Source organism: Ptychodera flava, chromosome 15, assembly GCF_041260155.1.
Source record: "Ptychodera flava strain L36383 chromosome 15, AS_Pfla_20210202, whole genome shotgun sequence".
Lineage (NCBI taxonomy): Eukaryota > Metazoa > Hemichordata > Enteropneusta > Ptychoderidae > Ptychodera > Ptychodera flava.
Window position 1 is genome coordinate 35,465,333 of NC_091942.1, and position 72,089 is coordinate 35,537,421.

Sequence of the window (72,089 nt, forward strand, 5' to 3'; positions counted from 1 at the left end):
TATAAAATTACCCGAACATCAGCTTCATTTATGATCCTTGACACTCACATATCAGCTGTGCGTAGACCCCAGAAATATTGTGCCCTGGCGGGACCTTGTCCCGCTCTTATTCAGTCAATAACACCAGTCGGCCAGTAGAGGCACACTGATCTGAGTACTTCCGTGGCAGTATACTTGACAACGTCACCTGGCGTACAAAAGCTGGTCGTCAAAGTTGCCTTACACAAGGGGTCGAGATTAGGGTTCATGTGACTGCTAGCTTGATTTGACAGCGAGCATTGCAGTCTGTTGTGCCGTCTTTGACTTTCAAGTGTACAATATAACATACATCACTTATCGATCTTCTGACTGACGAGGTTTTGAACTGCAGCCTTATGAACAATGGGGCGAATTAACCGATTCAAATGCCTTTCGCAAACTTGTCTGTGATTTGTGAATGTTTTAGTGGAGTGAAGGCGATGTGAGATGCCTGAGTGTGGTGAACGCGACAGGCGGGGTGCGCTATACAAGGAAGTTTATCCCGGAATCCCGAGGACATCGCGACATTGCACTTTTATATGATATATATCCGATATTTACGGCTACTACATTATACAATATAGAAGTTAGATTTGCTCAGCTAGATCTATAAGGTGGTGAAATCTCCGATATATATCAGATATTTACCCGCTATTTGACAGAATCTAGTATCGCCTAGTATCGAAGTTAGAGTCCGTCCTTTGAAGACGGGTTTGACTAGAAGTAGAAGAACAGTATAAGGTGGTGAAATGTCCGATATAATATATTGGATATTTACCCGCCAGATGACAGAATCTATTATCGCTTAGTATCGAAGTGAGAGTCATATATATATATATATATATATATATATATATATATATATATATATATATATATATATATATATATATATATATATATATATATATATATATATATTGGATATTTACCGCGATTTGACAAAATCTAGTATATCCTAGTATTGAAATCTGAGTCAATCCTTTGAAGTCGGGTTTTGTCAAAACCTGCAAGGTGGAGATATGTCCGATATATATCGGATATTTACCCGCGTTTTGATAGAATCTAGTATCGTGTAGTATCGAAGCTAGAGTCAGTCCTTGGAAGTCTGGTTTGACCAGACCTGTAAGGTGGTGAAATCTCCGATATATACCGGATTTTTACCCGCGATTGACAGAATCTTATCGTCCAGTAATAGAAGCTAGAGTCAGTCCTTGGAAGTCGGGTTTGACCAAGACTGTCAGGGATTGAAATCTCCGATATCGGATATTTACCCGCGATTTGACAGAATCTAGTATCGTGTAGTATCGAAGTTATAAGAGTCAGTCCTGTGAAGTCGGGTTTGACCAGAACTGTAAAGTAGTGTAATTTCCGATATATATCGGATATTTATTCGCGATTTGACAGAATCCAGTATCGTCTAGTATCGATATTTGAGTCCCCAAATCGCCGATAAATATCTGGTAAATGTCGGCAATTTCACAGACCTTGCGTGCTGAGGCACAGGGCAAGTCGATCATTCTAGTATTGTTTACTATCGATATTAGAGTCCCCAATTGCTGATAAACATCCGAATCACAGATCTGGCGTACCGAATCATAGGGCAAGTCATTGTACTATCGTCTACCGTATAGTATCGATATTAGAGTCCCCAAATTGTCGATAATTATCGGTAAATATCGGAGATTCCACAGATCCGGCATACCGAGGCACAGGGCAAGTCATTCTAGTATCGTCTAGTATCGATATTAGAGTCCCCAAATCGCTGATAATATCGGGTAAATTTCGGTAGAGTTGACTTTTCAGATCCTAAGATTCAGATCCTCAGATCCTCAGATTCAGATCCTCAGATCTCAGACTTCAGATCCTATAACTTCAGATGCAGATTCGAATTTACAAGCCTTTTACAATACCCGTATTAACAGTATGATTGCAATATTTAAAATAATAATTTGAATATGACATGTACAAGGCAGTTATGAAAACAAAAAGTCTACATAAACGTTTTCGCTCAACAAGTTTCAACGAACACGGGTCTACAATTACAGATTAGCTAACTTGCTTCTTCAGACCCCTGAATTCTGATTTAGCCCCGGGGTCACTGGCCTCCAACATGGATTAATATTCCCTCGCCATAAATATTACAAACGATGGTAAAATACGGACTGTCGATAGCCAGCATTTACATGATCGTCGCGGTCTTGATCGTTCGATCGCGTGCGGATGTGTTTATCTCTATATAAGGGAACGTTCACGTGATGACATAACAAGTGGAATCGAATATCATTGCGCACCCTGTCTTCGACTGATGACGTTCTGATTCTGAGATCGAAGTTTTTAAGTTCAAGATTCAAGATAGAAATAAAATAATTTCTAAAGCCTTTTCAAATCTAAATTATATTTTATTTATCAGTATATTACATCAAACTTTGAAAATTGTGAAATTTTAATTATGAATCTGCGTCTGAAGTTATAGGATCTGAGGTCTGAGATCTGAGGATCTGAATCTGAGGATCTGAGGATCTGAATCTGAGGATCTGAAAAGTCAACTCTACCAGTAAAATTCGGCGATTTCACTGACTGGGCGTGCAAATGGCACAAAGCAATTACAGTGAAATTCGATCAAGCTGCAGAACTTCATTAAACAAGGTGTGTTTTAATCGATGTGCATCAGCGATTTTTACGACATTAACAGCTGGACTTGATATGGTCTTGTTTACATTTTTAATCAGCTACATGCTCTCAGTTACACAACACACCACGGCCACTCCATGCATGTCAGATAGAGAAACATAAACAAATCACCACACCTTGCAATGTCATGTATCTTCCTTTTTTATTCGTGATGAACAAGTGAGCGTCCATTCAGACACCTACATATAAAATTACCCGAACATCAGCTCGACACTCACATATCAGCTGTGAGTAGACCCCAGTACACATTGTGTCTGGTAGGACCTTGTTCGGCTCTTATTCAGTCAATCACAGCAGTCGGCCACCCCTTAAAGCTAGTGGCACACTCCTCTAAGTACTTCCGTGGCTGAGTATACTTGACAACATCATCCTGGCGTACAAAAGCTGGTCGCTGAAGTTGCCTTACACAGGGGGCCGAGATTAGGGTTCTATGTGACTGCTAGCTGAATTTGACAGCGGCCATTGCAGTCTGTTGTGCCGTCTTTGACTGTCAAGTGTACAATATAACATACATCACTGATCGATCTTCTGACTGACGAGGTTTTAAACTGCAGCCTTCGTTATGAACATTTGGGCGACTTAACGATCAAAACACCTTTCGCAAACTTGAAAGTGCTCTGCACTAAGAAAGATAAGAGTAAAATTTCAATTGAATATGTGTGTTGGTTTTTGAGAAGAAAATTTCTAATGATTAAATTGCCATTTTCGCTATATTCAATACGGTGAACAAACCTCCCGACTGACCAAAACGCCTTTCGGAAATTAAAAGAACTACCACTAGGGATTATGAGTGTAAAATTTTAGTTCAATCTGTGTATTGGTTCTGGAGGAGAATATTTTTAAGGATTAAATGACCAGTTTCGCAAAATCAAATACGACAACCAAACCATGTAACCGATCCAAACGTCTTTTGCAAGCTTGAAAGAGATCACACTTTAGATGATATATATATAAATTTCAATTGAATCTGTGTGTTTGTTCTGGAGTGGAAGATTTTTAAGAGTAAATTACGATTTTTGCAAAATGCAATATGGCAGCAAAACCATGTGACCTATCCAAATGCCTTTCACAAACTTGAAAGAGATAAGGATAAAGATGATACATGTAAAATTTCAGTCGATTCTGTGTGTTGGTTCTAGAGAAGAAGATTTTGAAAGATGAAATTGCGATTTTCGCAAAATCCAATATGGCGGCCAAACACGTGACCGATCCAAACGCCTTTCGGAAACTTGAAAGAGATCACACTTACGATGATATATGTAAAATTTTAGTTCTATCAGTGTATTGGTTCACGAGAAGAAGATATTTAAAGATGAAATTACGATTGTCGCAAAATCCAATATGGCGGCCAAACCACGTGACGATCAAAAAGCCTTTCGCAAACTTGAAAGAGATCACAATAAAGATGATATATGTAAAATTGTAGTTCTATCGGTGTATTGGTTCAGGAGAAGAAAATTTTTAAAACTGAAATTGCGATATTCACAAAATTCTATATGGCGGCCAAACCACGTGACCGATCAAAAGCCTTTCGCAAACTTGAAAGATATCACACTAAAGATGATATATATTAAATTTTAGTTCTATCGGTGTATTGGTTCAGGAGAAGAAGATTTTAAAAGATGAAATTGCGATTTTCAAAAATTCAATATGGCGGCCAAACCCCGTGACTGATCAAAATGCCCTTTGCAAACTTGAAAGAAATGGCATTCGAGATCATACTGGTGAAATTTCAATTCAATCAGTGCGTTGGTTCTATAGAAGAAGATTTTAAAGATTAAATGAGTATTTTAAAAAATTCAATATGGCGGCCAAGGTCACGTGACCGCATGCGATTTTTATTTGCAAATTCTAAAGACCTTAGGTCATGCTTGCTTTACAAAAAATTTCAAATCAACTAGACCCCTAGGTCTTCTGGAGAAGCCATTTTAGGTTTTTGGAAAATCCAATATGGCCGCCAGGTCACGTGACCAATCACAATTTCAAGGGTCAGGTGCACGAGTACTAATTGACACCTACTAGCTCTGCAAATTTGAGAAGTTTTCATTCAGCCGTTTAAGAGATCTAGGTCGACAAAGAATCGGCAGAAGAAGAAGAAGAAAAAGAGGAAGAAGAGGAAGTAGTAGAACTTGAGCAATAACAATAGGGTCCCAGCCGGTCGGCTTGGCCCTAATGATCACAACAAAGGTGTTGTGCAGGCGGTATGCCAAGACTTATTTTCTAGTTTAGTCAGTTCCTGTCCACTAAACGCCAACTGTGTGATGCCACAGCACAGTGTACACCATCAATTTAGCGCACTGACTGACTAACAGTAAATACTCACATCGCTAGATTATCATAACCAGTAGATAGATCTAAGGTACTGATAAGTTTTCAACCATTTTTCTCAGTTTAGAGTTTCTTACGTTTCGGACGACAGTTATAAGACTGGTGACGGAGGAACACGAGGTACATGAGTTTCTTTTCTTTAAACGGAAGACAAGATAATTTAGACAACCTTACACTACAGTATTTTTTCATACTGAGCAAATTCTTCAAACATAACAGCACTTAGGACCATTTGAGATCCTGGGGGACTTGGAAGATATGGAGGGATTTCGAGAGTATATCTGTGAAAAAAAAATCCAGCTACAGATGGCGAGTGAAAAACAGATGACAAGCAAGTACGAAGAGAAAATATAATGCATTACGAGTTATCTTCAGTTATACCACTCTAGGCCTCGTGCCCGTGGCTAATTTCTATAAACGAATTCAATATTTTATAATAACCACATGGCTTTCATTTATTTAAAAGTGTTCGAGTTACTACTAAATCGGACAGTTCTTTTGTTAAAGAACTGTCCGGTTTACAAGTATATCGGACACTTTTAAACAAAGAAAGTCTCGCGGTGACAAGTCAATAACGATGACCCCCACTTTGTGTAGAAACACTAGCTTCTAAAATCAGACAAAGCCCTAAAATAGAAGAAATCAACGAAGCGAGGCACAAGTAGCACAGTTAGCAGACGACACTACAATCTTTGTCAAGATTGAAAAGTCCGTAATTAAAGTTTTAGAACTAATGGATCAATTTCAGAGTGTCTCAGGGTTGAAAATAAACAAAGAAAAAAGCGAAGCCGTTTGGATCGACAGCTTGAGAGATTCACAATCTAGATGTGGCAATTTAAAGTGGACATCAGAACCTGTTAAAGTATTAGGTCTTTATATTGGGTACAACAAACAAAAGTGTGACCAACTAAATTGGGAGCCAAAAATAAAAAAGCTCGAGAATAATTTTAATTCATGGAGAATGCGGAATCTTAAGAGTACCTGAAGAAATTGTTAAAACTGTTGATAAACTAATTTATGAATTTCTAGACTGTAAGAAGTATTAAATCAAGAAAGGAATACTATTGGCACAGATAGAACACGGAAGTTTAAATGTACCCAGTTGTTATGAATAAAAACTTTTGTTTCTCATCCTAGACATATTGCAAAAATGATGCGGCGACGCGGGTTTATTCTCAATTTGTTTTTATTCTTCAACTAACAAGAACGCGCAAAAACATGAAAACAACATAGAAATGAATGCAGAGTATTTTTTATATAGCAACAGTCCTGTGGTTTGACTTTTAGTGCAACAATGCAAAGTGATGACAGCTTAATATAACATGTGTACAGTTCTGAATGGAATGTTAGTGTCAGGTATTTTGTTTACAGTCTTATACAGCACTGTGTATGCACTATCGTCGCGTATTTGCGGGGTTTTTTTTTCATTTTATGTCCCCATGAGCAGGAAAAAAAAGTTTGACACGGCAGGTCTGAATTGAAGTGCGAGGATGAGGAACAAACTTTTTTTTTTCTTGGCGTTAGCTTCTAAATTTACATGGTTTCGCAAATATTTTGATCAAGGTAACGCAAAGTGGAAAGCAACTTTTTCTTTCTTGTTACAGACAGATGCAAAAAATAGCATTCTCAGATCAAGTGTTGATCTAGGTTATATACCTTTTCAGATTGATGCAAGTAAGAGACATCTTATGTTGAATTCTACGTACAAAACTTCTGTGTCTGTAGAAATGAGTGATTTAAATATTTTTGCTTATGACTCTTTCAGTAACACGATCGGTATTTCAAAAATTTCAATAAGAATGGTTTACAGAATACTAATTAAAGACTTTGTGATGAAGCCAAATGCGATGGAAAATTGGAGTAGAGACTGTAACTTTCAATTGAAGGAAAGGAATTGTGGTTACTCGCAAAAAAACGTTACACAAAAAACTAGGCTTCACAGTTTTAACTGGAAATTTACTATTCGTAGATTACCGAATTGTGTTAAGCTCTTTTCACAGGAAAAAAATTGATTCTCCTTTATGTAAACGTTGCTAAGTATATGACATCACAATTATAGATTTTGGGAATGTATTGTCGCAAAAAATATATGGAGTTTTATGGAGAAAGTAATAAGAAAGATGTTACGAATGCCAGTTGAGTCAAAATTTGTTGATGTGATCAGAGGATATTATTTCCAAATTTCGAATAAAAGAAAATGGAAAAAAATTGTAAATCTTGTTATTATCATAGCGAAATGGTCTATACATAAATACCATGTCTATAATCTTGAAGAGTCATTTCCTTCTGTAATTGTTATGAGAAACGAGTTGTATCAAAGATCTGAAGCTCAGAAAATTGAATATTTGCTTAAGGTCATGTGATTTTTGGTCACTTTGTCGTAGTTTTCAGACATGTACACCTTTTGTGAGAAAAATAAAAATGTGTGGAACAAAAATAACGGTAACCCTAAAAGCGACATAACGACAAGAAGAAATATATTTCATCATCAAGTACAGAGCAAAGAGTTTCGAAGAAGAAGCATCAGACTGAATAAATTTCTCAAGTACATCTAAAAATCAATTACAGGTCACAGTTAAGCAACGGTATCGATTGTAAACATCAGTATATGCTGCGGAAAGGTTATTGTTATAACACGATCATTCGAAACTGAAATTACGATTTCAGAGTCACTTGTCAAAACTGAATGTGGAGTATTCTGTCCTCTTTGGTAAAAGTTAAATTTACAGGCAAACACGCAGTACCACACTCATTGGTCTAGACATGTTGTTTTGTTTGAACTTGCAGTTTCAGTTGCAGGAGCGCCTTTCTCTGACGTGGCGGTGCAGCTTGGTTTTCCTATTGTTGCGGTTGGCACTGGCGTGACAGGATGATTTCTCTTTTCCATCTTTGGCTTTGGTGGTATAAGTGCATCGGATACAGCTTGCACTTGTTTTTCATTGATGCATTTGTAGAACGAACTCTGTCAGCGAGTGGTTCGGCCATATCGAAATACGTAGAGCGACTCAACAATTGTGTGTGTGCGCTGCTTCAAAGTTTTCAACTGAAATGAGCCACATGTGACATAGCATCGATTTGTAAACACCCGTTCACTTTATTCAACCAATCAAACATCATTCATAAAATTTAAATCAAACCAGGTGCTCAACCACGTCATCGCACTACAATAGCAACACATGTCAACTTTGTTTTATCCAATCATGGATTATTTTTTTATACTTTCGTTCAACAAGGTGAAAAAAAAGCTTCAATGTTTTCCTGCCAACGCTTCAACTTATACTGCGCTAAAACTAAGACTTTCGGCGGGTAAACAAGGCTCTGAAACTCTGTAAATTCGTGGTACGATACGGAAAGCGAGCTCGTAGGAGGTGGTTTACGGAATTGAACGGTAAGTTTGCCATAAAATCCCTCGGACCTACGGGCCTCGGAATTTACTGGCAAACTCTACCGTTACATTCCGTAAACCGCCTCCGACGAGATCGCTTACCTATAGTTATCCAAGTTATCTTCAGTCATTAATTTTCAATTTGGCATGTCCTTCCGGTACCCCCAAAATGTTATGTCATTGTATTATAAACATTACTGTTCCTTTCCAAAACTGTGGTTTCCTGATATGCGCACTGTACCATGATAAATAACCCTTTCCCACATTCCCATGTAGCAGCTGCGTCCACTGCCAACCAAACCAATGAAAGCATCAGGATTGGGTCAAAATCTGGTGGTGACATGATTAACAAAAGGGACAGAACTGTCACTTTGACAATTCACTAGTATTACTGTATTTCTTATACTACAGTTCTACTTCTTTCAAATTTACATTTGTCACTGTACAGTTTTCTTAAATAGCGTTCATTAACCCTCAAACTATGGAAATCCGGTCACGACATGCGACATGCGACCTGCGACTTCAAAACTGCGACAGAGTCCTGCGAGTTCGAAACATGCGACCTGCGACTTCGGCATTTAGACCTATGTGTAACCTGCGACTTCACAACAGCGACCTGCGTCCTGCTTGTTTGTCAAACTGCAACCTGCGACTTCACAACTGCGACATGCGACCTGTTACTGTTAACAGGAAAAAATAAACTCAGAACACATCGAGAATTTGAAACTTCTTTTCACTTTGAAAATTTGAATGAACATTTTCGGTGCGGAAATTCCAAAATCAAATTTCTTGCACATATATGCACTCATTGACATAGCTACCCAATTCTAATGTACTTATGCCAATTATCGCATTTAGGTGACTGATGATGGGATCATTATGTATCTTGAAACACAGTGTGACGGAGGGTCTTCGCTGTTGAAGACAGCGACCTGGCTATGTCTCTCTCAGGCTAAAGAGAACACAAAAGATGCATAAGAGGACAATCCACAGAAAATAACGCAACATTTAGAACAGTTGATGTGTGGAGGTTTTCCCCTTTATAATTGCTCTCACAGTAGCAGCAGTAGCAGCATACTAGTATTTATTATAAATATATATACTTATGTTGCAGTTAAACAAAAACTACATTTTTTGCATGTTATTTTATGATCGTGTTTTTTGTTTGTTTAAGAGTATTTATAAATATGTCATACTGGTACATGTGTATGTTTTATAGTTGTGAGTAATGCAAGTCCTATCAATACGTGAGTGCCCTATATGTTGCGTGTCTCTTTTCAGGATTTCTCTGTAACATTTCAAATTATGAAATATTTTCCTTGTCTTCCTTGCACAAAAATTAGTGACCCTCCCCCTGACTCATGCGCAAAATGAAGCGGCCCTCCCCCAAACCGCTGCATGAAAAATAGTGACCCTCCCCAATCGCACCGGCCTTCCCTCCCTTGTTAATTCTGACCAGGCCCTAACGTTGAATTGTAAAGGTATTTTTGCCTTACCAACATTATGTAGGCCTATCCACATCATGTTAACATAACGAGCACTAGCAAAGCTCAAAATATGCCCTAAAACAAAAATCCTTATAAGCGTCCAGAAACTTCGGTCGATGCTGGGTCATGTTAATTATATATATGACACCACACACCGGATCGCTCACTATAGAGTCAATCAATAGTGGCTAACTCTGTCAATAACGAATCTGGCTTCTCCTCTTCGAGGACGAAGATGACTTCATCACACAACCAAGCGGAGGGGATACAAAACAAGAGAGTGACTGATGAAGGAACACCATTTTTGATTCCGAAACACCGTTAAGACGAATCACTCAATCAACAAACCGGTTTACCGGGGACCCAGATCACATGACTAGGGTCAAAGCACTATCGATTCACCGGTGTCTCGCCATGTATTCCACACAAAATAAATGCAATGATCCTTTTATTCACCATATCGTAATATTAAACAATATTGGTAGAGCCGATGTGTGGAGTTGCCTTCATTTTCCTTCATATTTATAAGCATTGTCCCTTTGAAACCGGACTTTGAAAGCAACCGAACAACACGTAGGCCAAAACAGCTGTGTCATCGAAGCTCATCTCTTTCCTAAATGACACCACCTATCACTGATATTACTTGTGACTGCTTTTCATACTCTCAATAAATACCAAATACCTAAAATCATGGATCAGGTCGTGATCTCGCAGGTCGCAGTTTCAAACTCGCAGGTGGCAGCTAGGCCAGAGCACCCGGAAGTCGCAGGTTGCAGTTTGACAAACACGCAGGACGCAGGTCGCAGTTTTGAAGTCGCAGGTCCCATGTCGCATGTCGTGACAGGATTTCCATATCAAACCGCAAAATAGTACCTGGAAATAAAACATGCAGTGACAATCACAGATTGTTTTGGATAAGTTTTGTGAGCTACGGACATAGATGTCTCTATTCTGACGTGTTTTGGTCCATGTCATTGCTGTTTATATAATTAAACATGCTTTGGCTCCCTTGTCAGAGTATTGGTGTAAAGTTTTATCCAATAACTGTATGGCTCAGTGCCACATTTTACCCTCAGGCAGACATTAACCGTTCGCACTTTTGAACTTTCACTTCGCAGGCGAGGTTTTTGGTCTAATGTGCGAATTTCATTTATTGAGCTGATGCGACAGTCTGAGAGAGTATCTAAATATTATGCATCTCAAATTGCTTAATTTTCGGTATTTTCTGAAGAATACCATCTAAACATGTGTAATGAGGAGTGATTGTTTGTGAAAATGACAATAAGATCGTGGTTCAGAGAACATGTTAATACGCAGAAGGTCGCTACCTTTGGGTCCGGTATGTCACGTACATAAAATTATTTCGACAAAAAGAAGTGGGACAAATCATGGCGCTAAAAAGATTTCTCAGAGAAGGAAAGTTAAAAAAAAGTTGCAAGATTTGGCAAGGTTAAAAAAAAATAATTCTAATTTGAGCAGGGGATAAAAATAATGCTCCCGAATTAATCTTTCAAGCAACCCCTGACATCAAATGGTCCACACCTTACTTGCATCTGCTGTGTCAATAAGCTAAATCAAATCTCGATAGCCATGTTTTATGAACTTACAAGCCCGTTAAGAAGCAATAATTTTGTCACGAACTCGGTAATAAAACAAATTCAACCCAGTTTTGTTTTCGAGGAATCGAGGCATCTTCGTTTAATCTATACCGACGTTAATGGCCTGATTTTTCCAAGACGAAATGCGGTTTATGACGTGTGATGGCGTTTTTGGAAATTCTCGCCTCGATTTGAATAATAAACAGCACAACCATTTCTACGGCAAGTATTGTGAGTGTCCGACAATTCGAAAGCATTGCCGATTTTGCATTCGATAAATGATGTTCACTGTACTTTATTTGAAATGAGCATAAAAACTGTTAAATTTTACCCACTCTCTTTGGAAAACGGAGTATATTTCAAGGATTTGGTGAAGGGGTATCCCTGCAATAGAAGGAAAACCATACTTCCCTTTTAAACATAAACAACAAGATGACTGCATACAAAAGTGTTCTTCTCTGATCTGATCCCAGTGTAATTAATCGTAGCGACAAAAAGCTAAATATTACTTTTTTACATTTAAAATAAATACAAGTTACCAGCTAATTACAGGGCCAAGCTTACAAATTCCTTTCATAAAATAATGGGTCTTTAGGCCGCGTTAACAAACACCTCCGGATTGGGCGATCAATTTGAGGGAGACTTGAATAAATGGAAGGTACATTAGCGGAGATTTGAAAATAAAAATGGCTAAAAAGGAGGATCTTTCGACAATATTGCTTTTGATTGGCAGTGTCGTTATAGACCAATCTCGGGTATAAAATAATCAAACACGATGGTTCCTAGAAACAGTCAGAGTTCTATATTGAAGACAAGTACTTCTCACAACCCTATAAGTTAGCAACTTCTATTTTGTCAGAAGAACGTTGCTTGTTTAAGAGTAAGACTAGGGTGACCGGACGAGAGACATATTCCTTAATAATGGGGCTGACACGAAAACTCTGAGAGTGAATGCTCGAAATCGAAGGCTTAAAGGGGGCTCAGATAGTGATAAGTTGTACAAATTCATCTTAAGTATGCAATAGTTGTGCACTTTTACGTCTGTGAACAAGGTAATGGCGTCAAAATCTTGAAGTTTACGAACACACTTTGTCAACAAATGTCAGAGAGGACGCCATCTCGGAAGTTGTCTATTCGCACGCGAACGGCCGCTATGAGAGATCGCGTGAACGTAAATAGTTGCATTTCACAGTGAATGTTGTGAAGACTACGAAGTCAAGATGAGTGCAAAAATTCCCAAAAACGTCCTTTTTCTTCCGAGAAACTGGTACTTTGAAACGTCTATGACTTTTGGCATCGTTTTCCAAGAAGGGAAGGAATGGCCATGCGGGCAAATTGTACCTTAGATATTTTTCTACTTGTTCTGTGCTCTAAAAAGGCTCAGCTGTGCAGCGCAAATTAGCGCCCACGGTTTTCCCAAAGCAGAAAGTAAGGCTCACGATAGTGCCGTACTTGAACAACGTTCTTTTTCACCTGTGCGCACCTGTTTCTGACCAGAAACAATGGCTTGTATCCATGATACTGGAAACACAAAGGTCAGTGTGAGGACTAGCGTGAGAAACTTCTCACCTTGCATTATTGGGAAGCACAGTTCGTTCTCTCGGCCATGTGGTAGTGTTGCTCGCCTGAGATGTCACTTCCACCAACTCATCTGTGTGGCTCGCAAGATACTATACTATGTGTGCCACATAACTCTAATTTACAGCATCAATGCCGCGAAAAGACGAGCCAAAAATGTCAATTATTATACCACAATACTGTCAAAAATATACAAGCCAAAGTCAGCGTGGTGTAGTCATATCAGCATGTGTCCATGAAGCAGCATTTGGAGTGTGGGGAGGTTCTGGAAAGACCCACGTGCCAACACAACACACATGTTACAGTGTGCAGGGCTAGTAAACCAGTGAATTGAAAGGTATTCATACCAGACAACCAAGGATTGGCTGTAAACACTGTCCCTCCAGATTCATGTCAGGAGTTGGGGACTGTGATTTGACCTTTGAAATGCATGATGATTATCATGGGTGATTATCATTATTCTTCTTTTCGTCCAATTATAGTTCTTATCTTCATGAAAACGCCCATTGCTCATTATGTGATTCACCGATTTAGCGGTTAAATTAAAGTCTTGCTCAACAGTGACCTTCTTACACGACAGCCTAAATGCCTTAAACAAAACGACTATTTTGTTTGGCAATAAAGTTCTTACATGTACATGGTGAATAAGAGGCATTTTAACTTTGCTGATCATATTTTTAATCACTTTTTGAGTGTCAGTCTTTCAACCCATACCATTTTAGAATGAGGATATATAATGCAAAATAAAACAGCAGCTTTTTTCTACATACCCTTGTTTCAAATGAAATAATACATTTCAGAAAATAGTATCAAGTTTTTGACTTAAATTAATTTTTATCATTATTACCAAAATTAAAGTGTTTTTCTCCAAATATACACCCCTTTATCCTTTGAGTAAATTATTGCTACCATACTAAACTTCAGATTCTCCGCTTTTTGAAAATATATTGTATGACGGGGTTTCCTTGTCATCTCAGATGATAAATTTAATATTCCTTTAAAAAAACAAACTGCGTTGGCAACATGCAGCTCCACCTTAATATTCGGTTTATCACTTATTATAAATTCACTCAAAACTAGACGACGTAGCGAGCTTGCATTTGAGTATTATCATTCATTCGCTGGCTGTTTCCGAACGTTCTCTTTTGACATCAACACTTCGGATTTTATTTGCTGAGCTTGTGTGACTATCTGGGACAGTTCTTATGGTGTCTGAACATTTTCACGTTGTGTTGTTGAGTAGACTGAAATTCGGGCTGCATCGTATCGGGACAGGAACAAGAATGTGACACTATCAAGAAAATGAATGTTGCTAAAAAATTATTATCGTGCAATTTCGCCTCGAAAGTCTCAGAGTTTATCAATTTCGGCAAACTGGAATTATTTCTTTGTTTTCCCATTCGGGTTTTTCAACTTTCAATTCAACTGACATGTGTGCGTTTGTCGTGAAGGAAGTCTGCAGTAACGTTATTTTAGAAAACGTGGGCAGTGATATCATTTACGTTCTTGGTTTGTTTTTAGGCTTCAGTAAATGCAATAATGATAACAAACAAATAAATTTGGTAAAATAATTTGTTATCGTGTCATGCAAAAGAAGGGTGTAGCAAATATGCCGCCTACATTCCGGATGAACGTATTATTACAGAGGCCTATGAGCTTATCAGTTTACCGATGACTAGTTTAATGCCCTGTACAACGCTAAACAAGCGAAAAGTTGGAAAATACGATGTTAATATGCTGTGTCCACGTGACCTGTGAACTGTGAACAGCCGTAGATGGGCACACTGCTTGAAGTCAGCTCTAATATCTACAAAACTACCAGTTTATCAGACGAAAGGGGGCTCGAACAGGCTCTAAGAGCCTGTTGTACTTCGAATCATTCCACTTTTTATCTGACGCCTCAGGCGTCGACAAAATTTCTTTATACCCCATCAATCACTGTATCAAGAAAAATCGAGGGTAGAAAGAGGTATGTGTGGTCGCCATGTAAAGACTATTTTTAAAAAATACACTAATTTCGAATCTTTTGATAAAGATTACGCAAAATCATCTTGAACGCACAACTAAACCAAAGGATTCGCACTTTACGCGTCCACTGCACGCCGTCAGAGGCACGCATAATTACGTGAAACTAACAAGTGCGTTTGTGACGATTTGGGGATCTGTGTTCTTGAAGATTTCGTGAGCAAACGTGCCACGTCCTTTATCTGATACGATGTAAAGAAGTTCCAGAAAAGTAAAGAAGGTATCAAGCATAGCCAATAAATTTGTTAAAATATCATTTGCAATTTATTTCTCTTGATGCGAAAATGAAGATCAGACGGAAACCCAACAGCAAATCCATCATCCATCATTGTTTTCCAAGCGTTGGCACTTCAAGTGTGGCTGGGTACTCATACTTGTTCCCAAATATTTGAGACAACAGATTGGACAACGTCTGGGAGTTAATCAGAACGCAAAACAGCCTGTTGACAGTTTTAAAGATTAACGATAATCAAATATTTAAATGTTAGATATACTTTTCTTCGTCAAATTTCCCTTCACCAACTGAGAAATGATAACAACTCTAACTTTACCTCAAAAATGGGAACACGCATGCGTACCAATTATATATGAGAGAGCAACCCTTGGAACTTTTTCTGACATATGACTTACAGATGAGAACAAATGTAATTGCATAAAGATTTGGTCAAAATACAGTATTCTACATCTCTTTTTTGCTACTGTGTTGTTTTACTGAGTTGAAAATCAAAACCTGCGACGAGAAACGTCATGAGTACAAATTTGGTCGATTTCTATTAAGTATTTGTCTCCGAACATTTATCGATCATTCTTTCTCGCTAAAAATATATTCTTTAAAATTTGCTTAATTCCAAACGATTCTCGTATTCTGGAAATACATTTTCCAGACACCAAAACATAAGAAGGAAATTGAAAATAAAGTTATCGTCAACATTCTGACTTGGTCGTCTCGTCAACGTGATAACATTATTGCCTTTAAAACTATGTTCCTAAAATTCCACATTTTAATACTTCCCTCCAATTTATTTGTAAATGACGATTCGTCCTACTGACAGAGAGTACCGTCTATACTTTCCCTCATTGAAGGACGCTATCTTAACACCCTTCAAAATTGTTCAACTAGTCTCAAATACGCTACTTAAAAGACTTTCCCACCAAAGAGCTACATAACTTCTACGTCAGTTTAACGACCCCTTTTTTATTACGAGTCAACAGTCTGAAATCAATCTCAAAGAAATATAATATGATCATAGGCCAGAATTGTGCATCTGGTGTGCAAATAAATCAACTACATAAGCGGGTGATGAATTTTTCATACTATTTCGCCGATTTTTATCATCCGATCTGATTAAAATTTGTAGACGAATGTATTGAATACAGAAATCTTAGCAAGAATGAAATATACGATTTGACAAAAGATACCATTATTCCATGCTGGACTATTCAGGCGTCGGGGCATGCTTGTGAAGAGTCTCAAACGTGCGTAACATTAAAACTGGGAAACTACGTGAATAAATCTCACACAGAGCTGCACTTGAAAAACCCCGATATTGAGCTGCAAGAATATTCAGGAGTTGGATTTTAATCCAATGGTAAAAATTTGGTTTAATTTTTGTTCGAATCTTGTTATAAATTCCACTTTTCATGATTGATAATTAAAATATCTGGCTAAGAATATTTGGTTATATTTTTAATCGTCACAGACCGGAAAAGCAAAGCACTTGATCGGAATCTCCACGTTACGCGGCAAAATAATCGTGCCCAGTACTGCTATAGGAAGCCCTTAATCGGGGTCTTCTAATATGACAATGCGACTGTTTGATTGGTTAGTAAATATGATATGCAACGACAAATGAACCAATCAAAGCATGGCTCTCAGAAACATTTGAGTTACTAGCGGGAAAGCCCCACGACTTCATCAAAAATATTCTCTTCAGGCCCTAAACATGATATGTAAGGCCTAGCCAATAAAAATACGTTGTTGAATAGTTCAGTGATATTATCAATTACAGTATATTGCATTTACAAGCAATTAAATAGGGGTGACAGAAGACTACGACAGACACCTTTCTATTCACATCCACTACGAATCTCCACAATAATTTTGTTTTCCCTTGCCATAAAATCCCCGATATATAAACTCTAAATTTTGCGAAAATCCCCGATATATATGAATTAGCTGTAAGTACACAGGGACGGTTTGTTGTATCGTAGTCACCAACCTTCCTGATTTGTATATAGATTGAATTTTTAAAGTACGCCTTCAACCTAGTTTGGAAACGGATATTTTCCGCATACGGCTAACAATTTTCACTGGTGTATTTGGCGCTAACGAGTACCCAATAATATCTGCCATCCCTCCTCAAAAGATGTAAAACAACTCCGGTCAACATTTCATTCAGTGAGTTATTTTAGCTTAAAGTTCCTTTGAATTTACAAATTTTAGCCCTTTAAGTATTTCAAAAGACGTAAAAAGATGTCAATGGAAAGCCATATCTCTGACGATGCAAACATTACGGATAACGATAAAATGACAATAAATGCAGATTTCAGACAATGCGAACATTATGGAAATGAGAAAATGGCGAGGAAATCACTGATTGAAGATATGCAAGAGTATTTTCACCAGAACCAGGCTTGGTTTCTTGACGTCGGTTCTTTGTAACTCTGTATTAATGGTTCCGTACGTAAAACCGCTGAGCTGCCTCTTTGTGTAATGCAATGATCGACTGTTCTCAAAATGATTAACAGTCGCCTGTCCAGAGCATCATAATGGGGCTCGAATAATACTGGCGCAATTTTGTCGTGATACATGGAATCTCTCATGACGTCACTAAGTCTGTACCTATCCGTTGCTAGGAGTTGTAGGCGCTGGTATGTTGATTTCCTCATTCTGTGACACAAAGTTGGAAACGAGACCAAGCGTGGAAAACGTTACATTTCTTCACTAAAACATTATGGGACTACAACTGAAATGATGAATGGTTGATGGTGTGGCTATTCAATTGAATAACTTCGGGTGCAACGAGCAGGATACTTCGGGTGCAACGAGCAGGATAGTCCCATGATGCAAGTGGAATTATGGATTCGAAATCGAAACCAGAAAAACAAAGTGATGCCTCCCTAGTTTAAGCATGCCACGATATAGAGGATATTGAAGCCGTAACGGGCTCAGAATGTGGCGGCTGGGAAATCCAGCCACTATTGCAACTGGTTTTCGGTTGAGGAACAATGAAGCGGCAATCAAAGACTAAAATCGATCAAATCATACTTACAGGCAGCAGTGAACTATTGGTACAAGTATTGACATTTCATCGTGGGCATGCTTTCCAAATCTGAAGCGGAAAAACGGGTGTCAAAGTTTACTTCTAACACTTGATGAGTTTTTTCGAAAAATAAAATTATCACTACGGATGTTTTAATGACACATTTGTTTCACAAATTTGTTTCTATTTTCATAACTGTCCTGTCTATCGACATTTCTAATGAATCACTTTGCATTTTACCCGTCTTACATCTCTCCTTGCCTTTCCCACTCTGTCGACACTGTCTCGCTCCACATGCCAAATGGTCTCAGGTGTACGGAAGACTGGATTTTATACCTAACAAGGACGTTCATGATAGTAAATGGGCATAAAATTAAGTAGATATTAAACTTTGGACAAATACTTACGATCTGCCTTGATCCAAGTGGATGGGAAATGTGAAATTACCAAATTTTTCAAATGTTTCGTAGTGATGACGATCCATGTTGCCTAGAAACATGGAAAAGTCTATTGAGTACGTGGAAAAGCCGAATACGTGAACATCAAGAATTTTGGAAAATTGGCCTGCTCACAAAGCGATAACCTCATATGAAAATGATAAGATGACACTATTTGCCTTTCAACTAAGAGAAACTCGCTTAATACAACGCACGGACAGTCATACGAGATATATCATTATTAGGGGATCGTACTTGACGATCGTGACTGTGTTCAAACAACAGCGCCCTCGCCACTCTCAACGTGCTATGTCGAATATTCAACTCGTTCTTCAACAAAGCTGTCAAATATCTGACGAATGTAATTTTATTACTTATGCGTACTAGCACTAAAGAATTTGTTTAGTGTCACCTGTTTTGAATAATTTTAATATTAATCGTATCGACATATCTAATAATTCTTTTACACCATAGTGGACATTTACCTGTCAGAAAATCAAAGACTGCCAAATCCATTAGGTCTAACAGTCGACGTCCAGTGTTGTATGGATGCTTCGTCCGAACTTCTTGGCAGTAATCGGGATCATCTTCCCATCTACACAACAGAAAAGGGGAGCGAAATTTAGCGAAATACCTAATATGTATGAAACACATATTGTTTAATTGTTAGTGGTTACTAGGTCAGAGGTTTATAGCTTCTTTCTAATTTGGCGCAAACGAGAAAGTTGCAGGGTTGTCTCTGTCACAGCATTAACACTATACCAATATACCGGTCACACAATGGGAAAAGGGTAAGTGGTAACACCGGGAAGGTAATATGGTTCAATTATAGTGACTGTATTTTTTCACGATGGATCATTAAAGAGTAGAACCGATCGATATCATTTTGACGCAGGAATTTTATATTTCAAAGGAATTTGAATTTGAGTCAAAATCTAAAGAATTGCTTTTTTATTTACCATCACGTATTATTGTGCAGATGCCGAGGGTCGAAGAAGTTAAATCAAATTTTCGAGGGATCGAAAATATTGATGGGCGGCTGACAACATGCATGCGCAGCTATTTGTTCATCTATATGCTACGATATTTATGTAACCTACATAGCTTTCCTGTGTTTACTATACGATCGCCTCCATGGATGTCGCCATGTTTTTCTGGGCGCCATTTTAAATGGCGGAAGGTAGGCCGCAAAGGAGCCTTCTATCATATCAGGATGTCCACAGACTGCTGTCTCCGTCTGACAGTAGTATGAACAGTGGCCAACGAAACACAGATTGTTGGCTGAAAGGGAAGACGAAATGTTGTAAGATCGGTGAAGTGGAAGAGTTTATAATAAAATAATGAATGCAAGTAATAGTTCTGTCATTTGTTTTCGTTTAAAGAGACGAAGTCGATGTTTCTGTGTGTTTTTTTATATAAGGAAACTTTGAAAAGAAACGAACGACAACTAAAACCACGAACTCGAACAGTATGTACTTTAATTGTTATCACTTAAAGGTATACGGTCGTCGGAACTGCACTCAAAGGTCGTATGGGACCCATACGACCACATGGTGATTGATGGAAGTTAAAACATGTCTGTCATAATCTACATCGTATAATTTTAATGTTGCAGCTATGATGATGAGGTGCATCTAGATATCGTGCACGAAATACATTGTTTGTAAACAAGAAACTCGCACAGGCGCAGTTCCGACGATTGTTTCCCTTTAACTGTACCGTACGCGAAGTTTTTATCAGCCCCTACGATGTGTATGGTTGAATTCATGTTTTGTAGAATGATCTTTCGTCATATTGTAGCATCGTACGCGACCTCCAATTGACCAAAACAATGTCCATGACAGCAATTTTTATCTCTTCGTATGAGAGAAGATATTGCGCTTCGCTAAGACCTGCCCAGCCATCTGTCAACTCAAGTTAGCGGAATAGTGTGGTATCAAATAGAACAACAAAACATTGCTATAGAAATATCTGCCCTGGAAAATTCAAACTCACTTGAATTTAAAATAATTACATGGGAGCAGAACAAACGCAGATCACATTAAGCAAATAGTTACACCGTATTTCTGACCATATTTCAAGAGGCATTACAGATTCCATCGTAAACCATACTGAAAACTGAACAAATATTGATTCATTGCTCACGCACATGGTTTCTACAATTTCAGAAGCCAAACAAAATATGGCGAGACATGCGGTGTCACGCTAATTGTCCACTATGACGGTTCAGTCAATCTTTAATAGTAGACCAAGCAATGATGCTGACAAGGCGGTGTTTGCAATTCGTGCAAAAACTTAGAAATTTGATGTTTGAATAAAAAAGATATGACGTCCAGCAAACAATATCGGTCGAGCCAAATTCGAGTTATTGGGAATAACATGAGGTAGCGGTTAAAATCTGACGTGATGTCTCTAGTCGCTCACCTGGCGAACGAAAGAACGTTTTTCGAAGGGAAGAATCGGCGAGATCGTAAATTTCAGTTGTCATATTCAACCACCGTCCGACCTGTGGAGGCGCTCTTCTAAAGTCAAGTATCCTAAACGATAAAAAATATCTAATTTGGTTAAACGCGTTTCTTTTCGTTGCAATTATATCTATCATCAAACGCGGTAAACGGTCATCGTGAAAACTTAACTGGCGGAACTACAAAGGTGTCCTACATGTAATTCCTGCTTTCTTCTCAATCGCAGTGTTTATGGTACTTGTAAATTGAGAGTTTTTATCAATGGTGGAACTGATATCGACTGTGTAACTTGAAACAACAATGGCGAAAATTGATAAAATCACGATGTACCTGTCTAAGTGGAAGGCCGCGATTTCCGCATTGTGGCGTTCGATATCTGAGAAATAAAAGTGATCTGGTATTGTCTGATAATCCCTCGGAACTCTGCAAAATAAAATGAAAATTACTTTGGTTATTACAACAAAATCATCTTGAAAGCTGGTAACAAATGTGAAACGGCCGTTTTATGAACTAGGACAGAAATTCAGCAACAATCAAAATTTGAAAGACCCAATTGAATAGTTGTCGCTACGGGAAACAAGACGACTGTGTTTCCATGGGTACTGCGGTAACAGCACAGGTCAACAATGTTTTGTTTTGTCAACAAGGGAGGGAAGTACCCTTGAGTAATACCATGAACACTATCGAGATATCTGAAAAGCTTTAGAGAGACCTCTGTATATTCCGATGGCCAGAATATCAAGTAGTGAGCATCTATGCTGAATTAGGCGGTTTATTACCGGCCGAACACAACGCCCTCGCACAATATATCTGAACTTAAGTCAGTGCCATACACATTGCCAAACATCATGTTTTAAACATTAAATTACGATCTATAATCAGCTTTACGGTTTTTTACAAAATTGATGAATTAGGCCTGCGTAATCATGTGATAAGAATTCTTAATTTGTCTCTTCTAAAATTGTGTTTTGCGTCGTCAATTTCTCCATCATCGACATTGCTCAGAAGACTTTACACAATTGTTACCTATGCAAATTTGATTTACAGGTTCGAGATGACACGCAATGTTACCCGTGTTCGAATTAAGCAATTCAATGTCTTCATTGATTGACAGATTTAATCTATTTCTTTACTGCAGAGGACGTTTTACGACAGACGGTAAGGAAAGGTCGGGTCTCAGCATTTCGTAGAGTGGTGTCCATTTTAAGTCGTCCATGAATAAAACCGCCCCTTGAACAATAAATACCTCTCAGATTGACTGTCTGTCTGTCTATTGTCTGATTTTCCTTTGTCTCTATGTGTGTCGAATCATATTCAAAATGATAGAGAAGACAGAGTTATTCAGGGTATACCAGTATCTCCCCATAAAAGAATTACTGGTAACCTAGATCTGGTGATTGGTACACAGAGTATGCCGTAATCGGTTGCGTCTCTGATGGCGAGAGTCTACTTCCGAGTGAATGGAGTATGTGAAGCACTTGACGTGAAAATACGATGATTTGTGCCTTGCATTATCAGAAGCTATAATTTATGGACCACGCACTAAAGATGTAATTCACCAACATTAACGGTGGTTAGTGCGAAATCCGGGTTGGTTTACCGCAGAGGACAGTAGGTCAAATGACACGGGCAGGACACCAATGTTTGATCAGTAAGCGCCACGGGGATGGTCGTTACGGGCAACGCTCAGGCGTAGAGCCGTGAAGTTGATCCTGCTGTCTCGGACTCACAAATTGGATCCAACCAGCCGGAGAGGTTAATAACATGACGACTTCAGTGCTAGAAATTTGAGTGAATATCAATCTCTCCCGGACAAGTTGTCTTCTCTTTGCTCGATGAATTACACGGCATGTCACTGTACTCAAATTTTACATGACACAAATCGTAATAGCTATCTATAGGATAATAAATCCAACAGCACAGTGCGGTAGTGAAATATGGAGCAGGGTATTTCATTTTATTCTAAATATTCTTGGGACATCGCCAATATACCAACTTAGAAAATTTACCTGATCACTTGATCTAGCTATAGTTTATGGTTGCACAGACATCGACTACACGAATACTGATTTCTAGGCAAAAAATAACAAATGGTCTACATTTACCAGTTGTGACCTTATTATTTCACGTGGAGATGGTTTTTTCATCTTTAAATGATTGAAGTGAGTATTTGCTGCTCACTATTCATGGTTTCATTTCTGATTTACTGAGCGTAAAATGGCGGCAATATAACAAGTACATGAATTTTCTCAATAATTTTTTTCATATTTCCTGCCGACCGTTTCTAATGTTTGTAATAGATTGTACTGTATATTTTGACAAAAATGAAGACTTGAAAAATCATGGGCATTATATGAATGACGGTGACACCGCTATGGTGTCACCGAAAATAACCATCCTAAAATCCCGAAAAGTTAGGTAAAATACTTCTTTTAGTTTAAATTTCATTACACTGGACCGTAACGTTGATTGAGGTAGCCTTGCAAAGTCCTGTGAAATAGTTATGTATGCTGCGGAATATAAAAATTGGACGTAGTTCGATTAACTGTTGCCTGCCGAAAACTGAGGTTTAAATCATAAAATTAAAACAATCAACTTTGGAATAAAATTAGAAAAATAGTATCGAACACACGGTAATCGCATTTCAATTCATCGAGGTTAGACCAACTTCGGAATAATATAAAAACTTACACGAAGCGAAAATGTAAAATTGTCATGGTTGGAGTAGTTGCATCATCTCACTATTAGAAGCTACATGCCTCTTTGCAGCACTTTCAGCAGGAGTGAAGGCGTTCCCACAAGACGGATTGTGTCCCTGATATTGTGGAGCAGAAATAAAGCTGTGGCTTGACAATGCGCTGACATAATATTGCTAAAATCAAACTTTACAAATACTGTCTTTGGAAGGAAAAATTGTGACATGTTTAAGGGCACATCAGTGCGCACGTCAGCAACCTGAAGTGTACACAAACTCGTCGGCCTTACGGTCGCGCAGTCCATTGGCTTCACTATGGCTAACAGCATTATTGAGCTAATTGATAGATTTTTTGTCTGTTTTTCTTTCGCAACATTTAATTCCTTCCCCCAGGAAACACATTAAAGTTAGTGGATAAAGTCAATTTCCTTGTCCCTAAGGCATTATCAGCTCATTTTGAGCCTTTTATCGGATACAACCTGCTGATAGAACCTAGGAAAGACGAGTCTTTTCTCGACTCTTGCGAGACATCATCACAATGAAGACTGACTACAGTATGTCAGGTGCTATGATTCAACGTTTTCCCTGGTCTAGTTACCCGATGCTGCTTGTCAACCACGCGGGCGGAAGGCCGCGAAGAAGCTCACATTTTGGATGACAGCACACCTGTGGGTACGGTACATAAGGATAAACGAATAACGGTACTCGTTGATTTGGCAAAACGCATTCTAGAAACACACCTGCTAAACAAATATGAGATGTTCCGATTCATAATTACCAGTTACTGGCCGGATGCACTTCACTTTATGTTGAAGAAACGGAGCATCCTTTCAGAAAAACCATCAGTTTTACACTATTTGCAACTTCTGGACAACATACCGCAATCCCTCTCTTTTAATCGTGGGAGACATTATTTGGTGATCAAGTGTCATGGCCAAGGTATATCCTTAACAGTTAATTACAGAAACCCAAAAATTAAATCATCTTTATCAAGCTTCATCGGCTACGAGAAAATCATAGACCAGTGTACACGTTGTGGTCCTGCAGATAAGAAATCTGCTTGGTCTTCTACATTTTTTACAACACATTTTGGCATGCGTTGCTGTTTTGCATGTTAATAGTAATGGTGGTGCTGAATGTTTGCCATTTTTGTTTGAAATTTGGCAAATTTGCCGCTTTATCCGACAAAAGCAAGTTTTACTGACTGACAAGCTATGAAACAGTGGGATACCACTTACATATGCAGGGTTTTCTCTCACTGCGCGATTGCGCAAATTGCGCATTTCGAGCTACTGTCTGCCCTGAAAAAGTTACTGACAACGCGGAAATCTCGCACCAAACACACCAAGCAAAGACGCCTACATTTACTGATACATGAGGATGACCCAAACACATTGTGTTGCAAACTGTGTGTATCAATGATGGAATTTGGGAAAATTCCAGCTCTAGCATTGTGTTGCAAACTGTGTGTATCAATGATGGAATTTGGGAAAATTCCAGCCCTTGCATTGTGTAATAATCGACAGAAGATAGAGAGCAGCTGAGCACATCACAAGTTGACAACCATCATGATGTCGATGTTAGTACGGATGCTGCATGCGACATAGACGACGCAACCGAACTGGGTGACGATCGTAATGATATCGGGGAAACGCTTCCTGGGAAGGCAAAATCAACATCAAAAGTGTCTGCCCCCTAAAATGTTAAATCTGCCCCCTAATTTTGATAAATGGCACAGAAAGAGTCCCTTTCAATAAAAATGCAGAGAAAACACTGTATATGTAAATGAAATGTCATTGTACCATAACGGCACAAACTACAAATTATGGGAACGAATATTCTACGTTTCATATTCCATGAATTGAATAAGTGGAAGATGTTTTCCATGTGATTTTCGTGACATACGCAGAAACTTACAACATACTACCGTCTATACTACAGGTATACGTCATACCATTCTCCAAGTTTTTCCTATTTCTTGCCAAAGCAACTATAATTGTAGATCACTAACTATTCCAGGTCAAAGACGTGAAGCCTAATAATGGTTACATTTATTTTTGACCAAGGATCATGATTTCAGCCATGATTGTCCCTGATGTAAAATTACTTTCGTCTTGTATAGCTTTGGGTAAGATGAGACCATCTTACCATGGCATCTTACCATGGCCCTAGTTTGTAAGATGAGTGCAGGCTTCTGTGACGTCCAATAAGTAAAAAGTGATGAAAATTTTGTATCAAATATATACTTACTTCCACGGTTTAAAAAGCGCTTGTCCGCCATCGACGTAGTCTATGATGAGTTTCACTTGTGTACCTCCATTTTTCTCGTCTAAAAATACAAACCAAGACAGATAGTATGATTGTGTTAGGTTACTGATAAATAACTTGACGAAAATCCGACGAAAATGAAAAGCACACCTCAGGGCAAACCATTTTTAAATGACATTTTACTCATCAGATACAGGTAAGGAAAGGACAAACATTGTCCTAACACTTCAGTAAACTTTTATTCCTTTAAAAAAGAAGCCCGTGAATATGGATATAATAATGCTAAGGTGGGCTAGCAATTTGAATCTACCAGTGATTGGGATTCTCGGGAATCGAATGATTGATAAGGGGTCATACCATGGTTCTCACTTTCTATCAGACGTGTCCGTACTTTCTGTAAAACGACTGACGTGTAAGCATAAAAATACACCTTATTTTATTCTATTTTATTACATTAGCACCTTATTAGATTTCTGCTAGAGTTAATATACCTAGGTTGTGAATAATGATGCCAGTACTTGAACAACCTAGGCATGTGTAACCGAATATTGACATGACAGTTAAAGAACCAATAAAGCTTGTCCCCGTTTCCTTCTCTACCCCATCGCTCGCCCAACCCCCTTTCTCAACATGCTCTCGTCCAACCGCCCTGCATCTACATGTACTATAGGCACAACAAAATATCGGTGTTGGAGGGACAACAGTTAGATGTCTTCAGGCTGTATAAGCGGTGTTTATTTTCATTTCATTTCTAGCAATAGAATTGTAAATTCGTTGGGAAGTCGACGTGGCTCTAATTTTCTACAAAGTTAAACAATGTCGATGAACCATCGGTAATCCATTTCGTCCGTAGCCGTGTGGTTTTTCAACAGACAAAACTTCGCAAACGAAGGAGGTCCACGAGACCGCCTGGAAGGGATGGCGATTTTTTTCATCAATTACGCTAAAATGCAACTTCGTGGCACTCAAATCGCATCCGACTGTTATCTTGGCACTGGAAGAAGTGGGCGATTGAGATGAGATGGAAATCGTTACCATAGTGACTGTGGGGAAGTGAGGGTGCCGTGGAGATCACGGAAGTCTGAAAATTGCTGGAAGATAGCAGCAAAGATAACGAGATAATGATTTCATGGGAAAATTGGATCACACAGCGTTGGCATGGTTTTTAACGGTTTTCAAGGAACCCGATCTTTCCAATTTGCCCGAACTGTTCAGTGCTAAACTACAGTCGACAAAACGAGTTTGAACTTTACGGCAAATAGAAACGCTCTTGCTACATTTACGCTCCAATAAGTAAGAGTTCTGCCGCTTGAAATTTATGGCCAATTACCACTGCGGCGTCAATGCAATTTCACATACGCTTGCATGTCTCTGTAGAGTAACTTATTGTTGCTTTTGAATGCAAAGTAAAGTTATTCGGTAAAATATGTCAAGTTGATAATTTTTCCATTGGAAATGTTAAAAACGTCAGAAGTTCCACGGCCTAATATCGGAAGAAATATGCCTACTTTGGACGTTGGTCAATATCGGTAACAGCAGCTGCTGCACGTTTAACTAGGCCCGACACATTGTTATTCCCTGATTATTACAATAGTAATAAACACAGAAAAAATATATGTACGTGTGTGTGTGTGTGTGTGTGTGTGTGTGTGTGTGTGTGTGTGTGTGTGTGTATCGTGTTCGTCAATTCCGAAAAGCACTGTGTCACATCCAGTTATCAATCATACCTCTAATTTGTGTTTGATTTTTAATTTGGTTTCCACATGCCACTGGAATAATCTGCTATTCCATTTGGGTTATTACTTAGTTATAGGTAACGGGTGGCTGTGTATGCGCAAAGCGTAGTTACATCTAAGGTTCAAGATTCACGAGTACTGTATATCAAGACTGGAGCATCGTACACAGAAGTTTTCGAGTCACCATTTTCGATGATATACGTCCTTCCAAAAAAGTAAATAGTGACGACTTGGTTTCACGTAACGTCATTGCCATCGTATCTTGTCGTCTTACATGTACGAATAAATTACAGTGAGTTCAATGTGAAAATCTGTACCAAGTGGAAAAATATCTTTATTTGTCAAGCTTGAGTCTTGTGAGGCGGCGAACACATTAACAACACCATTTGGCGTATTTTTCAATCACCGCCTACTCCGTAAATGTTGCTGTAAATACAGATCTCATTTATGTTACCGCGCTTTCTATAACCGCTTACATTACAAACCATTATCGGCTACGGTAATTTTCCTCAATATAAGTGATACGTTCCCTGGGGGGAAATTATTTGATATCTCTCTGTCGGAGGACCTCAGTAAGCGTGCACTCTCATTTCGGCTGCATGCATCTCAGGCTTCCTTTGGAATTCTCCAAGAAAAATAAATATCAGTTGGATCAACCAAGTTGACATTTGCATACTAGACAGAAAGTAGTGAAAAGGTCATTGATAACATTTAAAACATATTCAGACAGGATTATAGCCGTTTATTTAAAATATAATTGTTCATTAATGAGGTGAATGTTGACTAAAGAAAGATAAGATATCTTTCTGAGTTGCTACTGTTATAGTCTGTGGTGATATGTTTTTTTTTCGAATATTTTATGACACTTACAACAATCCTTCAAAGGAATGTGGTAATTGAAGTCGTTACCTGCACATCACTCACATGCCTTACGATTACGTCATACCTCTGACACACAGATCAACCGGACCCTACAGAGCGTTTGGAACAGTAGGGCTTGCTCTTGGTGTATGGCACAGACAAGTCAAAAGTCCACATATAAAGTGACAAACGCTGTCACATGGATATGGTGATTGTTTTGGAGATTAATTCTTTCGTAAATACGGTTAATTTCCGGGTCTTTAATTTCGAACGAGAAGGAACTAGGCTTCAAACTTGTCGGTCTGTTTTTTGAAGATGTAACATATAACTTAATTGATGGCACAAATCTTGTCAGAGTACCATTTTATAATTATCATTTGGGCAAACGACACTTACAAACGCAATGCCAATATCTTTCACAAAACGTACCGACATCGCGCATTTCCAGTCATAAATACTATTGCGCATGCGTCAAACTAATTAAAACTAAATCAAACGATTACAGAAAAAGTATAGCTCACGATAAGCAGGGTCATCAACTGTAATTTGTCTGTGATGTGACCTTCAGATCATACAACACTTTCAATTTAATTTCCTTTCCAATTTATCCTTATCACGCGAGATGTGGCAGCGACAATGATGGAATTCCAGATCATAATTCACTCTTGTTGCTCCAAAGAACACTGTAAATCAGTTTTCCGCAGTTATAATTGAGCGTGAGAAGTCAAATAATTCAATCTGCGTTAAAATGTCAATTTGGATTACTTAATCTGGGGAATTTCGCTCCCACTTTACGCATACTTAGCAAAGATGATTACATTTGCATGTACCGACTTGCTATGCAATCATCCAATGAATTGCTATATCAATCAATGATTTGAAGACTCCAAAAACTTCATCAAAGTCCTTTGAAACGTATGAACATCTCGTTTCATCTAATTATCGGTAATGTTTCGAATTACAGACAATGACATCCGCAGACTTTCTGCTATAAATTTTAACAAAGTGCCACAGAGGGCACCCTACAGGTGCATCGAATGTACAATTCAACTTGGAAGTCGGCGATAAAAGTTTATACGCCTTCTTTTATTTCAATCTTGGATTTGAATTCAAGGATTAACATTGTTAGACACAAATCGGAAATACTGTTGCACTCATATTCATTTGATACTCAGATTTCATTCATTCGATTTAAATAACGCCAGATTCATTGTCGTTCAAGTTGTTCCCGTGACTAAGCGATGTTTTTCAAAACAAAACATACCGAAAAAAAACCAGAAAAATTCGCAAGCGATGACTCTCATACCGTCTGAGGAATACCATCGTCACTGCCGTCAGGCATTTGAATCAACATTAAAATTTTCAGCAACATTTGATGACCGGCTGTCTGGCTGTCTGTCTGACGAAAGCATGATTGTGGCCATGTCATGTGTTGACCGTTTGTATAAGTTTTACGGCAGTGAATTTGAATAAATTCCAGACTCGTGCGCACCAATCAGGTATAGATTGTCTGCACACAACGTTACCTGGGTTGAACTAGTCATAAAGTTCATAGAAAGATTGATGCCCGACATAGAGATCCCGGCACAAAAGACAAGTTGAAAGGCTTCCGTTTTCGTGCATCTGTATCATACAGAGTTTCACATGCACGACATTTAGACGACATGGTTAAATCTGAAGGAAATGATACATTTTATGTTGTGTTGACATATTACTTACCGACTTCAGCTATCTCCTGATTAGCCAAGTTATTCAATAATTCAGGTATCACGTCTGAATTATGGTTGTACAAGCCATACCTATTAATTCCATTCTGAAATTGTTCCCACGCTGGCACTTTACGGCTATAGTGAAAGTAAGAAAAGAGTAAATAAAACGCACTAATTTAATTGAAGTTTTACGATAAAGTCAAACGTAAATAGCCCTTCATTTCCTAAAACCTAAAAGCTTTGCAAGTTTATTGTATTGCAATTGACAGGAAAGGGTATATTAAGATGACAAAGGAAACCATTTCAAACCAAAGGCATGGCAGAGAACGGACACTAGTAAGGATATAATCGGGGATCATGCCGGAGTCATGTTGGATAGTGGTCATCTAGAAGGTGTCATTAGCTCAACGGGAAGTAACGCGTTGCCAAGCCTAATAAAATTACTGTTTGACACAGGACAAAATGCGTATCTGACGCCTGTGAGTACAGGGTATTAAAGTTATAAAGCACTTAAGGGCGTGAGAACATTAGTCGAAGGAAAATAGGTAAACGACAGCAGTCACACTGAAAATCGATTTCGCTGGACGAGTTTGCATGCAGTTGGAATTACTTTAGTATTGTCCGCGTGTCCATGCGCTTCATTCCATTGCGTTACTGGCGATGTAAACTCGCCTGTTTTAAGTCAAAATTAACAATAATATATTCATGCACATCTTTACTTTTTGTTATATTTTACATGCATCCTTGACGCTAGTAAGAGAGCAAAACCGATGTCAGAGATAAGCAAAATTAAGTTGCATGATGTGGTAAAATTACGTCAAAAGTTTACCCAAAGACACCTTGCATATAAATTGTGAAGAAAATACAAACGCGCTAAGTACCAGTCGGGACTACAAACACTATCTTAACCACTACATGTTTGTTATCTGAAGAAGACATGAGTAATTATTCATAGATTTAATCTGTAAATATTTTAAACGCGCAGGAATAATATGTATGTACGGGATGAAAGATCAGGGGGCTGACCGCATGGCATGATGGGTAATATTAACTTCTTGGATGGCAATTTATAGTCTTTTACGACAGCAATTTAGAATAGCACACAGGTTACATGGAAACCATTAAACATTTTAATCATTTAATACATTATTGAGGGGTCGAGGGTGCTGTAAAGCTAACCATGCAAACAAGTTTCACGCAGAAAAAAGTCAGACTTAAAAGTATTGTTGGGTATGGACAGAGCTGCAATTCTGCACGTTTTCAAATTGTCATGGCAACAGTTATACAGTTCCATCTGCGCTTCATGCGAATAGCGTCATTTTCGATAGTTACACATTTGGAATAATCCATCGCAAGAATTGTTGATAATTAGCTGGTTTGTTAAATTTATTATTGATGATACAATATCTTTTATCAAACTTGAAGCATTATAATATATAGTCTCTCACAATTTCGACTTTGTGATAACTACTTTCTTTTATGAAATCCTTTTTTCATTTTACTCGAAATATCGATAATACATCATAAAAACTTTGGAGAAAACAGTTAGCGCGCCTCAAATCAACAAACAACATGACGATTTGTGGTCGCTGATTATTGTCAACTATTGTATTTTTACCATTTGTTCAAGCCAAACTTTGTGTACTCAAAATTAAGCCTGCTATATCTGGTTACTGAACACGTTTTTTTTTCAATCAACTTTGACCAACAAACATCCATGCACATAACCATATTGTTTTACTATTAGTCTTTACGATGCTCCTGGCTTGGCTGGGGAGGAGCATGGCAACACTGTCCATGCAAACACTTTTATCTCAAGTCTTTTCCCGCCAAAGGTGAACGGCTTCAAGTTAATCCATAAAACAGTACTGGCATAAAGCCGAATTTGAAACGCAGCAGGAAACCTAATGAGAGCTTTTAGAAATCACTTTGAGGTAGCAAGTGCAAACGGAGTGTGAGTTGATTTATTTTTGTCGCTCAATAACCGCCGAAGTTTTTAATTAGATATATCATGGCGGGTTCTGAAATGTACATCTGTGAAAAGCTTGCCGGGTAATCCAGCAAGAAATCAGTGCTGAATGCAAAGGGGTTAGTCAGGAACATCGATCAGGATTCTAGGTGATGAACTGAATGCAAATGTTCACTGACGTAAAACGTTGGCAATGAATATTAAATAGCGGCAATATTGGAAATGGAAACTCGTGAAGAGTGAAATAGATCGATGTTCATTTCAGCAATATAAATCAATGTTAATTTCGGTAAGAAATGCCGGTGAATTTTAACACAACTTGCCATGAAATAAATTAGTAAAGGGGGAGTATGACAGCTTGCGATAGCACTGAAGATGAAATAAACATATAATTTCATTACTAAAATAATTCATTGATTGATTGATCGAAGGCTGGTTGACCTGTATAACAGATAGCGGATCACATCGGGACAGGTCTGACCTACCTGCTATTACCGTGTGCTCTGTGAAAGCGTGAAAAATGAAACATAAAATTGAATTCAGTACGCATGTCGGACTAATATTACGTAACCGTTGCAATTGATTAAGTTTGGATAGCGCCACAGTATTTTTAAGCTAGCTTGCTATCGGTAAGATGAGAAGTGAGGCAGATAGTGAAGTATGGGTATTGGAAAGCAGTGCCGGCGTTGCTTTCAGAAGGGACGGGTTGATACAAATGATATAATCTATTCAATTGTTATATCTGGTCGCCAATACCTAAACCCATGCTGACATGCTTTTTTAAATAAGGATTTACAGGAATATAATACAGCGTAAAAAAGTAAACAGTTCTAAATACTAGGCTTTCGTTTTGCGAACTCCCTGAAAACAACGTCCAGATATTGAGTGTGCATTTTACAATATCAAATTGCTACTGTAATAATGCTTTGAAGTCGTAAAAATTATTTTCGGCTTCAATCACATGCGTGTACTTCACATTCATTTGGTCAGCATGCTTACTTTGTGACCGCGTTCAAAGTTACCATCATGTGGACTTTATACTTGGCGTTGGAGAGACGTTATTAAATGTTATATTTTCAAACATCACAAAAGCTGAGGAACTGCACAGTCAGATGGATACGATTTTAGAAAAATAAGTACAATGTCCCCGACTTTGACATGAAAATGATATTCATCAGTAAAATTCTGAGTGTATAAACCTACATATACTGAAGAAGATTACTTTGAAACGGATCGCTGGAACTTAAAAGAAGATCATCATGAGGACTGACAGCGATGCATCAAGTACGTGTCCAAGCTTACTGCTTTACCTCAGGGGTGTTATTATTGATCTGCTGTCGTAGAGTAGCTGGTACCAGCACTTGTGTATTGTCGTATATAAGGACAGCTGTCTCTACATTTAAACAAGTACTAATTGAACAAATACACTAGATATTTACTACGAACTGCTGACGATGACGTACCAATGCTTTGCTGGTCATGTTGTCATAGGGAACACGCCCCAACAAATAATACAAATTTATCAAGAAATATAAAACACATTGTATTTCACAGTAAAAGTTATGTAATATTAAATATAGATACGCTACGATACGAGAATGTTACGATATGAAATGCACTTTTAATTAGTAGCAATGAAATGGATATTGACCTGTCAATTTTGCTTATGCATAAATTCTGAGAATTATTTTACGGTAAATGTAGCCTATGCCTTGCATGTCCGGCCTTCGGGATATTTTCTCCAAATGTTATTGACTCAGTAGTCTGGTACTGTTTGGAGTGGGATGAGCATTCTGGAGCATGCATTAGCTATTTCCGTTTCTAACAAGCTATAAATGGCTTCTATTTGAACGGCTTCAGGGGCCAGTACCTGCACTTTAACTGACTGCGTCCAAGACTCGTGTTTGTACCCGTGCACTTTACTTTGCGATAACCTGTTGCTGCAGAGGACCGAGACACATACATCGATCGATCAATTCGATCAAAGAACACAATATACATTATTCAAATAACCGCAAACGGATATATTGACAGATTGATCCATGAATGTCACGTAATCAAACAAGTTGGGTTCTTGAAGCATTTGACGCCGTTGTCAATAGCAGTGTTATAAATTGTTTTACCAAGAGTGAAATTTTCGAGTTATTGGTCAACATTTAAGGGTCCACATTTTATTATCAAATATTGGAATCAATATTGGACACGACGATAGTTTCTTTGGGACACTCCTAAAGTACTCCTAGAGAATATTCGGTGATCACAACGGCAATGTGAGATCATTGACGAAACGCAGGTTTTCAATAGGCAAGGATATCAATCATCTTTGACAGAATCTACAATATACAAATATCAACAGACTCTGTGACAACGGAAGTTACTCTGCCCATACATTTAAAGGGTCACAGATCTTGTTTGATGACATCTAGAACTGAAATGAGCTCAATAGTATGATCATCAGACGGAACCGTAAAGTGGCATTGAATCCAGTCATTCTATTTGCCAATGCAGTAAACCAACAAAAGTTCAAAATTTCCGCTCTTTATACAGTACATAATTCGTTCGACTGCAGTTCCATTGACTGTTGTCCTAAATACATGTAAATGTATGGCAAGGCAACATGTCTGCGTCGTGGCTATCCTTTTTAACAACTTGATTAAATATTGCACCGATGGAGTTTGTGTTCTACATACGGGTCAAGTTTCAATTTCAAGGTTCAAACGGTGCGTGTGTGTTTGGAGTGGGTTGGGATAAGCGGGTTATAGGTACAAATACTTGGAGACACTAGGACACCATGCCCTTAGAATGTGGTTTTCCCGATGTATCAAAGATTGCCATCTGAATGTATAAATTGATATTCACATTGCCAAATATTGGACGTGGATTCACACAATATGAACTGTGTTTATCGTTACAGTGTAAACATACCAGTAATATTTCAGACTACAATTTATTCTCAATCAGCTGAACATATCAATCTCATACTACGATTGTATATACATGCTACAGAAAGTAATGTCTTTCCTTTCAGAAACGTAGCATTCTAAACATGGCGGAGTTCATGAATACAGCTAACCGAACATGTCGTCTTCGTGGTTCAACACTATGTATGTGTTCATGTCTTCATAAATATGTAAATTTTAAATATACATATGAGATTGTTATAAATCATGATGAGATATTAAAACACGTTACCAGTAACACCGAAACACACTAGTAACACTTAAAATCATCTAAAAGCTGCGTTCTCTTTAAAGCCCGACGTTCTAAATCTTTGATACGATTTCCAGTCGCCAAAATTTGCATATACGTATCTGCAATGGCTCTATCTTCTGATAAATTCAGATCGGATAAATCTCCAAATATATGAACCAAATATTTCCTCGCCATCGCCAACAGGAGAAAGCACAAAAACGTTGTCAGCCATATCAGCAAATATTTCAAATTTAATGGACGTAATTTTCACTGAAATATCCAGGTTCTCCTAGACCAGCAAGCATTGAATCCACAGTGTTCACTGTTGTGCAGATAAATCCGTTAAACAGGTCAAAAATTATCGGAAATGGGAACTCCCCCATGGTGTTTTCAAATGGGATGTTTGAAGGTTTCGTTGACGAGCACCCTTAATTTCGGTCCGACAACACGGCAGGACGAACACAAAATACATTTAAACGGTGCGTTTTAGAATGAAATGAGATTCAAACAGAATTGTATTTGTATTACCACCAATAATTGCCATGGTAATCGATAAAGTATAATGCAGGGAGCGCTGGTATCGCTGACTACTGAGAGACTGGGCAATAATGTCCCTTACCAACATTTTCGTAGAATTTTTTGTCGACAAACGCAACGGGAAACCTCGCAGTTTGGTTTTGGATTCATGCCCTTGTCTCTAGTTGTGAAGGTCACTAGCTCTACTCAGATACTTGACAGAAAACTCTGGCTCAACGTTCATCAACCGCCTCTACATCCAAAAAAACACATCCCAAAATCGATCATAATGTAATTTCAGGACGGAGACAATAGAGTAGAGGCGGCAAACAGATTGGATCGCACTCTCAACTTTGTACACTCTGGTTGCACTCACAAAATTTCACTAAACAGGAACGATAAAATGTTCCGATGGAAGGCTAAAGCTATCACAATCTGAGTGTTTGCTTTGGATGCCGATACGCTGTACACCGCTGCCGCAGTAAGCTGATGAACTATATCGTTCACGCAATGAGGTTTCTCACAAATTAAATAAGTTAAAATCTCTCGCTGAAAGGGCCGGCGATCGATGAGGTAATTGACTTCGATTGACCGAAACCCTCAGCTTATCTTGCTATACCTGTCGCTAAATCCATTGCAGGAAAACATTTTTCATGATGATTGGTTCTGGCTCACGATATACCGAGCTTGAACATTTACGTGTTTCAGAGATTGTTCCCAAAAACTTTATAGAGTACAACCCTGATAGTTGTAGACAAAAATATCGAATTTGCGAGTAGGTGGAAAATGTGAAATTTTATGAACGAAAGAGAAATGCATTAATTGAGGTTTCATCTGTAGGGATATAGCTAATATTGTGAGTAGACTGTCAGTGTATGGAAGAATAATAAAATAATTGTGGAAAGTCGTAGAAGCCCTGTACTGTGCATTCCACGATGCGTGGCGTTTGGGTTATGTTGAGAAGAATAACGGGTTTCGGAGTAACCTCAACATTGCGGTGTACCTTTTCCTCCGTGCTGTAAAACTAAAATGAGTTGAAGCACGGCGTGTTGTGCGATACCTGGTAGAGACGAGGAGGAGGTCGCTGTAAGAAACTGACAGGTGATTATGGAAATATTATTGTGTCGAGCTGTACTTAGGGACACCATTGTGTCGGGCTTTAGTTAGGGAAGCACTGCAAAGGATGAAGTTCAACGCACGCCGGCAAGGAAAAGCAATTGTATTGATTGGTGTTCTCGAACTTGGACTAGAATGGAGGAAGGAGACCAAACATTCACTAGTGAGAATGGGCATGACCACATTCCCTTGCATGTCCAAACCGTACAGTCTCGGACGCTACAAAGTCTTCTTTGACAAGAGAGAGCACGTTACATCTTCGGAGTTTGACGCTATTCATAGCAGCAGCAGAGGCACGGTTTCTGTTGTATTTGGTATCTTGTCAAAAGTTCAAATTGTCAATTGATATGAAATAAAATTACATGGAGGGTACGCTTTTTACACGACTGTGGCTTCAAGGGACGGTGGTAGTCGCATTAGGTCGCATGGGACCAATACGACCAATGCAAACACTGTATCTGAGGTGGCGATTGATGAAAGTTAAAACGTGTTTGTCATGATGTATACGGTAAAATTTAAATGCTGCCGCAATGTTGACATGATGCATCTAGATGTGGAGCATGAAATACATTGTTTGTAAACAAGAAAGTCGCACAGGCGCAATGCCGATGACCCCCTCTTTATACTTGCACGTTTATAAACATAACAACAGATGACCGAGGGTAACAACTCAAAATATCAAAATATTGGCGACCTCGATTGCCCTATCGCACCAAGACAAGATACATTTTGAAATTTATTTTTTTTTTACTTTTCATGTATGCAGTGTTATAATAATGGGTTCGTCATCAACAATTCGAGTAATACTTTAATACATTGCAACTCTAATTGAACATTTTATACCAATGAAACTCCACACCGTTCTGCAAAAATTCTACCAGGTGGAAGAAAGTCGTCTGTGTTGATAACATAATAAAACAGAACCAAAAAGCTTTTCACACTTTAAGACTGATGAAATGAATCAGTGATTGGGGTTATTTCGTTGTTTGTGTTGTAATAACTTGTCTCTTTATTTTAATAATTAGGTCTGCGGAGTGTATTCGCTCTCATCAGAGACAGAACTGCTGAGATCATAAAAAGTTGTCGCGCAGCGACAGATGAGAACTACCTCACAATAAAACGTAAATATGCCTCGACTCTGCAAGAGACCTGACATTATACTCTATCTCCTGCAGACTTCCATGTCGTACTGCTACATGATTTAGCGTTCTTCTTCCCAGTATACATTCTACTGTAATATGTAATTTTAGCGATATTGTTACGTGACATCATACACACCACTTACGCCTTCTAGCCAATCAAGGATCAATATCCACAACAGCTGTGCAAAAATGTATCTTTGGCTGGTTTCAGTTCAGTTTATGCTAATCTGTCACTTACCGTCCGTTTTACGTTGAGAACCTTTCACCAAAAGTGACATGTTGGTCCAATAAAGCTATAGAAACAGGTACGATCGTATTTCGAAATCTGTCGATTGAAAAGGCCATGGCCTAAATCACTGAGCTTTTACAGGCCATTTACCTTTACAACCTTGAAATTTTATTCTAGTCCAGTAGTTGAAGACAGTAATTAGTTAAGTGAATTCACGTGCCTTTACTTTTTAAGTAGTATAATCAGCGTCAATGTTATATCTGCCAATGTCTGTGTATAAGGATGCCTCTTGGCTGATCATAAACCGTAACATTTTGATCATGAGCGACGCCGAAAAAAATAGCGTCGATCTGCTTTGATTATTTAACTCCTTACATATTACTCATCTCTTTCTGACGGTAGAAAGAACTGTCCTTTGTTTAAATCGAATCGAACCAAATTAACGACGCAAAAAAATCAATGTCGACTGTGCGACCACATCAAGGACGATGTGCTTCATAATTGTGGAAAGAGATATGCATGTATACGTAATGGATTTGAAGGATAATTGGTTTATAGTCACGATTATGATCTCAGTGAAACGTAAGCTTCTACGTATACGCCTACCGTTGTTTGTATAGTATATTAGGTTAATTACTCTGTATATAGCTGTCATCTTGAATGGATATTGACTTTTACTTCTTACACTAACACTGCCAACAATATCTCGAAAACATCTGTCGAAATATTACTTGAACTTGAGATATAGAAGAGTTTGGCTCTCAGCTCTTAGACATCTCTGCTTTGTAAGTGTAATTTGACGAGCGGAAACCGAAAAATATATTATATAATTGAAAAAAGGATATAATGGCTGCTGATTCCTAGCGCAATCAGTTTCTGTTTGTGTATGAGAAGCATATTGTGAGGGAAACATCGACTCCGAGCCCAACAGATTAATGAATAGGCTAGGCTTACAACATTGCCACAACCTTCTCGGTGCCTAACAATACAAAATAATACTTGTAAGCTTAAGGCTATTGCTGTACAATATCAAAAGATTCAACATGTAAAATGGAGTCGACGACGGATTTGCAGATTGATTTTAAAAGTGAATTTCGGATGGTCCATACTCCAGTGTAATACCTATTTTCCCTTATTGCAACGATTGCACGTTTCCAGGCAGTATTTAAGCGAAGCATAATGAAGATTATCCCGTTCCTTTGCAAGAAAGCGGGTTTCATTTGTAAAGCTCTTTTTTCCAAGCCCTTCGGCGTAATAGCCATATGGTGACGTCATGATCGAGCTAAGGCACTTCCTGACCAAGTCAAAGGTGCACTTCGGGAGGGCGATTGCGTCATTACGAGACTGAGCACACCAAGCAGCGCGTTTTGAAATAAGCGATTCAGAGATAATATTCCGATTAAGGTCGCTTTTTATATACTAATCACAAGATTATTATTAATGATAATTCGTGATCCAATTAAACATTTGCAGTATCAGCCAACTTCCCCCCTTTCGATTATTTTCAGTCTGAAATAAAGTTAGTATGAATCAATCGGAGCAATCTATCTCGTCAGGATAACATTTAGGCATTGCGAAATATGCATTTCCATAACTGAACTAAAAACGGACAAAGTGGAGCCCAACACGAACACTTCCAGAATTCATTAATCAAAATCTCAGAGCAAGTAATCCAGGGACTAAATCAAGTTTACAAGGGTTATAGAGGGAATTCAGCCTATTCCGAGCAACTAGAATCTGTCCATTCACCTGCTTATGACTTTCATGTTATCTTTGATTGAAAGATGCGTTGGGTTTGCCCTCTCCGTCACGTTATGAGTGAAAGTGCATGTAGGGTACGTGTGCCTAGACCTAAATGCATACTTAATAACACTTCACACATGTTTACCCACTTCTTTACACACTGATCCAATTTGGATACAATAGGGCTGCCAACGTGACACAGCATTTACGGCAAAATAGTTTTACATGTATGTACACAAGGGTGGCTTGTCCCAAGGTCATGACATTTTCTCTCCCCCCTTTTTTGACAATAATTAGCTGCATTTATGCGAAAGCAAAGTTATACCATAACTGTCGAATGTAGACGTTCATTTGGGGTCTATGAATGTTTGTGTATGTAGCCACCGAAAGTTGTGACATCCAACGGATTGCCGTCCTGAGAGTTGTACTGCGACCCTCGTCGAGTCCACACTGAATGGTTGCTCTGCTATACAATGTACCAACTGTATGATACCGTAGGCTTGTCACAATACTAGGTGTGGTGCCAGGCTAATAAAATACACACGATGAACGGTGCTGTCTCAATAACTCGAGTACAGCAACACAGTTTGGTTGTTACAGGAGACAAAATGAAAATAATTTCAAACGCACCAATGTTCTCTCCCTGAATATGCGCAGTAATAGTGGTTTCTACTGTATTGTTGCAATTCAAAGCTGGCAAGAAATCATAACACACACATATATGAGATACCGTTTACGTACACTCATAATTGTTTCCCTGTAGCACGCTATTGAAATAACGCCATATACTAGATGGTTCAAAGGTTGCAACGTACTGAAAAGTGAATTTAGGGGCGATGATTTGTTGGTGGCGTAACCGTGAGTGATATGAAAACGAGTTATCTGAATTTACCCTGCGTGACTTTTAGGTAGGAATTGTCGCTAGTCTCGAAGTATGCCGTAATTAAACGTCCCTCTCTACGGTGTTCCGTGAGTCCTTCGTGATAGGTTTTTGACAATATTCGACAAAACATCAACCGATATGATACCTCTCGCAATTGCTGTAAATGCAAGACCGTATGCAAGGTGTTTCTTATTAGCACCACTGAATCATCGATATACGTCAGCATTGATGGAAGAGTTGAGATAATTCATTGGTCTCAAAGTCACAACGGGGCAATCTTACATTGGCACTAACGTGATGAAATTTCATTTGGTGCTTGAAAAGTAATGTTGTTGGTGACGATGGCAAGGCAATCTCGTGATGCTTCGAGTTGAAAACAAACTCCGTTAGAAAAAGTGGAAAATACAATGCTAATGTTTAACGTATAATAAAGTGTCTTATATTTTCTGACACACACTGTGTCACAGGGATAGACAGATATGAGATACACGCCATGCAAACCACATTACAGTCTTTCAGGATGTAAAAATCCCAGGAACCTTCACAATCTTCAGTACGTTTGGAAACAAAGTACAGATGCTACATTAGTAACATAGGTATTTCTGTATCTCGTCGTCGGGTATACACAGTCTATTAGCGATGGATTTTTTTGTCTCGCACGTTCACTTCAGAAACTCGGACGGCATATCGCTTACCTGAAAATTTCTTTCGTTGCAAAGGAAGCCGTAAAAAGAGTCATCACCGGAAAAGCAGCGTCATGCATTGCAAAGATTTGTCTGACAGCCACTGAAGTCAACAATTATTCGATTCCTAAAACATTTTGCTGAAATGACATTTTTCACGACATGGATTAAAACTTAGTTTAATCTGTGTGTATGACCTTTTGGAAACTGAGAAATACCAGACATGAGTGTCGTTCATGGGGAGACGTATAACTGTTGTATGTCAATGAATTCTGAGTTCTTATAAACCGCTGTGCTAATAAAATTTGTACAAGTATATTACAGTCACTTTTCAATAAAAGTTTACGTCGACGGAAATGACGTAAGAGTCAGTAACCTTGGTCTGTAAATTACACTTTCAATCATGAGGTGTGAAATTTTGTATCGTAAATATAATCATGGATGCAATGTTACTAATTTTTGCGACTACATCGAATAAATTATCATGATAGTGTCGACATCGTATTAGGGATGGACCATTAGACCTTGGGAGGGGGGGGTGGTCACAATGAAATTGTGAAAATTTTTTTTTACTATTGTAAATTTCTGAAATTTTTTTTTTCAATTGAGATTAGCTGTGCAAATTTTTTTTTCAGAGTAAATTTTCAGATTTATAATTTTTTTAGTTCGTCGCTGTCTGGAGATAAAGAGGGCAAAGATGTGGTGCCAAGCACCACAAGCGGCCACGCAAGTGGTCATGGGGGGGGGGGCAGGAGAGGGGTGTCCCCCTCCTGCAATTGGAGCTTTTGAAAAATAGAGATTACAATGGTGTTATTTGGTGGCACTTGGGGAGTATTTTTGAAGGGGGAGGTCAGGAGGGGGTGTCCCCCTCCTGCCGTTGGAGCTTTTGAAAAATAGAGATTAAAATGGTGTTATTTGGTGGCACTTGGGGAGTATTTTTGCGGGGGGAGGTCAGGAGGGGGGGTGCCGTTGGAGCTTTTGAAAAATAGAGATTTAAATGGTGTTATTTGATGGCACCTGGGGAGTATTTTTGGGGGGTGGTCAGGAGGGGGTGTCCCCCTCCTGCCGTTGGAGCTTTTGAAAAATAGAGATTAAAATGGTGTTATTTGGTGGCACTTGGGGAGTATTTTTGCGGGGGGGGGGGGGGGGGAGGTCAGGAGGGGGATGTCCCCCTCCTGCTGTTGGAGTCTTTGAAAAATAGAGATAAAAATGGTGTTATTTGTGGCACTTTGGGAGCATTTTTTTCGGATTACACATCTTCCTCTGAAACATGGTCTTCTTGCTCCTCAGTATCTTCCTATAGTTTTGAAAATTGACTATTTTGGTTTCCTGGCTTCCCTTTCTACTGCGTGGTGAAATGGCTACATGCACCCCACCAAACATCATGCATCTCATGATTCACAATTGATTTTGACAAGCTGAAAAGCTAAAATAAGCTAAATAATATAGTTAAATTTGCATATTTGTGTTTTAGAGCAATTGTTGCCCTTTTTTGATCAAAACATCTATTTCTCTGTAGCAGCATGTCCAAATTGATTGGATGTGTATAGATGTGTTGAAATTTCAATATTTGTCTTTTTAGGGCAATTTATGCCATTCATGGTCAAAAAATCTGTATTCTCTGAAAGGGCTTGTCCAATTTCTTTGAAATTTGCTACACAAAAACGATTATTCATGCAGATTTATTCAGTATTTGCTATCGAGAAACTTTCAAAGTTCAACCACTTTTGTGTGTTTTGTGTTGGGATTTGTTGGATAGATGGCATTCTACGTAGTGTATTGTTGAATGTTAAAACATGTGTTGCTGTTGTTTTTTGAGGCTGTTTTTGAGAAAAAGAATTGAAAATGCCTTTTTAAAAGCAAAATAATACATAATGACTTGATATGTTGTTTTATCATTATTGACATGTTTCTACTTGTTCACCCATTCTTGCATTCATCATTGCAATAAAATGCTGTGAAAAAAATGAAACTGATGTGGCCTGCATCTGTTTACCTTGATCTTAAAAGGCAAATACAACTTTCTGTCTTGACAACCATACCATAGTTTCAATGTTTTACCTAGTGTACCTGCTTGGTTTGTACGCAGGAAACAAGTGGAAAACAGGTTCTATAATTTCATAATTTTCAAGTGATCAGAATACAAAAGTCCTGAAAAGATAAGATAATCACAACTTCCAGTATAAGGGATACAGTCACTCTAAATGTATAAATTAAAATTAAAAATGTGCCGGGAGGATGTACTAAAAAATACAGAAAGTTGCTTTCTGTCAGTAAAATCTAAAAAAAATTCAAAATTTTAAAGACTTTTGCAGATTTTTTTTTACGCCTTTGTCTTCTTATTTATTTATTTTTTATTTTGCAAACTAGTTTGAAGATTTTTTTTTCCTAACTTTCTGCTCTGAAATTTTTTTTTTTTCTGTTTTTGACCACCCCCCCCTCCCAAGATCTAATGGTCCGTCGCATTAGTGTTATTTGCTGTGAAATGCTGCATTTGAGACGGATTATAAAGAGTGGAAATTTCGCATTGATCATAACGATGCGGAGAACCTAAACCGTCACAGTAAACGTTTCCTCGCCATGCCTTAGGAAATCGCGGTTGATTTGATGTACTTTTAATTGCTACACACTTTGAACACACAGTTTAACACTGTGGATTCCACTAGGGAAACTTATCGCGTCACACAACAAATGTGTCTGTCGACGGAGTGACGTCATTTTTCTCATATGGCAATGCCTTGACCAAGTCTTGATATCTAATGCAGCGATTTTTCCCCAGCCGCCCGCGCCCTTTTCACTGTAGATTTGAAACAGGTCCGACCAATGTCAATCTTAATTAATTGCGGTCATCTTGATTTGCACGGTTCTATTAATCACTCCCATGATAAGGAACGTGATAACGGCATCACACCATTGTTGATCTTTGGACTACTGATATCTACCCAGACATAAACAGGTTCCGGTCAACACTGATTTTTAAAATCTATAACGAGAGGTCTATAACGTAGACGTATCACGTTCTCTATGCCTGAAAAGAATTGAAAGACCACGTTGCATTCTATGAGCTCTGATAAATAGCAATCAATGTTTGGTTCATTTCTGAGAAGTAGTTCTTTTTGTTTGTTTGGGTTTTTTACATTTTTTAACAGAGCGAGGTCGAGGTCACACTGGATTTATTGGGGAATAAAGGCCAAAATAAACATGACCTGACGCGTCGACGGTCAGTTCCTGGCCATGACACCGGTACAGATAACACCGAGCGACCTCCTGCAGATTGTTGTACAGTCGTTATACACATGGGTTGGTCTGCTCAACAGAGCGTATCTGTACAGCACAGAGCGTATCTGTACAGCAAGCTATGTGATCTGTACAAATGAAGCAGAGACGTTGACAAATGAATGATCAAAAGCCTCAGTTGACAAAAAATGTCAGCATGTTGGCGCTTAATAAGCGACTCTGGGATTTAAAATTTTACTGTCGTCAGAACGAGTTTACGTCTGGAAGGACGTTCAACAAGCCTCTAATTCTTCAGATACAAGATTATTACCCGTGGTTTGGGTGTGATCACGAGGCTCAGACTTAGGTTAAGCTACCTAAAAAATATGAGTAAAGCGTTGAGTTTATAGAGTGCCTGTGAAAAGACATGCCTACCTGCAACCGTGGTCTCATGTTTCCCGTCGCCGGGACTGTAAATAGTGAAGAGTTGTAATTGGAATCGCTGGTTGGGAATCCCAACGCAGCGATATTCATGAACTCAAGAACGACATGTATAGTGATCTAGTTGGCAATTTGTGCCAAACAGTGTACGCATGCTGTATCAGCTTGCTTTGAAGGGCATTAGTTTACAGTTTATTCTATTGACTCACAATGCTTTCCTGACGTTTCAGCCCTACATGTAAGCTACGTACAACGTGTAGTATTATGGTCGACTGCGACAAGCGCACAGCCTAGCCTATACTCTGTGCTCGTGCATATAAAGCATGCATAGTAAAGCTTTTGTATGTAATGTTTAAAACAAAGACTAGCGTAACTATAAAGGCATTTCCGACCTGTCATGAAATATTTAACATGGATTTTGGACATTTTGGTGTGTATTTTTCTCGTGAGATCCGGGTTGGCAGTACATGCCGTTTCAGCCTATGGTCAGCCACTTTGCTCCAGATCGCAATAACTAACTCAGTAACCGGTAGGTATTTAATAGGTCGATGGCCCAATTAAAAAAAGATCTGCTTGGCTTGTAACTTATACTTACAAAGTTCTGTATGGCTTCAACAGTAGGTCAGCGTCTTTTGGAGTTGGGTTTGAAATTGGACCAGTCGCGAAGAGGTCATCAAATTTGCCGGTGTAAGGTTTTCTAACTTTAGGCAACGGTGTACGCTCGTGGAATTTGCCCAGTACTGACAACAGTGATTGGGCATACAGATCTGGTTTCTTCGCTACAGGCTCCACCAGGACTTCCGTATCATTGCGTGAGTTATTTTCATCCAACGGTATAGCTATATTGTCACCGTCTCGAGTCCTGTTCTGTAAACTCTGAGTTTCAGTGTCTTCCGGACTGAGTTGTTTATTTTTCGCACTGGTGTCGACGTCCTTCACAGGTGACCCGGGTCCAGAGTCGCTCTTGCCTAACTGTCTGCGCATAGAGTGTACATCTTGGACCAGATCATTGTGCTTACCGTGTGCGTTCTCTATAAGGGCGCCTTCTTCATTTTGTCTGATCACAGCGTTTCTAACTGCGGACAAAGGTCGTATTCCACTCTCCATGCCAATCAAGACAAACATAGACACTGCCATCGCAGCGAGCGTGACCCCTACCCGTTGCTTAAGTTTCATGGTTGGTCACGGGAAATATATGTGATCACCTCACAGTCGTGTCGCTCATGGACGAAACACCGGCCGAACTGTACCTCGCGACGACGACTGTCATCTGTGACTATCGAACTTCGAACAGAGCAGCCACAACTGCTACCTCGGCCGACAACACGCAGGTGAATGTACACTACTCGCTGTTTGTGTTGAACAATAGTCGTAAGCATTACAAACGTCATTAGACGCAGTCGATTTTGGACTGAATTGAACGCCACCGTGATTGGCTATTCTGATCCTGTCTCATTTGCATGGTGACCGTCTGAGCACACCCTATGTACGCAAATTGGGGCAGACAACATGTCACAGATCGACGGAAGATGAGCGAAACCTAGCGCCTGTCGACTGCTCGCGTCAGGTGTGTAAATTAAAGTATGGAAGGAGAGGCACCCTTCTTCACAGTTATATCACATACTGAGCATGTCAAGGAAACCAATCCAGCCGCCTTGAACAATTCTCTCCGCAAAGCTTCAGCTTATGAATAATAATACATTGAGGCCGGCGAGGTCTTCGAGACTCGCTAGGCAATACTTATGTTAATACTCTAGGTGCTCATATACACAGGAGACAACATGGCACTCTCCGCTGGAAAATTCACTTGACAATGAATAGTGAACTTGAACGTCAACCCATCGAAGATATAACATAGAACGCATGAAAAATTCCCCATGTGTGTTGTGAAATTATTATAGTCCCATAATTAATTACCTGTGCACTGGGTATCGTCAGATTTGCCAAGTCACTGAGCCATTACATGTACCATTACTGCTACTTGCTCATGGACACCATACTACGGGTCTATTTCGTATGGATGCATGCATGGATGTATAAGCTGTTAATATTTTTTTTCAAACGACCGTCTTTTCAAGATAATGAATTAGATCTTGACTGTGTTTACATGTAATTTGCAAACTTTAAGCTTATTATCTGTCAGTGGGTATTTTGCAATATCATGTCGATTACAGTGTTATTTCGGTAATTTTAAAATGATATTTTAATACACTCATCGATTAATTTAGACATCAAAACACGCGGTGAAATTTCATTAGTCTGAATGCAGAGCGTATCAAGTGAAATGCTTTATTTTTAGGATACTGCCCGCACATAGATGATGACGTCTACAAAAGAGTAATCTAATGCAGGCCTACCAGTTTTGTTAGATATCATTTTGCATGGTAGCCAGTCTGATGATGAGTAAAGGAAATAACCATCGAGCTAAATTATGAGATATAAATGGCATTTATGTGTCACTGATAAAACCACTCAACTTGTATCAACATTATTGACTGCTGGGTGTGCATAACGGGCGTTGCGTTGGATTGACAATGATATAGATAATGTAGGTGGCGCTTTATCTACGTGTAAATTTGTCTCTGATGACCAGCTTGAGCAAATTTGTCATATGGAGTGTATCACACTTTAATGTATATTGGAAGCCGCGGCGAAGTCTATATTCACTTCTTGGAATCATGTGGCAATAATGATAAACCTTTCTTGTTAGAATTTCATCGACATAAGCTTAAGCTTATCGACCAGACTTGGAGCATTACTTCTTTCTCGATATGGTATCGAGTCAAAACATGAACGCTGATCCGCGTTCCGTTGGAACCGCGTTACAGTCGTCCTTATCATAAGCACGGTCCTTCCACAATTTTGTGGAGGGACCGTGTCATAATGGACTGGTCAGTTCCTCTGGTCTGGAGGTGGATTATTTTTGCCGACGTCAAAAAGTGTCTGACCCCCTCCTATTTCAACTTTTGAAAATAGGGTGACCCCGCAACAAAGGTAAAATAAAAGAGTATATATATATATATATATATATATATATATATAATACATATATACATATATATACATATATATATATATATATATATAATATATATATATATATATTATATATATATATATATATACAATTTTGGTATATTTTAACCATTCATTTATATCGTGTTTTTGAGAAATTGTTGACATGTCAGTTATAAGATTTCAAAGTTTCAATTTTAAAGTTTGAATACAATATTTTGAATAAGCTGTGAATGTATTTCACACTTTCTATGAATAACCAAATGTCCAGAACTAAGTTTTACATAAATGGATGTCAATCACTACTATCAAAAAGCGACCAGCAGTAAATCATACACTTCATTTTGTAATTAGCCTGTTGCCAAGTCATCCAATTATTTCTCCTGAGAAGCCATAGAGAGCCATTGTTATAGGTTGTAGCCAAATCTTATGTGCACACTGTCTGAGAAGCACTTTTCTTTTAACTTTGAAACCATAAAAGCATAGTTATGACAAAAATTATCATTAACTCATGAAAAAACACCTTTTACTTGAAAACCTGTGACATAAAGGAAAATAGCTGCATCAATAAGAACGAAAAATATCTTGTCATTTTTCTCTTTCTAAAATATGTCACAGTATCAAATATTTTGTGAAATATTCGTGCATGTTGCTTTCTTACACTGAATTTGTATTGTAGATTTCATAATGATCAGTACACTTTGCAAAGCAGATTTTCACTTTGCAAACATGCAGATATCTCTGACATATATCTCTGATATATTAAAGTTACGCGCCCGAAGGGCGCGCCGAAAAATATCAAACATCTAGATATCTCTGATATAAATGCTGACATACTGTAAAGTTACGCGCCCGAAGGGCGCGCCGAAACTGTAACTGATAATGAAATTCTTGGCTGGTAAGATGTTTTTTGGGCGAGTTTTAAACTCAAAAACACACGACCCCCTCCCATTGAGCATTTCAAAATCACGGTGACCCCGCCCCCATGCCCCCATAAATCCAACCCGGCCGAAGAAACTGACTAGTCCCTAAGATTTGTCAGGAAAAGATCCTGTGCGACGTTTAAAAGTCTTGCATCAAAGACTTTGCAACAGCGAGATAAGTTTAGCCTAGATGAAAACAGTTAAGCATGTATATGGAAGAGGGGAGGGGAGGAGAGGGAAAGAAGGGTGTACCGATAGTATCACTGTTCTGACTCTGCCAATTCGTTCACGTGAGATGATGCCGACTCAGGCAGAGAGGCCGTCGACCTTCGACCCTTGCACCTTTCCTGCGTAACAGAGGTTAAAAGGGGACATTTGTTCATCCGGCATCACTCTGATCAAACTCACGCCCATCAAGGAACGCGCGTTCATCTCAGTACTCCAACGTTAGACTCCAGCGCCAGTGTTGTGGCAATCTTTCTCTCGCTTACTCTCACTGTAAAGCTGTAAATTGAAAAAAGCGTGCAATTCTTGGCGATAACCTCAGGGCGATAACACCGCAAAGGTTGCGATCCCTCAAATGGCTAATTTGCAAACAATAAGTGTACCACTACCAGTGGTGTTTACAGCGGATATGCACTAATGGCATTAGGGTCATCGGCCCCCATTGGCTTTCTGCCAGTTCTTGGCCTATTCCAAATATTCATACAAGTACTAGAAAGTGACCCGAGTACCCAGTCAATCAATCTTTTCACTTTCTTACGTCAACTATTTGTCTTAGATTCCCAATTTCTAAGCATAAGCTTACGCTGGAGGAACAGGATGTTGTTCCAAACTGCCCAAGTTGTGTTGCACTTTTTCTGAAAGCCACTACTTTGACCTGAGGTTGATTGACTGCGACAGAAGCTAGATTTTTAAACTAAAAGTGCATCTCTTCCATCACAGATGCCTTGTGTGTGCTAGGTACATTTTAAACGTAAAATTATCATATCCAAATCGTTTTATCAGGCCGGGGAAATGTTTGGTATGACTGGATTTGGATTAGGGTTCAATTTACTTAGGCCTAAGAAGCATTTTTGTAACACTCTAACACTTCTCAGAAAGATGGACAACAGATGAACAGGCGAAGAGGATGATTGGGCATTTAAATAAAATAATTGTAGACCTACACGCTAAATACTACACATAGTGGCAATCAGTGTGAACTAAGTATAACAAAGCCTTTGCCCCGTCCACAGTTCTGTTTTTGTGAAGCCGTAATAATTTGACTAATGCGAGAAGCCTTGGGGAATGTCGGAGAAGAGATCGCAATATTTTTACTCATAATGACATCCATCATCCACCCATATGACGCCCTGCACAACTACGACAGTCAATAAATGATATATTCCATTTACGATTAATATTCGGTTTTTCCATGGTTTTCTTCATTCTTCTTCCGTTTCTTTTGATTTCCGATTAGTGTTCGTTGTCATTCATTTGATCACAGTCCCCCTTTATAAAGAGTTAGTGATAACTTTAATGAAATTCAAGTATTACAGTTTTTGGTTGTCGTATTTCAGCTATATGCTCATCGAAAAAAATCAGTTTTTGAGACAAAATCCAATATTTTATCAATCTTTATTGATTGTGATTTCCAAACCAGTGTTCCACCATCCTATACGTGCAGTGCAACGTATTGCTTTTTCTTCAGCGATACTCAATGACGCATAAAATTCAACCTTGTGCTCAGTGGTCAATCAGTGCGACGTTCACTGATCACAGTCACTCCACGACACTGCCGACACACAATTTTAAATTTCTTCTTTAATGAATTGTTTTCGATTTTTTGCGGAAACTAAGTATTGCTTAATTTCAATTACGACAATTTTGCTGTTACCGCATTTAGGCAACTCCTAATCGTGTTCTGTGAGTGTAATGGACTGTACTCAATGTCTAAGGGGCGTAATCCATGTTTAATCTTTCGTGAATTCTCTTAAACTACACTCTAAACCGAGAGTGTGTGATTGTTTTGTCAATACAAAGTTTCAGAGCATTTAACAGTTTCAGTGACGTCGTCTTCCATGTTATCGATGTGGAGTAAGGTCTGACTTTATCGAACTTAGTGAGAGATGGTGGATATATCGTCTCCGCTTTGTAACCTCGGCGTCCTTGTATGAAACACTTCGAATAATCAAGTTTGAATAACATTTGTTTTCAAAGCGGAGACATAGAGTACATTCCAATGCATTATCTACTAGACCCGATCTTTGAAATGTACCGGATACCTATATATGAATATATACACTATTGTGATATTGTAAGTTGGTAGGTCGCATCGACACATCTTCACGTCCGCTTCTTTATATTCGCATAACAGCCATCGTCTGTAGGCATTTTTGTGATACGATTATAAAACTTTAGACTTGAGAAAGCTGCAAGTAAAGAGAAAGTGGTTGACTGATGAGATACAATATACCGTCTTGTAATTTGTCGATCGCAGCGGGTCCGAAAACCCTAGTCTGCTGAAAGGCAGAGTACGGGTTAGGCTTTAAATTTGTCCATTTTCAACGAACATCTAAAAGATCTAACGTTTAACATATTTATCAACAAATGTCATGAAAGAATAGTTACTGGCAATTGATTATTTTTTACATGCTAGAGTTCCACAGTGCTAATTAGATGCATTTTATTTTACAATCACATCACTACCATTTGATAGTTTCAATTGATTAACCAGCGCTCTGACAAGGTAATACCGTTAGACAGAAGAAAACAAAAGGTAATAATACTATAAAATGTGCTGTGCGATGATGTCGCAACATATTAAACATATTACTATTACTAGCAGAATATTCGCATACTATATGTATATTCACAACATATCAATTATTTTATGTCGTAAAGGCAGCTACACTTCTGGTAACACACTGTTCCATCTCAATTTAGTCTTTGGGGTGAGGCTGTACAAGTTCGTTTGTTTTTCTACGCACTTTCCTCCACAGTTTTCGCTTCTCAGGTGAATAACGGGTTGTAATCGGACCAGATATTTTGTACTTCTCTCGAGATTGAGTTCCTGTCGAAACAATTGCAGCAATATGGCGTGATCACATTACTACGTGTCAGGTCACAGCAAAACCACGCATTGTTCAGAGCACAGCCAATCTGTGCTGAGAGAAACGACATCAAAGTGCATGGTATCTTATCAGGCCTGACCTTCCGAGGGTTTCATTGTGTCGATGTCACTATAGCGTCAATAAAATTGACGGACATCCATCGGTCACACAACTCGGGTGTAAATCTAATCTTTAAGAATTGTTTAGTTGATTTTTTTCTTACGCTGAGTATCTGATTTATGAATGAGGTTAACTGGCCAGTCTATCCGAGACGATCGATCACTAACAGTGCTAGCTGTGGGTCCATAGCTGTGGTGTTTTCAGACGGGATTCCTGCCTTTTACGGGCCGGTTTTGACTTTTCCGATTTTTAACCCCGCCACGGGGTTAAAAATCGGAAAAGTCAAAACCGGCCCGTAAAAGGCAGGAATCCCGTCTGAAAACACCACAGCTATGGACCCACAGCACTAACAGTGCCACCTTTCCACTATATGGATGACCATGCCATGCTGCAAGTATGCACTCGTGATAACCCTTTGGCATACTGATGGCATATCTTTAGTGAATATACATTGTGAGACGAGGGGAAAGGCCTGCATCATAAAGACATCAATACAAACAATCTGAGAAAAATAAATAGTCATTGAAGTAAAAAAAGCAAAGGACGACAAGTTATACAACAGAGTTACAAGACAAGAATAAATACGACTGTCAATGTGCTGTTGGTATTTTTTGTAGTAGGCCTACATGTATCTCAGCAGTGCAGACCCTTAGATATTTAAGCATTGTTGCGCTCACAAAGAAAGCTTTCATATACACCGTTTTCATGTAAGGTTTCAACTCCCTTTCTACAACATCTGTAAGTTCCCCAGTAATTTTATTTGTAGCTGATTTTATTGTGTTGTTCATTTTGTTTACAGTCGTTTATATTTTTTTTGAATGTGTAGTGCTACCAACTTCATAAATGTTATTCAATGAAGGATGGTTTGATTTGAAGCCATCAGTCCGGGATGGGTGACTACACAACAGTAAAACTCTTGTTATTTTCTTTAGAATTGCATATCTTTCAGGGTACAGTGATCAGACAAGAAATACGATAAGAGAAAGTAGTGCTCTCGTCTTACTTTTTGAGATAAATAATATAGAAATGCCCCATACCCTTTGATTTTGCGCGGTTTTACACTAACGTGACTTTATGACAAATTACAGCCCTAAGACATGTAGCCAGCTGATTGAGACTGAAGCATTGACATTTACCACAGAGTAGAATTCTAAAAGATTCCTTTACAAATGACCTTTGAATTGCATGTAGTATAATGTGTGTTGCTGACCACGCAACGAAGTTACAAAACGACACAAAAGTAATAAGCGTGGAGAAGCCGGCGTTGGCGTATCCCGTAGAGGTGCATGAATTAAACCGTAAACTGCCGAGTCAGCATTTTTCTCAGTTTATTTTGTACAGGGAGGAACAATCTTGCAAATTATCTTGAAATCTAGCACGGAGACACCCCTTATATATTGCAGTTTTCAAGAAGACTTCTTATTTCAAGTCTTTCGCTGGTAAGAGTTCCAGAAAATTACGTAATTACAAGGATGTTTTGTAACATTTCTACATACATACAAACCAATGGAATCGGGTGATGACTTTAAGAATGTCAGTTTTCGAAACTTGTGAAATCGATACGATGGTGTTGTTACCAATGTAGTTACAGCTAAACCATGGTAGCGATAAGTATGATCTGCAATGAACAGGATTTGAACCACGTACAGACGCGGGAGCTTCAACTGGTTGCACCGCCGTTGTAAAAAATATATACACACTCAGTGATTATATTAGTTCCATTCAGGGCCATAGCCTGCGGAGGGGTAGGGAGGGGTTGGGCAAATGCCCCATCCGGAATTTTCCACACTGCAATACGTGAACTGAATGTAAATTACCCAACTCATAGCTAAGTGAAGTTTTACCCCCCGCCCCCTTGGCAATTTGGTCAGGCTACGGCCCTGACCTTGATGATGCAAATATGGCCTACAGCGAAGTTAATCGACATGATGAGAAGGTAGAATGCGCCTCCGGGACAGATGTACAGAACTCAAATTTTTACAATTCTTTTCTTATCTACAACTTTTGGTAGCTCATTTTAAAGCTCTTGGAGTAAAAAAATAGCGTCTTATTTTTTCGAAAATCGACATTTTATTTTTCCCCATAGAGTTGGCACAGGGATGGCGACCATTTTGAGTTTCAAATACCGGTATAAGTTCTGTAATTTGTTTGTCTAGTTCCAAACTCTGTACGGTGACCCCTGATTTTTATTCTTGATGTGGTTGAGAGTTTCATGGAAGAAAGTTGGAGTAAAAGTTCAAGTCTTTCAATTTCGAGGTGCTTGCTGCCTTAAGTTTATTTCAGATTTGAAAACTAAATAGTCGTAAAAACGTGTTTACTATAGGGTAGAGAGCGAGGACGATGGCATTGTAAATTCAAGCGTCTCCCAGCCTGCGTGATTATAAATCTCTCTCCTACATCGAGTGCCAATAAAATTCAACGGGAAACACGATTTTGCTTTTGCCGTAAGGATATCACTGTTTTTATGACTGTATGACACATCGTTTGATGGGATGACGTACTATGCCAGTCCCCTAACAGTTACTGTTAACTACTACAAGTTGTGTTTTATTCGCAAATGCACTACTGGTATTTTAATGTATTTAAACATTTGAGATTGAGGGGAAAGTGAAATCAGTTCGCAAATGTCTTCTATAGTTCTGGACTTTCCTCTGAAAAAAATTCCTTTGAAAAATTTACAGTTTAATAATATGGAGACAGGTGTGTTACATTTAGCCTCACTTTTCTCAAACTGCCAGACAATTTTTTTTGAATTAAAATATGCATGATATCTATATACATAGTAAAGTAAACGTGGGCAACTGGGATGAAGTAAGAATTTTTACACCCATTTTATTCATTTATCTACATGAAGCGAAGGAAAAATTAACCATCCATGTAACTAAAGTGTGACCCTGACCTATATATGAACTCACGCGCAGCAGTGCATTGTCCTGAACTAAGCGGGGAAATTCCCTGCTGAGTCATTCACATTCCAAATGGAACTTGCGCAATACAGTAGCTATGACTCACCCCCACTGAGCAAAACAGAACGACATTCTATTCTCTCTCTCATTTGTTAGATAGATTCTGACTGAGCCGTACAGGAGCTCTTACAAAGACCCGTATCGGAGCTGCGGGTCTCGTTTCTGGATGTGAATTTTATCTGCTGGCTGGTCCATTTTCACTATGTTGGAGTCGTCGGAACGAGATTTTCCCCTACCGGAACCATAGGGATGTTGCGCAATACCCCTATCGGAACGTTTTCAGGCAGGAACTTTCCAGCAGGGAATTTCGCAATACCGCTTTCGCAATACCGTACTCCAGTTGCTTAGTAACTTGTGATGTCATGTTCAATGTCTGTCATTCTACAGTTTTCAGAAACATTTTCTGTGGAATTTTTTCTGAATCTAACTTTCATATCCATTCAATCCATAATATCGTAGATATCGCTCCAGCGGCGGACTAAATCCTTCTTGTTTTTGAATTTCTAGCGCCTGATGAAATATGTCCTGAATAAGTTCTGACCCCGGAGCCTCTGTTGTTGCGCCTTTTTCTTGTATTTGTGTAAGCAGCTGTTTATATTGAACATAATAATGTTTATATTTCTCTCGTCTCTTTGCTACACCAGTTTTCCCTTGTATCACATCAATAACAACACCTGGTATAGGAGTTAAGGCTAACAGTACCGGAACTGTTGGAATTGCTGCTATTACAGCAGAACTTACAAGAATTCCTTTAGTAATATTAAGAGCCATATCAATTCGACCCATTAATTTATAACTTCGTCGATATGCAGCACTTGTTCTTTCTATGTAATCAGCCAATTGTTCAACGCTTTCAACAACTGAGATGTGCATTTTTTACTGTATATGTAATGGATGATAAAAAATAATTGTAGTAATATAGAAAGACAATATGGCAGAAGGAGGAGAAGAAAATATACCACTCCAGGATTTCGATGAATCATATTTGAATGATGACGATGTTACTGCTGCTGAAACATCTTTTACCGATGATACTTTTGCAAACCCAGATCCTTCAGTGGATAGCCCACAGGTGGATATTTTAATTAAACAGAGAAGAAAACTTACAGAAAATATGGCTGAAGGACTCTTAGACAAATATAGGATTACTAATCCGGTGCACGAACCGAATTGATTTTATATGCTAAGATTGAAGGTGGTGAACTGTATTATAAAGACATCAGAGTTACAATGGATAAAGGAAGTAGATTTTTAGAGAAATCCACATTAAGGGGGAGAAAAGGAGGACCTGAATTATAAATAAAGTATACACATGGAGTGGAGTCGAATATCACTCAAGCGCAGAGCCCGAAAATGTGAGTCGTGAATTGCATTCTGAAGATGTGATACCGATAAAATACCGGCTGAGAAGATGACGCCAGAAGACATGGGTATATACAAAGATAAACTGACAGAGTTACGGCGAGATGCTTCTGGTAATGCAGATAAAATAAAAGCTTTTGAAATAAAATCGACCAATGGAACAATCTAAACCCTGAATATAGAGCTTTTGTTGATGAATTAAAGATGGCAAATATGCGTCTTGATGAGCTTTACAGTGAAAGAGAAAATCTGTTAGAGCAGACAGAACTTACACCCGAACTCAGAACAAGACTAGCTAAAATTGATGATCGAATGAAGTACAACTTGATATGATCAGTGGGGCACGTGAAAGACTGGCGTCGACTAGGTCTCTTCGTGATGTAATTTCTGATCCAGAATTATCACTGAGACTGAAGCTGACAGAGTTATTTAACGAAATGGTATTACAATTGCTGCAATACTGACTGCCCTTGGAATGACAATATCAACAATTGCCCTGGCTGTAACTAGAGGAGGAGGGGGAGGAGGGGGAGGAGGAGCAGGAACTGGCGGGTCTGGTTCAGGTCCGCCCAAAGTATATACAAAAGCGAAAGAAATTGTAAAGCAATTTGGCGAATGGTTAAAAACATTGGCCGCAAAAAGTGCTGCTGCAATACCAGGTTTAATCGGCTCCCTCGTCAGTTTTCTATTAAAAACAGCAGGATCGGTTGTCGGATTTGTCGGAGAACAGCTATGGATATTTTTAACTGGTTTAACATTAGTCATTATAAATAAAATTATGTATTAATATATGACACCCCTACGGCATCAACATGTTTGGTGAAAAGAATATTGCAAAGTTTCTTTCTAAAAATAAAGACCTGTTTGGTTTCTCCGTCGAATTGGAATGGTGCAAACTCCGACGAGTAAATCGACATATACTTCGAGCAAATCCAGGTGTCCGACTCAAAGATGATAATCTATATCATAACATATTAGCTTTCGTGAAGGAATGTCAGAAGACTAACGTCTTTAAGCGACTAGAATTCATAGCTGTATTCCAGGATACTGAGGATGACCAAGAGGCTCATCATCTCCAAGAATATTGGGTTCTTCGATTGATTCGCGACACAGGCAATCGATTTATCTTTCAGGCAGACGGAAATATTTACGTAAAGATGTGATTTTTTCTTCTAAGTCATTATATACACGAAGTGAAACGTAAGATGTGATTTATTTTCTTTTTTTTCTTCTACTATATACATTACACGAAAATGGGGTACGATAGAACATTATCACCGACTTTCACCAACCGAATACCGAATGGAACAAAGTCAGAAAGAACTCATCACGTGATTGCTCATAATCCAAGTGAGGCAGATCCAGGCCAGACACTTATCATACGATGTCCGAAGTTAGAAAGCGGAGTACTCTTAGTTCCTAACACTTTCGACCTGGTTTTTGATCTCGAAGTAACGGGAGGTGGAACTACCCGTGTAGTACAAAATGTTGCAAAAAATTTGGTGGAGCGTATGAAACTCACATTTGAGGGTCAGACACTTTTCGATTTGAATAAATATAACCTTATTGAATGTTATCGCGATCTCTTCAAACATAAAAAGGAGAGAACGAACATGACACTGTACGGAATTCAGAACGAAAATCTAAGAAAATTGAGAAGTGGTGCGACCGATGCAGATGCCGCCGTCGTGGGCGATAAGTTACTTTTCGACACATATAAAACAAAATATGCTATTCGTCTCACTCATCCCCTCGTGACAGGCCATGGAGTTGCATATCCAAAAGCGTTAGGGAGTCATATTGAATGGGAAATTATGTTGGCACCCGCCCCCCAATTACTTGTCAGTAATCAGTTTATTACAACCAATTATAAATTAAAAAACATTCAAATGGAATACGAGACAATTTCTGACCTCGATCTCGCGAGGTCAACTGCTGGTTATTACAACGGTGGAAACAGTTACCTTTACGAGCATATACATTATTTTAGAACAATCCCATTCAAAGAATCGGACACGGTTATCAATGAAAATATAAATGTACCACGACGTAGCATTAGAGGTATCGCTATACTCTTCACTAAAAATCAGAATCAGACAGAACTGAACAGTGAACTTTTCTTTAATCCATCCATTGAATCTGTGTCTGTATCAATCGAAGGCATTGCAAATAAAGTGTACGCTCAGAAGATGATACCAAGACAATTTTGGCGAGAGGTGCGACGGTATTTTGCTGAAGATAAAGATTGGTGTGAAATTGATATAGATGAGGCCGATTATTTGAAGAATAAATTCTGTCTGTTTATCGATCTGCGTAGTTTTAAAGATATTGAGTTTCATGGAAATGGTTTAAAAGTAATGAACACAAAGGACGGAATTCAACTTGAGATCCTGAAGAAAGATACCGCGTGGGTTGGCGATGACGCTCACAATGATAATATATTTGCCCACATTTATGTTATCAGTGATGCCCAGGTCACTGTTGAAAATAGTAGATTATGTCTTTACAATATTAACCATGACCCGTCGTCCGTCCTATCGGCCATGTTTCTGCCAACCATTCGCCTGTGTCTGGATTGTATAGCTGCACACGTTTGATATCATTTGGCGCCATCATGATTTTACTACGCTTTTCACTACGGATTTCTCCAGCCTTTTTCCGTACAAACTGTACAAACTGTGCCGGCTCCGGCTTCTTCCCAGTTTCAAATAGATCTTTATAATCTTCAAAGTTTAAATGTTTTCTAACACAAACATCTTTCACCCCTTTATTTTTTTTCGTCTCGGAAGTTGGAGTTCGAAAAGCATACACTTTCGAGCGTATGCCGACAAAATCAAGAATAGGTTCACCATTCAACTCATCTTTAAATTTACCTATCACTTTTTTATTAATCTTCGGAAAGTTGGGGGCCACCATGGCCCCACTCATCCCACTAGTATCATATATAGACTTCTCACCATTCTTTTCAACATCTTCTCGGACTATATCATTGAAAGTTACGTCCGGGTCCGGGATCGGCACACTGTAAACAAAACTGTCAGTATCCATGTAGGCTAATCGTATTCCAGGGAACTTGACCCGAAAGTAATTGTAATGCGTCTCATACATAAGCAGCTTAGAAAGTTCCAGTACTGCGGCGCCGATGAAAATGGTTTTACATATTTATGCTCATCCGTTTTCAGTTCCAGTAGGGCACTGTCGCAGGAATCACCATCCTCTTCGGAAGTTATGAAAGTTATATGTTTCATCTTTGGATTATACTTCTGAATCTTTTTACGTCCACTATCCGTGCCATTCCAGTCCGAAACAAATTTAAAGTCTCTGTACTTTCGAACATCTCTATTGTCTTACCGAACATTGCATTATTCATCAGCTTATAGAAATTCTTTTCAAAATCTGTCCTCCCCTTTGCCCTCATTTTAGTGTTAAAGTCATATATTTCGCGAGACATGGAGCTTCATCGAAAGCAAGCACCCGATAAATCTTTTTCAATCTCATTCCCATCCGAAGATAGAATTCCAGCAACTTGTAGTGTAAGACGTATCTCTCTCTATCCATCACACTTGTAATCAGTCGACCGCCCTGCCTCGGAAATTCATAGTGATGCGGTGCTAATGGCAAATCGCTGTGTTCTTCATGTAATTCGACTGGATATTCTAAGTCTACTTCTAGAAAACTTGGTGGAAAGGTGGCGCCAGGTCCCCACGCTCCGCCAGCTCCACCGTCTCGGGCCCCTTCCCATTCCTCCCACTCTTCCATCGTCATCCAATGAAGTCCGCCCGTAGGCATTGGTTGACTCATTGCCCAGCCGTAGAGATTGTTTGCATCGAGATATTTTATTTCGGTCACTGGCTTCTCTGGATCGTAATTCCCGTAAGCAGGATGATTTGTCTGTAAATAATGAATATTACACTGGCTGATACCGCCTCGAATCCCCCTCTGTACGAAATTCATCTGCTCAGCATCTTGAATGAGCCAAATTTATTACCTGTGTAAAGTAACATAGCATCCCATGTCAAGCCGGGCGCTGACATGTAATGGGCTGGATCTAACTTATATGCTTCTAAACATGTGTCACGAAAATTTTCAAATATATTTGCAAGAAGTAGAACGTCAGTCTCACAATAGAATTCCATATAATCACGAATCGTTTTACATCCAACTTCGTCCCATACTCTTAATGCATGTTCGTAATCAGACTCTGAAATCCCCTCTTCCGTCAATTCGCTATAAATTCCCCCCTCTCCGGGAGCTCACCCTCTTCTAATCTGTCAACCGAGTCTAAATATTCGTAGGGGAAGAAACCTTTCGCCCTTTGAATGTCCGGGTACGAAAGTGGGGCCGCCGTCCACCCGTGGGTCTCCGGCACAGTTTTTGCCAACTTCGCCAATGACCCCATCATCAACTGAGCACTGTCCATAAACTTTATAGAAAATAAACGTCTCTTTATCTCCCTCTTCCCATCGACAACAATTGAGCCACTAAAAATAAATGTTTTCGAGAGACCCATAATTCCACCATTGCTCGTCTTAGCTATTAAATTTGGCTCTTGTCCGGGACCATCATCTATTTCATGTAACTTTTTCAAAATAAAAGAACCATCGTATCCCTTGAGGTTGTGAAAGTAGATAGGAATGGTTCTCGACGGGCGACAACCCTCGCAATAAAAAGTCGCCTCCTCCTTCACTACTCGGTATACTGCGGCTCTCCACATGCAATACAGACTGGATCACATCCGTCGCGCCGGTAATTAGAAGGATCCCTCATCGGTATTATTTTCCAATAATACGATTTAGAATAATACTCGGCCCGTTCTTTCATATCCTTTAGAAATTCTGTAACACAGGAGAGACCTGTGAATGTTCTTTTACCATAAACAGTGGGTCGGCCCGGGCCTCGTTCCGAAGGTCCCCGCGATCCTCCCCACCCCCGTTCCACCATAACATACGAAAGACAAATTGGAATATGTCGACCGGTCCCCTTCTCAATAATTGCCTCAGTATCTGCATAGACGACGTAGGGGGCGGGGACCTTCTTCCGATGTCCTTCGAATTGACACACTTCCTTAGGAAAAACTGGCTGGGCGTCGTCTGTTCCACAGTACACCTGATGTATTTCTAATTCTTCTGTTGACTTAAAACCTCTTTTACAAACCAGGCAAATACACTTCCTTCTGCGCTCATTCTTTCGATTAGTACGAGAATTACGAAGGCGATTTAACGCAGTAATTGGTATGAAGTGGCACCTTCGGGCTTCGCCAACTATCAGTAAGATATTTGCTATTTGATTCCTATCACCTTCGGAACGGGCTCCGCCTTCCGTTCCGTCAGGGGCTCCGCTACAGCTACTATATAACACATTTATGCCGGACGGATCGGGATCATTCTCGTAGATCTGAAATACTTGAAGTTTGACCCCTGGATTTTGCTGCTCGAAGCGCCTGAATACAGTCATATCGGCGGGCGTGGGCGTGGGTATTCCCTCCCAACAGTAGTCAGCCATAAATGGGGCGTACGTATTCCATTTTCTCCTTACCTGACCACATTTCTTTTCACGAAACTCGGGTCGGCCAACTTTAAACTTGCTACGATGGCGTATTGAAAACAGTTCTCGCTGCCCGAAGGTAGCACCAGATCGCTAACACAATGCTTATTTTTTAACCATCTGGGAAGTTGAATCCCAGCCCCCGGGCCAGCCCCGAGTAAAACTTCTACTAGAATTACTTCAAAATTAAGTATCTCCTCGAGAACGAGACCAGAACCCTCAACATTTTCAATTGTATCAAGCATACGATCGTAGCGATCTATTAATTGTTGCCCCACATCCGCCCCTATTACATCTTTTGTGTATGTATCTTTTAATTTAACAGGCAATGGACGATTTTGTGTATTACCAGTTTTCGGATCCGATAATTTGACTTCCATTTCAGTATAAACAGAGTACATCTTTCGTTCCGATGGCTTTCTTTGACCATACCTTCAATATCCACCAGCTCCCCGATATCCTTGACTCGCTTGACTTCAGGAAATTCTTTTCGTAAAACTGCTCCCTTGAATGCTGTATGTAATCGACGGGCCATAATAATCTTTATGATATATACTATCCTAAAAATTTTTAAAATGAAAAATAATTATTCTATGATAGGTCATCAAAATCCACTATAATATTTTTGGCAGCATTTATTTGTTTATATATCTCGCCTAATCTTTCTAAGTCGACTAGTTCTTCCACATCTTGAATTTCTGGTTTATTAGGCGCAGCACAAAATATTAATCTCTCAACAGTGAAAGAAAGAGCACGCTTACTTAAGCGCGGTTTAAATGCTAAGAATTCTATCTTACTACCTTTTCGGATATTACGAGGTACAATAGCAGGATTTTCTCGGACTGGTAGTAACGGGCTCACTGTTTTAAAACCGCAGTCAATTTCTTGAACCATATCAATACATGTAGCGAAATCGTGATTTCTCCCTCTCCCTCTTTTAAACTGAAATTTAAAATACGCCACTGGCTGCGCCCCGCTCCCTCGCTTCTGATACACTTTAGATGGATTGTAAAATCCGGTAGTATTCTTGGAGTGAGCGGCCAGGCTTGCAGCATAACTTTTAGCAGTGCTTGCATCGAAACTTTCACCTAGGGTACGGAATATTATTAAATCAGTAAACTTTTGAAGACTCGGTTGCCAACGAACACACATTTCATCGCATGTAGCAGGATCTCCTCCCGATCCATATTTAGGTCCGATGTTGAAAACCACTTCTAGCTCACTGTCTACATATATAATAGGATCTACCAATGATTCACCAATATGAGTTTGCCGTCACTGATTTGAATATTCTCTTCTCCGGTTTCAAGTATTTTTATTGCAGTTGAAATAGAAAGGATTGTCATTGTCTTATCGTATATATCTTAATAAAAAATAATTTAAAAAATTTTTTTCTATGATATAGTATCCTAAAATGTCATACATATTCATAAATGGACCAACTGGAAGTGGTAAGAGTTACGATGCAATAAATTTGGATCCGTATCACGTACCAGAATTTGACACTAGTTTTTCCAGCAACATTGCCGACTTTTATAATGGCGCGCCACGTTTCGATTGCCGATTTTCAGAACCAGTTTATAGAACATACGCTTAGTTTACAATGTCAGGCTGGGAGGAGGAGGGAGGTTTCCCTCCCTTCAGAACAATACATTATTTGTGACTCTTCCATAATTCAACATCTGACTTTTTCTCGAATCCGGGGCGTGGCAACGGAAGAAAAAAAGATTGTTTCTAGAGCATTTGACCATTTACCCAGTTTCATTATCATATTCAAAGATATGCCTTGGGATTATTGCAGGCGGAATGTGTTGACTCGAGCCAGGTCGTACGAAATAGCTGCCGTAGAAGAACTAGAAGAGATTCACAATAAGTTCAAACAGACTTTCTTAGAAATTTGCCACGACTACAGACTTCCATGTTTGGTAATTCGGAACGCTCTTACCCCCCTCGTTCTCAAGAATATACTTAATCCAACAATTGATACCGAGACAGTCGGACCAGTAGAATATCCACGAGCTTTTGACTTTGGAATTGCATGGAGCGGCGGCAGCCAGGGATTTTTAATAGACGGTTTCAAGGAGGAGGAACTTGAAAAAGCGTACTTCCCACCTGGTCAAGAACAACTAGAACAACCTCGAGTCTCACTAAAGAACCTACACAAACTTCTTAACGCTTGTGAATCTGTGTGTGCTTATAATGCTTCGTTTGACCTACGAGCACTTGACATTATGAAACCCTACGGTTCTGTAACACCGGACTTTGAAGTTACTTGTCTATGGCTTATGTCAGTTGTGTACATTATACTTCAACCAGAACTTATCGATAAAGCTGAACAAGGGGGACTCGAAAGAACGGACTGTGGTAACATGAGAAGTCGTTTTGAAGATCTTGCAAACTTAATATGTTCAGGAACTGAGGGGGTACCACCTCATCCACATACTGCCGAAAAAGATGCAGTAAGTGAACATTACTTACGACAGTACATGATAAATACTTGGCCAGGTGGGGGGGAAGTGGGGTGGTAAACTGACACTTTCGGCTTTCAAGAAATTAAGACTTTTTCCATGGTACTTATTGAATAACTTTCGTAAATACTTACGTTAGTACTTACGTAGTACTTGACAAGTACCATGGACAGGAACTTACGAAGTACTTACGTAGTACCAGCACAGGAACTTACGAAGTTCTAATAACATTTTCCTCCGGCTCCCAACTATTGAAACTTTCTGGATAACCTTTCCATTTTATCAGATAATATTTCTTTCCTCTAATTTTTTTCGTCTTCAAAATTCGTTCTACTCTGTACAGCTCGTCGGCTCCCCGGGCGCTCTGAAGTTCATCAGAATAGAAAGTGCCGAGTATTTCCTCTCCATTCAGATCTTTTATTTGTAAACTGGTGGCGTTCCCAGTCCAGCTGCGTACACCACTTTTGAAACTATGAAAATCTCCTCTGTCCAATTTGGCAATATCCTTTCTAAAAGTGGTCTTGTATTTTGTAATTCGGACACGTTCTCCCGGCTTGAATTCAGGGTTGGCTCCCCCGGCTGCCAACTCAGGACCGAATAGTGTATAAAATGCCTGCCAATCGTTCTCCTCTGTTACGTCCCTGGTTTTCATTTTGATACTTCCGTGAACGGTGTTATTGTAATTCTCAAGAAGGTGGGGTAGAATAGAAAGCCATTCACGTGTCTGTCTGTATGTAAAGTATTTCCACATCATCGTCTTGAGGGTTCCGATTAAAACGTTCAACGACGCTAGCTTTTTTGTCACTGTAGGTGTGAAACCAATGAATGCCTGACTCCTGGAGCCACCCCTGCATTTTCTGATTAGTAAATTCCCGCCCCTCATCTGTCTGAAGTTTGTCGGGTCTTCTCCCAGATTTCTTAATCACATCTTGTAGTGCCTTCAGAGTGTCATCGGCCGTTTTTGACTGTATTGGCCTAGCCCAGGCATATTTACTGAGTACATCGATTACTGTTAGCATGTATCGAATGTTACGATTCTCTTTTGCGAACGGGGGAGGGAATTCCACGAGATCCGCTTGCCACTGTGAGTCTATCGATGTTACAAAAACGCGTCGGCCGCCCGTAGCATGAGAACGAGGTACCGGTTTATGTAGATTATAAGTTAGCTGAGTTTTTAACCAGTCCTTCACCTCTTTCTTAGTGACGTGGAGTCCGCTGGCCCGTGCTGCGTCATACAATTTTTGTACACCTCCAAAACCAGTTTTCGGGTTGTAATATAATTCTCTAAGAGTACCTTCAGCTTCCATAATTGTTATATTATACGAATAATTTTATGTCGTACGGTTGCCGTAAACGAAATACTAGTTTACTGAATGGTCCTACTTTTCAATTGCTTGATTAGGCCCACGGCTTCCCGTTCTGACACCTCCATTCCATATTCTTTTATAATAGTTTTGTTGTCTATCTTGTTCGGTGTGTAAAATAGTACTAACATCTGTATGTTTTCCCTGAATGGTTTACTAATACTAGTATATTGTTGAGTCAGAACCCAGACAGATAATCCGTCGTGCCTTGCGCTGAAACCAAGTTGGACTAAAACGTTACTGCGCTTCTTCATATCTTTGGACGAGGCGCAGTCGTCGAGGATTATTAAAGTGTTCGTGCCGGCCCATTCTTTATGCACGTAGGTTAATGTATCATCCACTGCATCGAGTCCGACTGGAAATATAACACATTATCATCGGTGAAAATGAATCTTCTATTATACGCTTTATTATTCATGAATGTTGGGCAAATGAATATCACATATTCGAATTTCCTTAAGTACGGACCGGTGAGGAGGTCCAACATAAATTCTGTTTTGCCAGAATATGTCGGTCCAGTTATAATCATGTTGAATGGTGGGGTTACGTATATTGACATTTCCTCTGGATCTATATACTGTAAATTAATGAATCTCTTCTAGTTCTTTTAAGTTACTGGTTCGAGTTAGATGAAACCCAGTCACATCGACAGCATCTGAATGAACTATATAGTTAGTGACTTTATTCCAGTACCTACAATAGTAATGAATATTGCTAAAGATAACAAACCAATTTTACCAATTCGTGAATAGGGTCTACGCTGGTCACGGCTGCTGCCCGTTCTGGGAGGGGAGGGGAGGCCCCCGAGTCGTGTCATTGTGAGGTGACTCTCCGGGCTCGTCCTGCCACTTCACAGGATCCCTCCCCTCCATCTCGTGTACAGCACTTTCTCGAACTTCCGTGTTTATATCACCATTCACCCCGAAGACCATAGATTCAGTTGCGTATTGCAATTCATTATTATAACCCGAGATTGCCGGGCCCGAAAGAATGACCATCTCAGACGGTAAGAGAAGTAAATTGGGTGAAACTGCCATATCAAGTTTTACACCAGTATTCATTATTGTGTCTTGATATCGCCTATAACTAATTACTTTGTCGGTATTACGAATTTCATCTTCGAGGAGAACACCGAATTCTTTTCGGACTTGCTCTGCACTGCCAGTATCGCCCACTATGGTACTACGAATATTTGCTTGTGCGCCAAGTATGCAATATACGTAGGCTTCAAGGCTTTCATTGAGGCGGGCGAGACCGGCCTTTGTTAGTCCCGAGTCTCCCTTCAGAGGAATGAAACTATTGTATTGTCCCTCCGATCCATCATTTCGGAAGAAATAATAGTGTGGTCTGTCTTTGTCGGGCAGTACATGTTTTTTCTTTCCAAAAATGGTATGTGTATAGAAAACGCCTCCGTCGGCGGAGAGGAAAAGTCCCGACCGTTGTATATCGCTTTTGGCTGTCGAACGGGACCACGATTAGTGTAATATTCATAACCATAACCAAGACCTTTATTTTGACCTTTTCGATAACGAAAGTCGGACTTCGTTGGACTTATATTTCCAAATTCTGTACATAGAAGTTCATATTGGACGAGATTGTATGGATTGTCGCCCGCTTTGAAGGTGGGGTATCGTCTGGAAGTGCAACGCCCATTTCGTGAAGGATACGACGTATTGTAAAATATACATGGAAACGGCAGAATGATCGTATTTGGGGCGGAAATTTCCTTCGAACCAAAGAGATGGGCGAATGATATACCACAACCAGTAGTGCTACACCATACAGCGAAATTCAGTTGCTGGTCCCAATATTTCATATGCGGGCTGCCCAGCCAGACATTACTTTCTTTCGCTGATCGATGAGTGATTACGTTATCTTTAAATAATCCCGAGGATGAAAGTAAATTTATCTGTCGGCGTTACATATATTTCTAAGTCCATGAGAATAGGTTTTATTCCCCCGTCCGGTTTGGAAGGAATATCAGCATGCTGTACTGTCGGTACGCTCGTCTTATTCAATTGAAAAGCAACTGGGAATAAGTCTGTACTCATTATTCGTGTTTCTATATACATATAGATTTAAATGGAGGAGAATTTTCCCGGAATCCCTGTCGGAACGTTAGGGGTACTAACATTCCAGACTATGTTAATACTTTATTTCGGATTCAGGTTTAAACGAATTTTTTATTTTTTACTAAGAATAGATAACATACTGCAAACAATGGAGAATTTAATAAAGTCATCAGCAGCGGCAAATATGACAGCGCATTCCGAAGGGGCTTCGGCACCTTCAGCGCCTTCGGACAATATCAATCCATAATAGAGACAAAACGTGAAAAAATACTCTGTGTCATCGCAAGTGGTCAAAGTAAGTTATTTTTTGGTAAGGAGATTTCAGTTGCTGACGTAGAAAATGGAAAGATGAAACGGTGGTTAAAGCCTTCAAAATGTACGAAGCGAAATACAGTTCTCTTATAAGTGATACCATCACTCAAAGTTTCATAGATCTAGGAGCCCGTGCAATCAGTCAGGTAGTTCCAATCGATGATCGAGATAACTATGCCACTGATCTTAAAAAGGATTTTATTCTAAACAGTGAAATAAAACGATTATCAGGGCGGATAGGGTACACGTGGGGGCCCCTGATTGCTCTAATTTCCACCGGTTTAATTACGGGTAAACATTTAAATTTTAAAAAAATCGGGTTTAATATAGTACCTGAAATAAATGGATTCAACTTCGCCGACTCAGCAAACGGCTCCGCCAGGGACTCCGTCAGAAGCCCCGCCGACGACCCCCACACCGCAAACGACTCCGCCGACTCCGACACAGCGCAACATAGAGAAAGTGACGTTACCGCCGAAGCATCCAGGGAGAGTTGCTGCGGGCAAGAAATTAGCGGAATGGAACAGGCAAAACAGGGAGAAGAAACTAAAAGCAATGGAGGGGGAGGGAGGGGGGAGCGATGCGGTAGCAGACCTACCGCCTACAATGAAAGAACAGTGTGATAATAATTCACGCTGGTATAATAAATGTTATCTTGTTTTAGGAATTGTGGGAGTTTCATTGACTGCATTAGGGCTATATTGGGGGCGTGCTCGGCATACCCCCTGTCCCGTTAATCGATCGAGTCCAGATCGGAAAGATCCTCCCCAAAATAAGAAAGCGGAAAAAACAGAGCCAGTAGCGGCTCCCTCCAGAACAGTTCCGACGGGAGGGGAGGGGGAGGGAGGACCCAGCTCCTCTACATTGTATGAGATGGATTAACTCCCCATATTTTTATTTTATTTTTTTATTTTATATACTAGTCAGCAATCATGGATATTAAAACAGTTGTAAACACAATGTACGATGGTATTGTAATCGCAGGACTTGCGATGGGATATCTTATGATCTCCAGCAAATTTCTGAAAATAGAGGTTGGCGATCCAAGTCGTCCAAATTTGACTCGATTGGCAAAATTAGGCGGTGCGACTGCTGCCGCGGTAGCAACCAAAGATCTCCTTGAACAGAAAAATATTATTCCTGCAGAACCTTATACTTCGTAATGGGCACCTTCGGAATATTATTCATCGAACATTTATACTTAGTAATATATACATACAACGTACAACGATGATCATTTGGATTGAAAGCAAAACAGGTGAACCTGTTACTGTTAATTTTTACCCTTGTATTGACACGACACAGTTTACGAAGATAAGACTGCTAGAGTGCGGACTATATAATTCATGGCATAACATAACATCGACGAATAATGTAATAAAATATCAAGAAGGTGACCAACCGAAGAAGACTAAATCAATACGTCCAGGTAACTACAATATCGATACGTTAAACAAAGCAATCGGGTTGAAGCAAAAAATTAATTTTGAAAAACATCTGCCGACAAACCATGTTTATCTAACTTTGGCTAAAGATATTAAAGTCTATTTCAATGCCACAGGTAGCTTCGCCAACGTCGTCGGCTTTTCAGATAAACCTGAGAACAACCCAGTTATAAAAAGTACTATGAGTCCGAAGAAAGTGGATTTCTTAACAGTCACTAAATATATAGTTCATTCAGATGTAGTCGATGTTACTGGAAATTATGTTTCATTTGGTTCGGGTGCCTCCGGAGGATACATACAGGGGAAAGTATCGAACTGTTTACAAATACTTCCCATCCGGGATACGAGAGAAATAAGTGAAAAGGTTACTTACGATTTTAAAAACGGAGCAATTTCTATGCCATTGAGAAAAGGGGGAGATTACATGAATTCAATTCGTATCTGGATAACGGATCAGGATGGAAACATGATCGATTTCAATAACTGGCCAATTAGCTTTTGTATTGAATTGCTGTAGTCGTTCTGAAGCGTTCCGAAGGAGCCCCCTACCGGTGTAACATAAACCATCCCACGACTAATCCTCCAGCAATATAGATCATCTCATATTTCTTTTGCTCAGGGCTGGGTTGATAATAATCTGAGAATTGAACTGGACTTGACGTAGAGTTGCTTTGCACCGCTTCTGCTTCTTCCAGGATTTCTGCATCTGTATCTCTTAATTCTGCCGCAGCATGCGCATCCTTTGCTGATTTTCTCTTTCCCAGTCAGCCTGTAGTAATCTTTTTTCTGACCAGACGTTGCGATCATGTTCAAATTTTTCTAATGCTTTATCATGTCGAACTTTCTCTTCAATAAGAGCCTCACCATTCCCAGAAAGCTTTGTCCGATAATATTTCCTCCTGTGAATGCCGTTGCATTTAATACAGCACCGAGAACTGTCATTCCTATAGCTGAAGCCATGACTGTGTATTGTATATTACAAGGTATTATTTTAATTTTCACTGTATATAGGTCCCTACGGAGTATGTCTGATCCAAGTGGCTTCGGTCTAGGTACAATTCGTATGCAAAATCTTGAGCTTGAAGATCTGAGTGATGTTAAAGTTAACAATAATACTAAGATGGCTGCTAATCATAATAAGGATTACGTCCTTCGTTATAAAGACCGCGAAAAATATTTCGTTTTAGCCAATGCCGCGTGCAATCCCACGAACATGCTGTAGAATTTTCCGAACTTAAAGACATTGATGAAACTGTAATTGACGCCACAAAGGCTTCGAATGACTCCTTTTGCTCTGACTTTTGCTCTGACTGGGATTCGCTAGTCAGAAATTCATGCCTTATAATGTGCCGCGTAACATCTTAGATATATTGGATAGTGAAATTGCAGGAGGTGTTGCTGAACCACCAGGAACTCCGAATGTGATTTATTTTGATAGCAATGTAAACAAATATAAATTGTTAGATTTTCGTAGTTGGCTTACTCCTACAAATCCATACATTGCACTTCTTGGTATACCGATTCACCTTAAAATTAGTCCTCTTAATACAATAATTAAGGCAGATAATACACTAAGAAGGTGGATAAACGAGGGGGAGAATTATTGCTCGTATACAGCTAGCGGAGTTCCAGTTAGATTATTTTGGGACACAACTTTAAAGAAACTGGGTCTTAAAAGTGTCGGTGATGAGGCAGCTGAATTAACTTTACAGACAGTAAATCAACA

General features: G+C 39.2%; 1 protein-coding gene across 2 annotated transcripts; it reads right to left on the bottom strand.

Moving 5' to 3' along the window:
- Positions 1 to 15,354: 15,354 nt before the first annotated feature.
- LOC139152019 (extracellular serine/threonine protein kinase FAM20C-like) lies at positions 15,355 to 48,133 on the bottom strand. 2 transcript variants are annotated; one of them, XM_070725103.1, is made up of 11 exons: positions 46,273 to 48,133; positions 33,002 to 33,019; positions 30,558 to 30,682; positions 26,224 to 26,302; positions 21,609 to 21,701; positions 21,238 to 21,350; positions 19,914 to 20,094; positions 19,299 to 19,408; positions 18,784 to 18,865; positions 18,386 to 18,445; positions 15,355 to 18,003 (listed from the first exon to the last, which is right to left on the bottom strand). In XM_070725103.1, the coding sequence occupies exons 1-11, from the start codon at positions 46,851 to 46,853 to the stop codon at positions 17,733 to 17,735; spliced, it is 1,713 nt and encodes a 570-aa protein (XP_070581204.1). In that variant the 5' UTR covers positions 46,854 to 48,133; the 3' UTR covers positions 15,355 to 17,732. The 2 variants fall into 2 exon arrangements, with proteins under 2 accessions (XP_070581204.1, XP_070581205.1); XM_070725104.1 differs by lacking the exon at positions 33,002 to 33,019.
- Positions 48,134 to 72,089: the final 23,956 nt, after the last annotated feature.

What these genes read in the sequence shown, in the direction of transcription:
- LOC139152019 (XM_070725103.1), bottom strand. Translation starts at nt 46,853, where the DNA reads ATGAAACTTAAGCAACGGGTAGGGGTCACGCTCGCTGCGATGGCAGTG. An exon ending in GCGGCCTTCCACTTAGACAG is followed by an intron (nt 21,351 to 21,608) that starts GTACATCGTGAT and finishes TTTATCGTTTAG; the next exon opens with GATACTTGACTTTAGAAGAG. An exon ending in CCAATAGTTCACTGCTGCCT is followed by an intron (nt 18,004 to 18,385) that starts GTAAGTATGATT and finishes TTTGTGTCACAG; the next exon opens with AATGAGGAAATCAACATACC.